Source organism: Rhinolophus hipposideros (assembly GCF_964194185.1).
Source record: "Rhinolophus hipposideros genome assembly, chromosome: 20".
NCBI classification, from domain to species: domain Eukaryota; kingdom Metazoa; phylum Chordata; class Mammalia; order Chiroptera; family Rhinolophidae; genus Rhinolophus; species Rhinolophus hipposideros.
The window spans coordinates 10,337,674-10,404,697 of record NC_138066.1 but is presented as its reverse complement, the minus strand read 5'-3'; the positions used below and the strand labels follow the sequence as shown (position 1 = coordinate 10,404,697).

Below are 67,024 nucleotides of genomic sequence, written 5' to 3'. Positions count from 1 at the left end.
CAAGGCGGAAAGGAGGCTGTCTTCCAGAGCCAGTAGGTAGGAGCCTCTTAGAGGAAGATGAAAGGACCTAACGTGGGACGGCCTTCCCAAGGGGAAAACAGGGCAAGAATAAAGAGAATTCTCCATGTGCTTGGAAAAGATGTGATTAAGGTCTAAGCTATGTCGTCTACTAGGAAACAGGAAAAGTCAGTCAATACGAAGCTGGGTAAATGGGGTCTCTGGGGCGTGGGGGACGCTGCTCCAAGCACAATAATGCCCTTATGTTCATTCTCTCTGAGATGAGGGTAAAAGCAGGTGTAACAGAGCGGCCAACACTCAGCGGAAAGGGGTGAACTTGCAGAGGTCTCCCCAGGAGAGGCACGGGTGGGAGCGTGGGTCTAAGGCTCTAAGGGTCGGGTCTCAGCTCCAGAAGCTCGATCCCGCCCCACTCTTCCCCGCTCTGGCTGGAGGCAGGGAGCTAAAGACGAGTGTCCCCAGTCGGCGCGCCGCCTCACCTTGTAGAAGGCCCCGTTGGAACCGCGCACCTCGACGGGCAGTCCCGGTTCCACATCCCCCCCAGAGGCCAGGCCGCCCATGGCGCCGCCACCGCTTCCGACTCCCCCGGCGGTGGCTGCAGCAGCGGTCTGAGTACGGGCCGGGCCAGCCCCCCGGCGTCTCCCCGGAGGAGGAGCCGGAGGGGGAGCCGCGGGGGGCGGGAGCCGGGCCGGCCCCACCGCGGCCCTGCCACAGCCAACGAGCAGGGGGCCGGGGCCGGGCCGCTCCCCGTCCGCCGCTGCCGCCTTGGTCTCCGCCACCGTGAGGGAAACGGCCGCCGCCGCCGCTGCCTTCGTCACCTCAGCTTCCGCCCGCCGCCGCCCTCGCTGCTGCCTCAGTCCCGGGACCCGCTGCTGCCGCTGCCGCTGCCGCTGCCGCTCCACAGCCTCCACCTCCCCCTGCCGCCGCTGCCTACTGCGCAGGCGCGCTAGGCACCCGCCCGCCGCGCGCGGGGCCCTGAGGGCCACGGCGCAGGCGTCGAGGCTGGCGACTCAGCTCGCGCTCAGCAGCGCATCGGGGCTTCCACACTCCCTTTCGCTCTCTCACGCCCCCTCTTGGTTGCTTATTTGCGCTTGCGCAGAACAAGATTGGCGCTCTTTCTTCGCCATCCCACCATTCCACCGCTCCCATCTCTTCCTTTCCCCGCCCCACAACACTGAGAGCTAGCCAATCATGGGGAGGGAGGGGCTGCGCTCACTCAGTCGGATTGGATTTCTGGGGTTCCTGGCCAGACCACACCCACTTCCCTGTGAGCTCCGCCAGGTTTGGACAAGTTGGGGATGGGCATGCGCCTGAATGACTGCTTGGTCACTTTCCCCACCTTTGTCTTTCTTGGTGCGCACGCTTCGCAGCAAAAACAGAGGAGTCGAAAAGAAAAAAAAAAAGTAACCGGTGCGCATACCCTGAACTTTACTGTCCAACCACACATACGTATCGACTCTTTTAAGCATCTATAACTCTGTGCAGTAGGAGATTTGAGACACGTTGTTGCTTTGAGAAGATTCTGATCACGCATATAATGAAGGGCTAAAGAATAATTTCAAGGCAGTACTGAAAAACAAATGCCACTTAGCACAAAATGTGATAATTTAAATGATGAGGAAATAAAAAATATTGTTATGGAGTACGGATAGTGGAGAGAATATTTTGAATCCTTGAAGTAAGATAAGAAATTTAGATAGAAGTGAATAAAATTCCACAGAAATTAGAATCGTGTTGTGCATTTAATCATTTACCACATATTTATTTGACCCTCACTGTGTTCCAATCACTGTGCTAAGTGCTAGAGATATAAAGACAAGGTGTGGTCTCTGATCTCATGGAATTTGTAATATTTTGGAGAAGTGGCAGACAATTAAAGAAATCAGTTTTAACAAATAAATTAACAAATAAGTACATAGAGTTCAATTGAAGATATGATAAAGACTATGTATATAGGGAAATCCATGGAGACAACGGTCATTGTCCTACAGTGTGATCAGGGAAGATCACGACAAAGGATGTGATGAAAATTGAGAGTTGAAGGATGAGTAGGAGGGAGCTAGCAGAAAAGTGCAGTAAGAGTATTCTGGAGAAAACAAGAAATACAATGGTGTAGAGGATCAGAAAGAGCGTGTCCTTTAGGGAACCGCAGCTAGTTCAAATAACATTGGTTTCAAGTAGGGAGCTATAGGAAACTAGATTGTAAAGGACTTGAAATCAAATTAAGAAGAATGGCTTTTACTTTATTAATAATGGAAAGTCATTGAACGATTTTAAGCCACATGTATAATGTGATAAGATTTACATTTTATAAGTATGGAGAACAAATTGAAGAGCAAGTGCCGTTCTGAAGGCAGTGAGACCTGTAAGGAGCCATTGCAGGTGAGAAAGATGCCAAGGACCTACTTGAATTAGGGGTACAAGTTGATTTGAGCCTGTTAAATTTGCTGTAGTCAACAAGAATTGGTGATGAGGGTGGGGTGAGATGAGGTCAGAAGCCAATGAAGAAGTGAGAGGCTCACAAGACCACTACCAGATTTCTACCACTTTGGGTTACTGGGTGACTGGTGATGCCAATCATGGAAGAGAGAACACAGGAAAGAAAAGTTTGGGGTTGATGAATTTAATGAGTTTGGTCTTGCTTTTTGAGTTTGAGGGGCCTATGGACCATCCAGGAGGACATGATTTCTTGTCTTCAACAAATTCCTCTTTCAGGTCCCAACTTAAATATAATTTCATTATCCTTGCACTATGCTCACACTAGATTAAGTCTCTTGCCTCACGCTGACAAAACAGCCTATACTCCTTTGTGGCACTCATCATAGTTGTAATATTAATAATTTATCCAGTATTTCTCTTCTGCCATCACACTATAAACTGTATGAAGTCAGAGATTGATTGACTGGGTTCTGTGTCTTGTTTGTCCCCACCACTGTATACCCAGTACCTAGCACAGTTCCTGGCACAGCAAATATTAACTGAATGAAGGAATCAATGTCCTGAAGGTCAATGGACACACAAGTATGTGACCTAGGAGAGGTCTGGGCTAGAGAGGTGGATGTGGGAATCATCAGCATATTAGTCATAGTTAAGGCTGTAAGAGAAAATTAAATCTCTGAAAGAGAAGTGTAGACTGATAAATAAATTAGGTCCAAAATGGAACTTTCAACTATACCAGTATTTAAAGGGCTGTCAAAAGAAGAGTTGCCTTCAAGAGTATCTGAGAAGGAACAGCAGTAACTAGGGTGGCAGCAATGATAAAGTGACTATCAGCGGTAATTCTTATAGGAGAAAGGAGAGTTACAGAAATTAAGTGAGGCAGATTATTAAGAGTACTAACTGTTAGACTGAAGAGTTTGGGTTTGTACTCTTAAACAATAGGAGTGATGAATTTTGTTTTAGAAATGATACTATCAGCAACTTCCAAGCCTCTGGCACCAACAGTCTTCTCAGGTTTGACTTTTCCTCTTCTTTATCTGCTCTAGTTATTTATTCAGACAAAGGATGGGAGTGGGAAATGGAGAAACAGCATTTCACACAGGGGAATGGCATGTACAGAAGGCCCAGAGAGGGGAGTACAATGCATTTAAAGTACTAAAAGGTCTAACATGATTAGAAGTGACTTAAAGAGGAAACATAGGTGAATGGGTTGGTTTGAGCCCAAGCTTGGAGGGCCTAAAACATATTTAGTTTAGACTGTCTGCTGACAGCAGTGGGAGCCATTACAAGATTTTCAGTTGACTTGCCTTTTAGTAAGATTACTCTAGCTGGAGTATAAATGATGTGTAACAGAATACCCCAGGTTGCCTTAGGATTTCTACATAGAGAGACTGGGAGAAAGACAGAAAGATGGATATATCGATTGATGGGTGGTTAAATAGATACTGAAAATGGAGATTAAATGAAAATTTACATACTAAATGTTGAGACTTGCCCCAGACTTCTTCACATAGCTTTGAGAATACCTACAGCCAGGTTTATACTCTCCACGTGGGAGTTTGGAAGAGCCTTCTGTGAGAAATCTGATCAGACAAGAAAAAAAATTTAATGATACTAAAAACAAGGGTTCCTCAAGGAAATGGCCTAGTGGATCGCATTACAGTAAAGTCCACAGTTAATATGCCACTTTGCCCTTCCCCCACACACACACACATTTTCCAAGTAGTACTTTAGTGTCCCAATGTTAAATATGAGCAGACAACTGAGGATTACCAGACATTTGAGGAAAGCCTCCGAAATGAAAGATGGAGGCCAAAACAAGTAGAAAAGTTGGGGGGGTGCTCAGAAGAAAGACTATGTAAGATGAAAAACATTTTTAAAAAACTATCATGAATATCCTTAGTGAGATAAGAAAACAACATATATCCATGAAACAAAAACAGAATGCTTTAAAAATGCAGAGAACCAACAAGAGCTCTCAGAAATTAAAAATATGAAAGTAGAAATAAAAATTCAATAGAAGGGTTGGAAAATAAAATTAAAGAAATCTCCCAGACAGTACAGCAAAAAAATGGAAAAGATAAGAAAAAAGGAAAGAAAACTAAAGACTAGTTCGGGGACTTAACATCTGAATAAGAAAAGTTTTGATATTATAGAAATAATGGAGAAGAGGAAATCATCCAAAAAGTAATAATTCAAAAAATGTTTCCATAACCAAAGAACACATCTTTCCAGTTTGAGAAGACCTACAGAAAGACATTTCTATGTAAAATTTCAGAATGTTAGGATAAAGGAAGATCCTAAAAGCTTTGGTTGGGGGAAAAGGGAAGGGAAACAAAGATAGGCTTCAAAGGATTCAGAATAAGAATGGTTTCAGGCTTCTAAACAGCAGTTCCAGAAGTTTGAAGACAATGGAGAAATGCCTTCAAAATTCTTAGGATAAATTGTTTCCAACCTAGTATTCAATACCCAGCCACACTGTCAATTAAGTGCAACAGTAGAACAAAGACACTTTCAGGCTTTAAAAGTCTCAACAAATTTATCTCCCAGGTCTCCTTTCTCAAGAAGCTCCATCAAAATCAACCAAGAAAGGTAAAGATAAAGACATAGAATCCAGGAAACAGGATTATCAACAGGAGAGGCAAAAAGATGTAAAGGGAGATTCCAGTAGTGCCTTCTACATTTCAGGCTCTGGAAAGTTCTTCAAACGAAATAAATCAAATGTCTATGTGTTTGTATGTCCTTAGAAGAGATTAATACAACTACAGGAGAATTTTGAGATAAATTAGAGTACACAGAAAACTAAGCAAACAAAAAAGACAAGGCAAGTATTAATTCCAGGGAAAACAAAAATGGTGCAGAAAACAACTATAATTATCCACGTGGCTCCAACTGCAAAAAGCGTTTGCATAATCATAATGATGTAAACACTAAACACAGATCCAACAAGATTATAATATAATATTGGAAAGATGGGAGGATGGAAGTGGGTGATGGGAGGTTGGAAAAGAGAGTTAGCAGTGGGAAGTCAATAGCTACTGCCTAAAACAGAAACATCAAGAAGTAGCAATATTCACATGCTATTCTGAGTTTCGATTATGAAGTTGAATACAAAACAAAACAACAGTTTAAAAACTCAATTGAAAATTATTGTCTTTGAAGAGTGAGGGGAGTTAGAAGACTACTGTTGTTTTTATATAGCCTTATAGAACTATCTGACTCTTTAAATAATATAATGTATTTCTTGATTTGAAAAAAAAAAACAACCCATAAAAGGGGGGCATGTTACAGAAGGAGGCTGAGAGATTAGTTAGGAGGCTGTGGCAACTTTCAGAGACGTGATAGTGAAAGTGGGAATAGGGCAATGTGGACAGACGGGAGAGATATTTCAATTGAATTTTCTCTATTCTCCCTTTAAAAAGCCCTCACCCTAAATGCCCTCCCCTCTGTTCTCCCTGCAATGGCGAGAACCCAGGCCTTATCACCCCATACTAATCAGTCCCTACATGTAACAGAATCACCTTATAAGAGGTAAATGAAGTGATGAGTGGGCCAGAGGCCAAGGGGTGGCTGCAAAATGGAGTGGTGTTGGAGTGCAAAGACATCATACTGTGAAAACTGGCAAACTCTGGGGCCAAGGTGAGACAAGAACATAAAAAGTGTAAACTATGAAAAGCAAAGACAAAACAAGATAGGAGCAAGATACATTTTGGAAATATTGTTTCCTAGTTTAGACACTTTTTTCCAGCATTAATGTTTAAAGTTTTATTCCTCCTTTTTTTTTTTTTTTAAAGAAGTAATACATGGACATTGCACAAAATTCAGAAGATTCAAAGTGGTATGTGGGCAAAGTAGTCTCCTTCCTTCTGTTCCCTGGTCACCCAGTTCCTCTCCAGAGGCAACTTACACTCTCTGCTTATTTATGCACCTTTCCAGAAATAATCCATTCTGCATTAAAATTTAAGTTTAAAAAGCTCCATCACTAGATAAATTGATCATGTTTAAAAGATATTAATCCCTGCCAGATTGAGATGAGTCAAAGATGAGACTGGATTCTTCTGGCTCTGTGGAAGCAGCTGACCAGCTTCACGATTTCTTGATCAAGATTGCCCTAGGGAGATTCCTGGGGATGGTGACTGAAATGGATGCCCAGAGCGCCAGGGCTGATCACCCAGGTGACGTGCAAAGGTGGCCAGTGGGCTAGGAAACAGCCAGTTGAGGAGCTCTCCGTGGCGGGGGAGGATGGAGATGTGGGCTGCATGGACACGAGGAGGCCCGTCCCGTGAACAGGACCATCTTCCCGCCCCTCTTACAGGAGATTACTGGATGGTAAAGAAGAAACAAGGAAAATTCCAGTCCCAACTAACAGATACATACCATTAAAAGAAAAGCGGGTGAAGCTATTTACTCTTGTTGTAGAACATTTGGGACTTCGGATGTGCTCTAACTTGAAATCGAGGAATATAGAAATCAGCACTTGTACAGAAACCAAGGATGTTAGTGCTCTGACAAAAGCAGCTGATTTTGTGAAAGGCTTTATTTTTGCATTTCAGGTCGAGAACACACTTGCCCTCATTAGGTTGGATGACCTCTTCTCAGAGTCTTTTGAAATTACAGGTGCGAAGCCCCTGAAGGGAGACCACCTGTCATGGGCAATAAGAAGAATCGCTGGCAAAGGGAGCAAAAACAAATTCACCATAGAGAATGTGACACAGACTGGGATAGTTTTGGCTGATGCGAAAGTTCACATCCTTAGCTCTTTCTAAAACATCAAGATAGCAAGAACTGCCATCTACAACCTTACCCTGGGAAATCATCCATCAAAGGTTTATGGCAGTATTCGAGCTGTGGCTAGCAGAGCAGCAGATCAATTCTGATTTCAAATCAGAGACTTTTTATCTTGTCCTGGGACTCTAGAGAAAAAGATTTTACCCTCTACCAATGGTCACAAGAAACCATGCAAAGAATTTTTCAGTCACTGTAAGCCTCACTCCCTTCTTCAGTTCTCAGCCAGAAGCATAAACAGAAACAAAAAGTTTGATAATAATCTGCACTCAACAGCTTTGAGCATAGTTTCAACATCAAAATTTAGTACCGTTGTTATACTCAGATATTAATACAATTTAGCTTTTTTTCTCCACTTTAAATCACATGTAGCAGATTTCCAGTTTCTAATTCTCTCGTTTAGAGGGAAAATTCTTATTTAAATAGTTCTGTATGAATTTATGTTATTTGTAACTTTTTATAAATTTGTAAACATTTATTTTTTTCAAAGATTTTATTGGGGAAGGGGAACAGGACTTTATTGGGGAACAGTGTGTACTTCCAGGCCTTTTTTCCAAGTCAAGTTGTTGTCCTTTCAATCTTAGTTGTGGAGAGCACAGCTCAGCTCCAGGTTGTTGCCATTTTCTAGTTGCAGGGGGCACAGCCCACCATCCCTTGCGGGAGTCGAGGAATCGAACTGGCAACCTTGTGGTTGAGAGGATGCGCTCCAACCAACTGAGCCATCCAGCAGCTCAGCGGCAGCTCAGCTCTAGGTGCTGTGTTCAATCTTAGTTGCAGGGAGCGCTGCCCACCATCCCTTGCGGGACTCGAGGAGTTGAACCGGCAACTTTGTGGTTGAGAGCCCACTGGCCCATGTGGGAATCAAACCGGCAGCCTTCGGAGTTAGGAGCATGGAGCTCTAACCACCTGAGCCACCAGGCCGGCCCTGTAAACATTTCTTTTCTCTGAGTTGTAATTAAGGAATTCTCGGGGGTGGGGGTGGGGGGGTAGATTGTCCTAAAGGCCCATCTTCAGTAAACAAGTTTTAAGGGCCAAAATTTGGCATTAGTCTAGAAAACTTGGGACCCTGAAGTGTTCCATTTGGCTGAATCGTGGTTTTTTTTGTTATTGTTTTAATATGGATCTTCAACTCTCTAGACTTTCATAGATCCTGTTTCTTACAATTTACACATTTATGTTGCCTGCTTGTTCCCTTTCAGTGTTTAAATTATGATCATTTAACAAATGGTTCATTGACAAAGGGAATAATATGCCACTATTGAAAGTGATGACAGATGTATGTTTAATGGCATGGGAAGGAAAATGCTTCTAATATATTAAATGAGAAAAACAGGTTGCAAAGGAGTATGGTCTCATAAATCCCTACACACGTAACTAATTATATGTATATATGTACATTGAAAAAAATCTCAAGAATTGATACCAAAGGGTTAATATACTTATGTAAGTCAGGCTATGGGTTCTATTTTTATTTTATATGTACATTCCACTTGTTCTACAAGAAATCTGCATTACTTGTGTAATAAAATGTTAGGAAAGTGGGAAATGAGCCTGTTCTGTTTCACTCCTTGTCTCCATGTGGTCCTAAAGGTTTGATTTGGTTTTGCTGAACTGAAAATAAAGGCTTTGTGACTTTTAAAAAAAGAAAGCACTAGCTAGCTGAGCTCATTTCAAAAAGTTGGGGCAAGTGGTCCTTCCCAGGGCCCTCAAAATGTTGCCACCAGGTGGCAGCCTGCTCCCTCTGTTGAACTGGTGGGCCTGCCTCAGTCTGGGATCCTGCACAGCTCATCCAGGCGTCAGAGGCCTTTGTCTAGGTCTCAAACGTTATCAACAAGCCTGTTATCAACAAGCCTAACGTGCCAAGCCTGACTCCTTGCTCTTCTTTTCTCTATACTCCACAGGCCAAAGCTATGACTCTGGCCCACTAATGGTGAAAGTCATCTTGGGCCCACCTTTACCCCCAGGAGCAACATCCACTGACCAGAACAGTGAGGAAGGGTCATAAAGGGGCTGAAGCATATCAAGTCATCAACTCTTCTACTCAATACCACATCAGGACATAGTAATTCTCATTTATTTTTACCCTCAATAATGAAGTTGGAAGACCTCTCCCTCAATTTTGCTCTTCATGTATTTCAGGAATATTCACCTCCAACTCTCCTTCCTTCAGGGAGGCCTTTGTCATTGGAGACAATCTCTGAGGAGTGCTTGGGCTGGTGGGGAAGGAGAAGCTCAAATACAGTGAAATCCTCAACGGATGGTGTCACTTTCCTGCCAACTCCCTCATCGCTTCTCCCTCAAAGCGAAAGGAGTGCCAGCCCTCAGCTTCAGTCAGATCTTGGGCTCCTAAGGCCTTATACAAGTTCATGGCCCTCTTGTTCCAGTCCAGGACTGCCAGGCGGAACTGGGAGCAACCCTTATCCAGGGCCACCTGTGGGAAAAGATATCACTCACTTTCCTGGAGTCAGAAGGGAAAAGCCTTTCTCAGCCTCTATTCAAACTGGGTGCCTCCCATACACCTTTGCCTTTCCAGGGCTGGCTTGTAGCCCCATCCCCATCTCACCTCAGCCACCTTTTTGATTATTTTGGAACCAATTCCTTGACCTGAGGTGGGGAGAAAAAGACAAAAAAAGGGACTGTGTGAGTTAAAGGGGACCAAAAAAGGCCATAGGCTGGGATTAAATGGTTTTCAGGTCTATGGGCTGCTTTTCTCCAGCCCCAGCCTCAGCCTCTGCCCAGTACCCCGGTATTCTGGCTTCACGTATATGTCTTCCAGATAAATGTTGCGTCCCTTCCATGTGCTGTAGATGAAGTAGTATAGCCCGTAGCCTACCACACAGGGCCCTGAAAAACAGAGAGAAAAGAGGGTTCACGTGGCTGGGTGCCTTGGGGAGAGACATCTAAGGCTGACAGGAGAGGCGGAGGTGGGGGTGTTCTTACCCTGTGGCTCTCCAGGAACAGGAAGAATCTCAGCTACCAAACAGTGATAGAAAGGATTCTCTCCGAAGCCATCTGCCCTCAGCGCTAGAGATCCGAGTTGTGACAAAGAAAGAAAGAGGGCCTGGGTGTGTGCCCAACCTGGAGCTACTGCTTGGGGAATCCATCCCTCATATCCTCCCCAGCCTCCGTCAGGACCCAGGCGCTGGACTCCCACCTTCTTCACTGATCTTCACCTGATCCGAGAGTTTCTCGTAGTCAGCTAGTTCCTATGGCGTGGGGACAGAGGCCAGATTAAGGCAGGTCCTAGAGCAGGATCTCAGGGCGCGCTCCTCCCCTGCTCCCACCTCCGGCCCCCCACATTCGGCCTCCTCCCCGCCCTCTCCAGCCGCGCCTCTCTGACCTATTCCGCGACCCTCGTTTTCCCGCCCTCAGACTTCACCCGAATCAGCCTCAGGATATTTCCACAGTCTCCCTCCTCGGCCTCTCGGATCCGCACGGAAACCATCCCGATCCCCACCGTCTGGGACCGAAGTCCAAGATCCCCACTCTGTTCTGTAGGAACCGGAGAAGGGCAACTGGGACCCTTTTTGAAAGGCCTACAAATTCGGATCACGGAAAGCTGGGGAAGCGCGACGATGGCGGGGGTTACGGGCTGGGAAGCAGAAGCCCAATTGCGGTTACCGCGGGGCCGAGGGGTGGGCGGGGCGAGGCAGTGCTTACTGCCTGGTAGCCCCTAAATTCTGCCCTTGGTGGCGCCCACCCGCCAGCCAATCAGCTTGCAGAATAGGCACGTCCCCGCCCCGCTAACCCTACCCACCTTGGCGAGGTCTCGTGACTGGGCGCCTGTGCAGGGGTCAAGGCCTAGCTGCAGAGGCTCTCTCGCTCTTTTTGTGGGGTGTCTCAGCCTGCATTAGAGAAACCCCACGGCTCAAAAGTCACCTTCCCGTCCTTCTTTAACTGACGTGTGTAGTGATTATCTGCTCTACCCTTCACTCTCACTAACCTGTTCAAGCATACTCAGACCCTGGGCGAGCCCTATGACCCCCCAGCTCTGAAAGCTGTTCCTACACTGCTCTTGAGTGGCTCAAAGTGTTGGTTTTCTGGGGACATTTGTATTTTAAAATGCGTCAGGGAGAGAGTGATGAATTTCTATTGGTAGATGGTTAGGCTTTGCAATAAATGGGTAAGAAAAGATAATTGGGAGTGGGTGGCGGCTCTCTTGTTAGTATCCACTAAATCACACTTAGAGACAATACCTCCCTATGAGGCAAGACAAAGAGGCCTGGGAAAATACTGAGGGAGGTGCTCAGCAGATACCATGAACTGTGCTTGCATTATTTCAATCCTCATTCTCAGTAACCACATAAAGCAGGTATTATTTTTCACATCTTACAGACAAGGACTCTTTTTTTTTTCTTTTTTCTAATTGGGGAAGGGGAACAGGACTTTATTGGGGAATAGTGTGTACTTCCAGGATTTTTTCCAAGTCAAGTTGTTTGTCCTTTCAATCATAGTTGTGGAGGGCACAGTTCAGCTCCAGGTCCAGTTGCCATTGTTAGTTGCAGGGGGCACAGCCCACCATCCCTTGTGGGAGTCGAGGAGTCGAACCAGCAACCTTGTGGTTGAGAGCCCACTGGACCATGTGGGAATCGAACCAGCAGCCTTCAGCGTTAGGAGAAGGGAACTCCAACTGCCTGAGCCACGGGGCCGGCCCCTAGACAAGGACTCTTAACACACAACAGTGGAGTGACTTGCCCACAGTCACCCAGACAGATATTTGGGATCCATGTCTCAGCTCTAGGCCTGACAGGGATGCTGCTTGAGGAGCCCAGGATTATTTCTACACTTCAGGCCTGTCCAGGCAGCCTCCCCAGGTGGGCAGAAGACTTGGAGGACCTAGGTTAGGCTCTAGAGGGGGAGAGGGGAATGAGGTGTCCTTTCCCAGCTCATAGACTTTCTTGGCAGTAGGGGAGGGTAGTAGAGGAACTCTGTCCCTCACCTATTTGTCCCCACAGAGGGGTGGTAGGGTCAATGCCCCTGCCCTCCTTCTTCTCCCAGGGCAACCTTTAACCTTCCACCCAGCATGCAAGGCTGCCTGCTCTCACATTCTTCCCAGAATTGTTTGAGCCACAGTGAGGACCACAGCTGATTATGGAGTGCAGAGGCCCTCTGGCTATAGCATGTTGGCTGCTGTTGCTACTGCTGCTGCTGCTGCTGCCACCTCACAGCCACCAAGGACAGGCCCTGAGACAGATTCCCTCCACCCAGGTGCAGGAAAGGGACAGGGTACTCAGCCCATGTTTGTGTTTAAATGAGCTATACTTTGGCTCTACCCTCTTCCTTTCTTTTCTCCTCTGGCCTTGTAAAAGTGCCTCTCCCTGTCTGTCTCTGGCATTTCCTTATTCCAGCTTGTTTATTATCTCTCTCTGATAGAGAATCCAGGACCCTCCTGCTATGCACCTCAGCAATGGCCCAGGACAAGAGCCTGTCTCCATCATGACCTTTAACCTCACCAAGATCACAAAGTATGGGGTTGATCTAGTCCCTTGACCCAGTCCTCTGATACTACCCTGTCTCCATCAGTTGTTCTTTCCTGTCGCCCTGTCCTCCTTTTTCTCCCTAACTCCACCTCCCCAAATCCCATATTTTCCCTCAAAGGGCACACCCCATACATAGTCTTTCCTTCTATGTCCTTCTAGAACCTCCTCCTCCTTTGAGTTTCGAACCTGGGATCCAGAGGGAGTGATTTTTTATGGTGATACCAACCCAAAGGATGACTGGTTTGTGCTGGGCCTTCGAGATGGCAGACCTGAGATCCAACTGCACAATCCCTGGGCCCAGCTTACAGTGGGTGCTGGCCCCCGGCTGGACGACGGGAGGTGGCATCAGGTAAGCCAGATCTGGTCCTGAGGGGTGGGGTGTCTTGAGCTATTCTGAGGAAAGGGAAGAGAGTCAAGTTATTGGACATCCTGTTATCATTGTCATCTCATTTCATCCACACAAAACCCCCATGAAATTGCAATTCTTGTCCCCATTTTTTCAAAGGGGAATTCTGAGACTCAGTGTATAAGTGACAAGTCGTAAGTGAGCCAAAGATGCTAGCTGACTCTTTAAGTGCATGTTCTTTCCGCTATACTTGGCTGCCTCTGAAGAAAGTGGTGGAGGCAGGCCCCAGGGATCTCTGATTCTGCTTGTCTCCTCCTTCCTGCAGGTAGAAGTGAAGATCCTTGGGGACTCAGTGCTGCTGGGGGTAGATGGGGAGGAGGTGCTGCGCCTGAGACAGGTCTCCGGGCCTTTGGTCAAAAAAACCCAGCCCATCATGAGGATTGCACTAGGGGGGCTACTGTTCCCAGTCTCCAGCCTCCGGTTGCCGGTAACTGCATCACAGGGGCGGGAACCCTGACCAAAGCTGGTAAAACATTGCTGGCTGGGTGGCCATGGGGGTCTAAGTCCACACTTTTGAGGAAAGGGGATGGAATGAAAGGTACATGGGACAGGCCAAACGCTTGTGTCTCGGGGAATAAATTGAAGGTGGGGAGGCTGGGACTGGGCTCACATGTCCCACTTCCAACATCCCTGCATCTTCCCTTCTCCCCACCGGCTCCAGCTGGTCCCTGCCCTTGATGCCTGCCTGCGCCAGGATAACTGGCTGGACCAACAGGCCCAGACCTCAGCGTCTGCCCCCACTAGCCTCAGAAGCTGTGCTATAGAGTCCCAACCTGGGATATTCTTTCCTCCAGGGACTCATGCAGAGTTCAGTCTCCAAGGTAAAGGCTATTTTTCCCCTTCCACGGCCAACTCTGTGTCTGCCTTCTTCCATCTCCTTCCATCCTTCCCTCCATGAATCCCCAGCTTTGAGGCCTCAGGAAGATCATTCCCCTTCCCGCCCCCCCAGACATTCCCCAGCCTCATGCAGAGCCCTGGGCCTTCTCTCTGGAACTGGAAATCCAGCTGGCAGCAGGCTCTGGCCACCTTCTTGCCCTCGGGACCTCAGAAAACCCTTCTTGGCTCAGCCTCCATCTCCAAAATCAAGTAAGAGGGGACATTGCCTGTATTCAGTGGTACCTGGAAGCAATGGGAAAAAGGGGACTCGAAAATGTCAATATTAGGAAGGCTTAGGGATGGGGGTAGGAGGCCAGGAACACATCTTGAAGCTGTCCACAGCAAGCAAACAACTATTTATTTAGAGTGTATATTTACTTGGAGTGTATGTGGCTTTATAGAAGGTCAAGATGGGAGAACTGAGGCAAGATTTAGAAGGTGAGAATGGCCAGTAGATAGAAGGTGTGGCTAAGAGGCAGAATTAAGGCAGGTAGGGGTGGTGCCAGCAGGAGTAGCTGTGGTTCATTCTTTCCTCCCCCACTTACCCTGTCCCACACTCTCTGCAGAAGGTGGTGCTGTCTTCTGGGTCTGGGCCAGGGCTCAATCTGTCCCTGGTCTTGGGACTCCCTCTTCAGCTGAAGCTGGCTGTGTCCAGCGTGGTCTTGAGCCAGGGGCCGAAGAAGGAGATCCTTGCTCTGCCTCCTGTGGGCCTGGGCTCCCTTTTCAATCTCTGGGTCCACCCGCAAGGGCGTCTTTTCCTGGGGGCTTTGCCAGGTAAGAGAGACTGATATTCAAGTTCCTCAGTACACCATTGGAAATCTCGGAGAGGGCAGAAAAAAGGCCACAGGAGGGAGGGTGGAGACAGTGGGAGGAAATGCTTTAAAAAATTTAGTTTTGGAGACGAGGGGCAGAGGGGTGGAGCTTCTGGATCCAAACCACCCTGATGCCCTAATACCGTGCCTTCTCCATGCCACCTCCCTCTAGGAGAGACCTCTTCTGCCTCCTTTTGCTTGGACAGCCTTTGGGCACAAGATCAGAGACTAGACATGGACCGGGCCCTGAGCAGAAGCCAGGACATCTGGACTCACAGCTGTCCCCAGAGCTCAGGCAATGGCACTGGCACCACCCATTAAATTCCCACCAAAGAACCCCTTTTGAAGGTCACTCATTTATTTATTCAACAAATATTTACTGTACATCGGCAGTGTACCAGTCTTGCTGAGCACTGGGTTGTGTTGATGAGCAAAAACAACCCCGCTTTCTGTTCTCTTGGTGCTTACAGTCCCCTGGGGGAGGCAGGCATTCATCAAAGACTAACAAATAAGTGAATAATTGGAAACTCTGATAATGCTGTAAAGGAGCAGTCAGGAAGTTGAGAAAGCTTGGAGACCAGGAGCTTGACCTAGACCGGGTGTCAAAAAAAGCTTCCTGAGGAAGCAGTGACTATTCAGCCTGAGATACCAGCAACAGCACCCACAGATACACACGCACCAGATATAGGTCACTTTCTGGTTGCCGGGAGCCCACCTCCTTCCCCAGCATCTACTCCCTTCCCTTTGGGACTTAAGCTTCCTCCCTCTGAAGCTGATTCTAAGGGGTCAGCAGGAAAGGGAAAAGATTCTGTTGTCTTTTAGACTGGCCACTGCTCTGTCCAAGGAAGGAGCAGCAGGGGGCGTGAGAGGGTCATAGAGAGATGGGGGCAGGGGTTCTGGGAAAAGGGGTGGAGGCAGCAGGGAGAAAGAAAAAGGGAGAATAGAGGGAAAAAGCCACCTCTATCTCTCCTGGTCTCCTGCCCTTGCTCCATTATACTCAATTAAACAAGAACTGGCTTGTGCTGGTCACAGCTGGGAAGAAGACAGATTTAGGACTATCTCTGCCATCAAAGAATATGTTGACTCAGGCCCCAGATCTCTGGAGAATCCTGGTGCCTCAGCCACTCTCAGGGCCACCCTCGCCTCAGCCCCCAGCTCCCTGGGAAACCCTTATGGCCAAGACCCCAGCCCCTAGCTCCCAGCTCCCAGCTCCCAGGTCCCAGTCTTCAGCCATCTTAGGAATCCTTGCATCCTAGCTCAAAGCTCCCAACACCCTAGGGAGCCCTGGGATTCCAACCCTCAGTACCTATCTCTCAGTCCCCCCTCTCAAGAACTCTTAACCCATTCCTCATCTCCAGACCCCATGGAGATCCCAGTGTCCCAGCCTCCCACCTTCTCACAAGGATCTTCCTACCAGTAATCCAGGCCACAGGGTAAGTCACTCATTGGACCTGCTGTCCCCTTCTGCAGGGATCAGCTAGGGAATAAATGACCTCCTCCCCCCCACCCCCCCGCAAGGCAAGGAGGCTCCAGGAGAGTCTCTATGGTAGGGGACACAAATCTTCCTGTCCCTCCTAATCTTGAGTTTGCAGGGTCTACAGCTACTGCCATCATTGTTTTGTAGAAGAGTCCTCAGCATGGCCAGGGAACCCAGATTCATTTCTGCTCTTATGAATCTCACAATACAGGGCTGGGGGAGGCCAGGCAGCCCATAACAAGAGAAATAAATAAGCAAGATAATTTCAGATAGTGGTTAGCTCTATAAAGGGAATAAAATCCAGCAATATAATAGAGGATGGGGGGGGCAACGTTAGCTGGGTGATTAAGGAAGACTTCTCTGAGGCAGTGTCACTTGAGCAAAGACCTGAATAATGAAAAGAAACCAGTCCCGTAGGGCCCTCCAGTATGAGCCAGTGGGTAGAGAGGTTAAAGCGTCTGGGCACAACTGAATCCCTATCAAAGGAATTGTTCTGAGAGGCAACTTCCTGACTCTCTGTCCTTGAGGAATCTCCCAGGGACTGGCTTTTCTCTCCTCCCTCCACCCCACCCCGTCCAGGACACCATGCCCCCAACCTCTCTTTCTCCAGCCTGCCCTAGATTCCAAGATTCCTGATTACCAACCAGAGCTGTCTACACTCTTTCATTAAGAATGACTTTGCTTTGACAGAGACTCTGCCAGGCCCCCACCAAGGGCACCTACAATGCCTGCCCAGTGTCCTCTGCTTCTCCCGCACCCCTAAAAACCTTTCCGGAGCTTGGCATCATACCCTGCAGTTTCCAGGCCTGGTCTACCCGCTTACTCCACCCTCTCCGCTGCTTCTCTCTTCCTCTCCTTCCCTCCCTCTTTTCACCCCGTTCCTTCTCTCTCTCTCTCTCTCTCTCTCTCTCTCTCTCTCCCTCTTTCTTTTTTTCAACTAATGTTTATTGGCTGCTGACAGTATGGCAAACACTGTGTTAGGTAGTCCGCAGGGACTCCAAAGATGAAGACAGTTAGGTCCCTGGCCCTGGAGAACCAGGGTCTTGGGAGAGATAGACATGTAAAATACTTTAATAGAAATCTTTAAGAAGTGCCAGGGAACCTCATTGCAATTTCCACCAAGGATCATCGAAAAGGTAAGTTTTTGCAAGTGTGAACTTGAACAAATGACTAACCCTCCTTCAATTTCACTTTCCCCATCTGCAAAATAGGAAAGTTACCCCACTCATAGGCTTGCTGTGAGGCTTTAATGCTACCGTGTAGGCCAGATGCCCACTACAGTGCTTGACATAGAGAAAGTGCTCAATATATGAGAGATTTCACTCTTGTTGATATCACAAACCTTGTGTACATTTCTTGAAATATAAGTCTGAGCCTGTAGGCTCATAAAAGATGAAGAAGGGTATGTGATGTGGCTGAACCAGGGGCAGGCTGAGATGGAAGGAGAGCAGACTAGGGATGCTTCCTAAGCTGCTTGGTCAGAGGCCTTTTATGTCCTGCTGAGGAGTTGGAGATTTGATCTGGTCAGCAGAGAAATATCTGTTTTTCTTTCCCTTCCATTTATTTTTCTAAATTGTGGTAAAATACACATAACATAAAATTTACCATCTTAACCATTTTTAACTGTATAGTTCAGAGGTATTAAGCATATTCACAGTGTTGTGCAACCATTACCACCATCCATTCCCAGAACTCTTCATTTCAAAAAACTGTACCCATTAAATAATAACTCTCATTTCCCCTCCCTCCATGTCTGTGTTTCAGAATTCTTTTCTTTCCTTGTTCCTGTCTCTGCAAAGACCCATGTTGTTGGGAACCCAGATAGCCAAGTCCCTGGGATTTTGTGGATTTCAGGGGGAGAAGGATCAAGGGACACAGACTTCATGACTGACTCTGGAAATGGGAAAGGCAGCCAGTGTGAGAGGCCATGGGCTACTGTGTGCTGCCATGAGTGGCCGGTGGCCAGCGTGAATGGCCGGCAGCCAGCGTGAGCAGCCGGCAGCCGCCGAGAGTTGCTGTGAGGGGCTGCCTCAGCCCAGGGGAGTGCAAGTCTCATAATACCAGCATGGGCCAGGGAGCTGTGTCCTACACAAGGAGACTGAGAAACAATGGTTTGAACCAGAGTGGAGGGGAGGAAGTAGGGAGGGGGAAGAAAGAGAGAGAAAAAAAAAGCATTAAAAAAAACTCATCTTGGGGGCTGCTGGATGGCTCAGTTGGTTAGAGCATGAGCTCTGAACAACAGGGTTGCCAATTGGATTTCCACGTGGGCCAGTGAGCTGAGCCCTCCACAACTAGATTGAAGGACAACAACTTGGAGCTGATGGGCCCTGGAGAAACACACCGTTCTCCAACGTTCCCCAATAAAATTTATAAAAAACTAAACAAAACAAAAAACTCATCTCAGTAAGGCCATGCCTGACCAGCTAGGCACTCCCTGGCACATCACCCTGTTTTATTTTTCTGCATAATATTATTTTATTTGTTTGCTTATTTTTTATTGTTTATTGGGATGGGAGCCCCAGGAACACAGGCACCAAACAGCATCTGGCTCTAAGCAAATGCTCATTAGATATGCATTAAATAAATGAACGGCAGTTGGGGGTGGACTCTGAAGTGTGGGCAGTCTTCCCGGATGAGGAAATAAAATTGTCAAAGGTGTGAAGTCAGGAGTAAGGACAGCCTGTCCCTGGAGTGGCCGTCTCAGCTCTAGCAGAGGACTAGTTGGGTCCTAGTGGGAAAGGAGGCTGGGGACACAGACTGGATCTAGACTGTGGAATACCCTGAAGAATCAGGATCCATCCTGCAGGGTAACAAGAAGCCACTGAAGACCTTTGAGCTGAGGAGTGGCCTAATTAAAACTGCATTTTGAGAAAATTAATCCAGAGTCTGTGACAGAAGGGGCTGAAGCAGGGCCAGCTGCATAATTTTCAGGACCTACTGCAAAATGAAAATGAGGGATACCTTGTTCAAAAAGCAGGAAAAAAGTGCTGTTCAAGGTACTAACATATAAGATGTTTTCCTTACTTCCAGTTCTTTTCTCAACTTCTCATGGCGTTTTTTATCTACTAGTTAATGTTCTAAAAAAAGAAAAATTAACATTTGTCTACCTTCAGTTTATTGATGAGTACAGAAGGACTGAAAGGAAAAGGAATTATGGGTTGCCCTACCTTTCCCTTTTCTTCTATATCATCATTGCCAGCAGAGTGGTTGGCTAAATCAGGGACGTAACGACTGAGGAAGAAGGATATGATAAGATGCCTCAATTGTCCAGGTCTCCTAGAAAGCCATTGTCTTCTTTCTATTTTCAAAACAAATTCTGTTTTGAATGGAACGTTTGGCCTCTCAGCTGTCGGTACCTCCATTTATTCAAGTTTCGCTGAGTTCCCGTGCATGGTGCTCATGGAGCAGCACAAATTGTCTATTGTGCATATCTCCTCTGCTCACACACATGCTCCATTGTCTCATTGGACTTCACTTACAAAGCATAAGTTCAAAGACAAAATTATGAAGAATTTCAAGATGGTGACAGCAGAGCACTAAACCAAGCACTAGGCCATTTTGAGCATGGGCCTTTTTTGACTGAGCGGATCCCCAAGTCCATGAAGCTGGCCCTGCACTGGAGGGAGAGAGTTTGAGGGGGAGAGTGATAGTCAACTGGGAGTTGTTGAGGACTAATGCCAACGATTTAGGATGACAATTGAAAGGAGAAAAAAAATCTCCGCATAGAAAAATGACAAGATTTGAAGACGAAAAGAGATTCATAATAGTTCTTAACATGAGATCATTAGAGGCTCTTGCACCCCCCAACTGGATTGTGGATCTCTTGAGGATTAGAGTTGCACAAGGTCTCTAGTAGCTGCTCAATTAATGTTTGTTGACCCAAATGGGCAAATGAGGAGGGGGGTGGCCATGGGGGTGGGAGGAGACAGAACACCTAAGCAGACCTGGCTCCAGGGCTGGGGTGTCAGGCAATGGTGAGGGCTGGGAATGTGGTGTTGGGAGAGCTTCACTGAGAAATGTGGTAGGAAGACCAGGAAGTCCCTGGGCTCGGAGAGAAACAGGTGGTGGGAGAAGGGGCTGTGGGACTAGAAACCGAGGTATTGGGGGACTGGTAGCACCTCCCACAAGGGGAATTTCCCTTGTGGCATCATACCCTGCAGTCTCCAGCTACTGTGGTAGCTTCTATCCATGTCTATGGAGCCTGTTCCAGCTTTCATCCCTCCTGTCTAGCACCCTGGCTGGTCTCTTCTGTTTTTCTTGGTCTCTGGCTCCTCTATTTCTTTCACATTCGGCCTTGTCTGCTGGATCTTAATTTCTTTCTAGCTCCCTGCCCGGGGGCCCCCATTTCAGCATGTATCTGCTTCCCCCTGTCTCTATGTGTCTCTGGGGTTATCTTTTCCTCTACTCTGCCCAGATGCACTCTCTATTCCCTCTACCCACCTGGATCCAGTCCAGTCCCTGGTGTTGGGGTATTGATTGGAGAGCCCTCCTAGTTTTGAAGAGGCGGCAGGGGGCGGACCCAAGTCTTCCCTCCATATTTGCATATGTATGAGGTCCCCCGGGCCAGCGGCGAGAAGGCGGGGCTTCTGGGGGTAGGAAGGGGGCGGGCACCCCCAGAGCCTCTGAGTATAAAGACCGCGCGCTGCGACCGCGGGTCCCGCACTGCCGAGGAGCGGAGTCTGCGGCTGGGGGACCCCCCCATCCCTGGCTGTCCCCCAACTGCGCGTCTCCACGCAACACCCGTGGCCGAGCCACCACTGGTGTGGCGGTCTCTGCTTCGCGGAAGAGCCTTCAGCGGTCACCCGACCCCTCTCCACAGCTTCTTTGCATCTCGGATTTCGGGGCAGCCCCCTCCCCCACCTCTCCCTGCCTCTTTGCACCCCGATTTTTTCTATATTTCGCTCGGGTTTTACAGCCGTCTATTTTTGCATCCTTTTTCGTTTTGTTTCTAGGAGGTTGGGGGGCTGAAGCTGCATTCGCACCCCTTCCCCTTTTTATCCTCCCCTGCTCTGACAATCCCCTTTTCATCGCAGTTGGGGGGCCTAGGATCATTGCATCCCACGCCGCAGTGCTACAACCCGTAGCGCGTGGCCGTGCACCTCGGAATTTGCAGTAGCTGCATATCTAAAGGGGGTCTCCCTCTCCCCCGCTGCCTTTGCTCCCAACGCGTTCCGGTGCGTGGAGGGGAGTGCTTCAGCGCGTCGCACCCCAGCTTCTCCGTTGCCCCTCGCCCCACGCGGGACTCATCTCCCGCCGCCAAGATGGTCACCCAGAAAGAGAAGAAGAGCTGCGGGCAGGTGGTTGAGGAGTGGAAGGAGTTCGTGTGGAACCCGAGGACGCACCAGTTCATGGGCCGCACGGGGACCAGCTGGGGTACGCGGGGCTGGTCGCCCTAGGGGAGGGGGTAGGGGTTCGCTGGGCGAAGCCCTGGGGCCACAAGGTCCTGCCCGCGCTGCCCCAGTTCCCTTCCCGGTTTCTCGGCGTTGGACCTCCCTGCAGTGCTCTGGGCTGGGAGGGGACCAAATCGCCGGTCTAATCTCCCTGACTGGCTGCTGCGGAGGCGGAGAAAGTAGGTCATTGCCGCCTTCCTGCCCCCCGCGGAGCCCCTTCGTGTGGGGGGTCGCGGGTTCTGCGCGCGTGTCCGTGCCGCGGCGCCTGCGCTGGTTCTCGGGGGACTGGTTTACTCCACATGGTCGCCCCCCTTCCCCAGAAGAGCGCTCCTTCCCTCCCTCCTGCACCCAGTGGCTAGCCAAGCGATTCTATTTTTAGCTTGTGCCCACCCCTTAGACCCTGGGAACCTTCATGAGGGGGCGGGTCTTGTTGAGGTGGGGGTGTGTGTTGGAGGAGGGGTTCTTCACAGCGGAAGTAAGTTGTCTATCTCAGTGCCAAGCGTTTGGAGGCTTCTGTGGCTGCTCTGTGGATGGGGGGCTGTTGGGGAGGGGTGGCACTGTGAGGTTTTTGAGGCTGGATGTTTGGCTCAGATATTGCAGGCGGAGGGAGGAGTGGTCACTAGTGGAGATGTCTGCATCATCCAGCTCAGTGTGTCTGGGGTTGGAATGGCAGGATTCAGGATTTGTGGAGGGAGTTGTGCCTGGTTAAGAGTCTGGTGATGGCCATGGGTGCAAGTGATGTGTGGAATTCTTCCAAAAGGGTATGTCAAGCTGGGAAGTCTAAGCACAGGGGACACTGTGTGACACAATTTACAGTTTATCCATGCTGACTGTAGGCTGACCCCATCAGTTCACTCACCTGGGACCCTTGAGGTGGGTCCAATGCAGTCCTTGCCCTTAGGGAACTTGAAGTCCAGCCCCTGCGATTGTAGAGGTCCATGAGTACTTGGGAGAATCTGAGGAGGCTTCGTGGGTGAAGTGTCTTCTGAGATGGAAGGACTGGGGGTCCCCAGTGGTGGAAACAGCAGGTACTCACACTAGGCTGAGAAGTGACAGAATGATGTGTCACATCCACCAAGGACCTGCCCTCTGTTAGGAAGGCTGTGGGAAATTCTGCCTTTACTCCCCACTTCAGCCCTGGGTGCTGTGTGTTGGGAGTGGGGTGACTGTTGAAGGTTCTAGACAGCTGTCTCAGAGATTTGGTAGCTAGGCAGGAGCTGCATCCAAAGTTTGGCTTCTGCAGGGCACCAAGAGAGAGATTTTGCTATTTGAATGTGAGGGTCCATGCTCTGAGGGATGGGATGAGAGTTTGGTGTGAATGGTGGCCAGTGCCAACTTAAAAAGTCATTGTGCTGGATAGCTAAGCGTGAGTACCAATACAGCAGTAACAGATGTGCTTTTTCAAGGCCATGAATAGTTGAGAAGTTGGAAATGTAATTTGAGGCAAAAGAACTGTGGCCTATACTTGGGGTTGTCCCAGCAACGAGAGTTTAGGTCTCTTGTGGCCTCCACAAGGTCAGGCTTCACTGTGCTCTAGGACCAGGAGGGGGCTGGGAGTCATGGCTGGAGGCCAGTCACAACTTCTTGTTTCCAGCTTGTCTCATTTTTTGCCCCCTAGGGAAGGCCCTAAGATGTTACTGAGGCTCTGTAACCCGTCCTAGAGCAGAACTTCTGAGTGGGGGAGGGATGTGTGGAGATAGGTGAGGTCATGGCAAGGGACTTGGAACCTGCTGACCCTTTTTCCTCCTTTCTAGCCTTTATCCTCCTCTTCTACCTCGTCTTCTATGGCTTCCTCACGGCCATGTTCACCCTCACCATGTGGGTGATGCTGCAAACTGTCTCTGACCATACGCCCAAGTACCAGGACAGACTGGCCACACCGGGTGAGTGATTAGGCTCCCTTACCAGCCACTCTAACTGCTCTTGCACCTTCAAGCCTCCAAAAGGGACTCACAGGCTGAGAAGAACTGTTATTTTTGGAGGTGTGGTTCTGAGGATCCCATCACCAGGTGCTGGGAAGTTCTTGAAGTCTGCCTCCTCCCCATTTCTCACAGCTGAGAGCTGTGTGATCTGGGGAGGTAGTGCAGATTTTCCTCCCATGAAGAGAATCTCAGACTTTCACCCCACCCCTCACCCTGCTGTTTCTTATGTGTCTTCTTCCCTCTGTGTGTGGTCCCTCATTTTATACACCCCCCACTCCTGCCCTTGTCTGGCTATAGGCTTGATGATTCGTCCCAAGACTGAAAACCTTGATGTCATTGTCAACGTCAGTGACACTGAAAGTTGGGACCAGCATGTTCAGAAGCTCAACAAGTTCTTGGAGCGTGAGTGTGGGGTTGGTGATATGGTTTGTGCAGGACCTCGGGCAGGGCATTGGGGACCCTGGAAGCAGAGTATCAGGCCCCTGCTCTCTCTCCCCCACCTCCTTAGCTTACAATGACTCCATCCAAGCCCAAAAGAATGATGTCTGCCGCCCTGGGCGCTATTATGAACAGCCAGATAACGGAGTCCTAAACTACCCGAAACGTGCCTGCCAGTTCAACCGGACCCAGCTGGGCGACTGCTCCGGCATCCGGGACCCCACCCACTATGGTTACAGCACTGGGCAGCCCTGTGTCTTCATCAAGATGAACCGGGTACCCGTGACCTTGGTCCCCAGGGAGAATGGAGGAGGGAGCTGGGGCCATCATCTGCTGGCAGTTTCTTCCTTTCACTGGGGCTCACGGTCATTAAACAGATTTTTGAATGTTTGAGTGACTGAGAGACTAAGAGAGAGATGGTGCCATTAGAGGCTGAGACCGTGGCTGGAAGGCTGGATGCTTGTGTGTCTAACAAGATCTTTGTCTAACCCTCACCACTCCAGGTCATCAACTTCTATGCAGGAGCAAACCAGAGCATGAATGTCACCTGTGTGGGGAAGGTGAGTTTTGGGGCTCTTATCCACCTGCCCACCTGTTTGTCTACCATGATTCATGATTTCCACATAATTCACTGATCTCTCCTGATTTCCTTTGCTCCCAGAGGCCCCATCACTATAGAGATAAGGGGGTAAGATTGGGCTCCAGTATGGACCAAACTTCAAGGGGCTACCACCCCTCTTGCTTCTGTCTACAATGCAGATGCCTACTCGTGTGGATAGACAACCCCCTCCCTGACTCCACCCAAGCTCTGGCCTCTGGCTTCTCTCCTTAACCCTTCTACCTTCTCTGTTCCCTGATAACCATGTCTTCTGTTCTCCTTTCCATATCTCGCCTGCCCCTCAGTTCTTTTTAGGTATCTGGCAGCTGCTGATCTGTTAGCACCGTTTGTCCCCACTAAGTTGTGTACTTGGAACCCCACTCCTTCCATATCTGTCCTCTCTAGAAATTTCCTGCCAGCTATTTCCTCACTCCCAACCCCTCCTTGCTTCCTATTGAGCCCTTACTCATGTATCTGTTCTCTCTGGGCTCTGCTCCAGAAACTGATTCCTGAGGATGGGGTAAGAACTTGAGGTGGGAGTGGAGTAGGAGGCATCAGTATCTTTCGTATCCTTCTGGACTTCCTGGTCTGATGAGAGAGACAGAACATCCCCTCCTACACACACACAAAGACACACACAGACTTGTGGCTCAAGGGAAACTGATATGAGATAGAATCATCTGGGGTGAAAGAACAAAGCAGTCTGGTGAGCTTCTGAGTTCCTGCCATCCCTAACTCTACCCTCTACTTTCCTGTGCCCTTACAGCGAGATGAAGATGCTGAGAATCTGGGCAGTTTTGTTATGTTCCCTGCCAATGGCAATATCGACCTCATGTACTTCCCCTACTACGGCAAAAAGTTCCATGTAAGTCCTATGGGAGTCCCCAGGGTGATGGCTCCTCCAGGGGAGGGTCCTTGGGGAGGAGGCCAAGTTTCCATGGGCCTGGACCCTCACTCTCTTCCTCTGGCTCAGGTGAACTACACACAGCCCCTGGTGGCTGTGAAGTTCCTGAATGTGACCCCCAACGTAGAGGTGAACGTGGAATGCCGCATCAACGCTGCCAACATCGCCACAGATGATGAGCGAGACAAGTTCGCTGGCCGCGTGGCCTTCAAACTCCGCATCAACAAAACCTGAGGCCCCTTCTTGCTGTCCCCACCTCTTTCCTATGGATGCTTCTGGAATGTCCCTGACCCTGCCTGATCCCTCCCTCACCCACCCCAAAGGTATTTTTTATGACAGAGCCATGAATTTCTGAACCTGTCATGCCCTTTTCCCTTACTTCTGAACCCAGTCTGACGTCCATTGTAATTCCCTGCCTTCACACATTTCCCACCATCTTTTCCTGACCCTAGCTCAGTCAGACAAGGAGATGGGATCCCAACAGGGTCACAAAGTAGCCATTCTAGTTCTGGTTTAGCTGAGTGGGGGTGTCCCCACAGCTACCCTCCTATCCTGAGAGCTATAGAAAATGCCCACCCCCCTCCTCTCTTCCCTCCCTCTCTCCCCCCCTCTCATTTTACCCCTTAGCTTCCAGATAGGAATGTGACACTCCATGCCTCCATTTCTAAGCATAGCCACTGTCACCTTTTTCCATCTCCCACACTTTCTCCCTCATCTATAGTCACTGTCTTGGTGGCTTTTGATTTATCTGGCTCCTCTGGGAGGTCTTTCCCGACCTCCTCTCCATCCCTATTCTCCCCTTAGGACAGGTGGCTCTGTGGGCTTTTTCCTTTTTCCTGGCACATTCTGCTTCTCATCGTATGGTGACTGAGTGAGCTGTGAGTAAAGGTCTGAAAGAGAAGTCCATGTTGGTTCTTCTTGAAAATTCTCTTCCTGGTCTGTCCTATCACCCATATAGGCGTGATAGGACACTCCTGAGGCAGGGTTGACCTAAGCTGAATACCCACTTTGTTTTTGCCTATGGCTCCCTTCCCCCTGTCCATTTTCCCAGAATATCCTTCAAGTTCCACTTCCCAGGAGCCCTGGGGGAGGGGCAGCCATTTTGGATCGGTCCCCAGTGGCCACCTTGGAAACGTCAGCAGGCTATGGGACTATTCCACCTCCTTCCCCGGGCCCAGATCTGCCCCACCATCCTCTCACTGGCTTCTCTTAGCAATTTATCAACTAATCACTAACTCCTTCCCTTTCCTCTGCATGTCAGCCTGAAAGTTGCAAATACCCCCTCAATCTAGGCTCTGTCTCCTTCAGAACCCTTTGCATTTTTAAACCACCCCCCAGTGCCCATAGAATTGTAAGAGGGACCACCTGTATTCTTGAGTTAGAGGCATTTTAACTCTCTTCCAGTGCCCTTCACTTCCTCACCTCTCTAATCTCGCTTTTTTGATGCTGCTGCTGCCAAACCTTACCCACAGATGGACCCTTCCCTTTTTTTTCTTTCTGGATCTGAGTTTCTTCTCTTTGGGTCCCCATGTTTTCCTGCACTCCCCTCAACCCAGTGGTCTCTCTCTGCAGTTATTTAATGCCTGTGTCAGATCTACTGTAAAAAAAGAGGATAAAGTACAATAAAATGAGAGCAATTATATATATAAATATATATCATACACAGAGCCCTGTGTGCGGGTGGTTCCTTTCTGAGCATTTGGAAGTTCCCTGGAAAAGGGGTGGAGGGTAGATTTGGGTGATCCAGAGTTACCCAGGCTTTGGGGAGCTGCTCTCCAGCTTTGACTTCTGCTGTTCACTCCTTCACCTATACTATCTTGATCAGGCAATACAAGAGACAGGAAATCTATATCCCTTTGTACAGCTATACTTATAAAGTGCCTACTATGTGCATTCTAGGAACTGAGGACACTTATGTAAGAGTCAGAGTTCCTGCCTTCAAAGAGTTCTCCATTTTAACAGAAGTGAGGAACACATGAGAAATTACCCTACCAGGTAGATCTAAATGTGCTTCAAGGAAGGGAAGCTGGTGAGGACAAAATTCAGTGGTCAACCACTTTTTGTTGGGGGCTTCCAAGGGAAGCTTTCTTAGAGGCTTCAATGACTAGAAGAGACGTAGATCTCAAAATATCAACCATATGATCTTAATTTTGTGTAAAAAGAAAAGTACATAAGCATAGAAAAAGGGATGGATGGGTCTATACGTTTCTTGTGGTATATGGGATGAGTTTATAGCTAATTTTTATTTTCTTGGGGCTTATTTTGTTTGCAATAAGCTGGTCTTAGTATTTGCCCTGAAAACAGCTTTATTACATATGCATACATATATACACAATTTTATCATGGATGCAGAGTACACACACATCGATCACTGGCTTTTGGTCACTGCTATACCAAAATTGAATTATTATATACAGTTTTGTGCATCTCACTTTCTTCCCTCAATAAGTTTGTGTCACTGCTTCATCCGATAGAGCTCTAATTCATTGTTTTTAAATAGCTGTCTATTTTTCCTGTTGGGCTGTTCGATTAATTTCTTAAAGCACAGTGACAGCTGTAAACTGTTTCCTGCATTGTAAAATTCACAAACGATTGTTTGCCTCTTAAATTTGTGGTTTCTTTTACTGTTAAAGTGTGTTGGGTTTTCAGAGTCGATATGCTTAGTTGTTCCTTTGTAGTTTCTGTGGTTCTAGTCACTAGAATATACTATTTTTCAGATTTTAATGTTTTACATTCACTTTAATTCATCCAGCATATTTTTGTGTGGTAAATTAGGAGTCCAATTTTATTTTTCCAGTTGTGTCAGCTTCACTTTACTTTTAAAAAATTCATAATTTATTCACATTGAATTGAAATGCCAACTTTGGCCATGTGAAATTATCTGAGATCTACTTCTGATTCACTATTTGCTGCCCCTGGTTTGTCTACCATTCAATACCAAGCCATATTGATCTATTCCAGTAATTTTATAGTATGTTTTCTGACATCTAACAAAGCAAGTAAATCTTCCCCCCCATTCTTTTTAAAACAATTATTGGCTATTGTTGGGAACATATAGAAGCAACACTTGTTTGGATTTTAACTGTATTTGCCTTGTGTCTTTATTTTAGGAGAATTGACCTTTTTTAGGATATTAAGTTTTCCCACGTAAGAACATGGTATCTTTCCTTTTGTTTGGAGCCTGGTTTTATGTCCTTAACTAAGGTTTCATAGGTTTCTTCATGTAGGTCCTGTGCCATTTTTTGTGTGTGCCACTCTTATTAAACGTATTCCCAAATATTTTATTGCTTTTATTTTGAATGGAATATATTTTTTCATTTCTCAGTCCTTTTGCTATAAGGTAAAAATGGTTCTCTATCATTAATTTCCCCTACTAAATTATCTTAATTCCATCAGATCTCTATTATGTCAAGTTTTTAGGCACATCATGATCTAAAAGGTAGATATTTTAACCAGTGTTTATCCTCTTGAATGCTCTAAAACCATCATTAGTAGTCATCCTTGTTTAGTTCTTGATTTTAATTGAAATTACCTTAGTGTTTAACCGGTAAGATACTTATTGGTATTCCATTACTGTTTTAATTAAATTTCTTTAAAAGAATGCCTGCTGAAATTTAATCAAATTCCTTTCAGCATCTGTTGATATGATCATATTTCTCTTCCTTAATTTGTTAAGGTAATGAATTATGTTGATAGATTCTCTATTAAATCAACTTTGTGCTCCTGGAAAAAAACCCTACTTGGCTATAGTGTTAATATTCTTTTTTTTTGATTCATCAATGTATTTCTGGTACTATTTTGAGATACTGCATCTATATAATTGACTTCTAGTTGTTTCAGTATCTTTATCAGGTTTTAATATTAATGAAACCACAATTATTGTATACAAATTAGCAATTTCAGTCTTCTCTTATGGCCCAAGATAGTTTAAATAACATTTGGTCCTTGCTCTTCTTTTCCCATCAAGTGCTTGAATTTTTTTTAAGCCCTTGCTTTTGGATTTATCCTTTCAACCAAGTTTGCTTTGTTTCAATAATCTGTATTTTTAGGTTTTAGGATGCATGCTAGGCTCCTTTAAAAAAAAATAATGAAAGCTTTTATGGCTATACATTTTCCTCAGAGAACTTTTTGTGGGTCTCATAGATTTGGAGATCCTGAGTTCCTGAAATTAGGGAGATTAAGTTTTCTAAATTATTCTATACCTTGATTGGGCAGGGCTTGGGCTCTCTAAGTTTGAGGGGAGGAAACAAGTCTGCTATGTGCCCCAGGGCTTAAACAGTGGTGAGCACAGAGTAAGGTACTAGTGAATATCTGCTGACTAGATGGGTAGATGATTCAACACACCAGAGGGAAGTGAGCAGGTGGGACCAGAGAGGTTAAAGACTCATTAAAAGTCACACAGCTCATAGCAGAGCTGGCCTGAAAACCCAGGTCTCATAGTTCTCAGGCTAGTAACCTAAATTATGGAATAATTTAGAAAACTTATCAGTTCACAAAGGGGTCAGCAGAGCCAGAATGGATCTGCTTTCTGGAGTACAGCAGAAATGAAAGTCGGGACACAATCTAGGGAAATGTGAGAGTAAGTGGTGCTGGATGCTGGTCAGAAAAGGAGCTTCAAGGTGACTGTCTACAGGAGAGGGAATAAGTTGCAAGAGCTCTGGTTTGCCAAGAGCCTGGTGGGGAAAGATGGTGAAGTTAAAGGTCTCTGAAAGAGGTGGTTCTGGGTTTCCTAGGAGTGATGGCATTCTTCAGAAAGAAAAAAGGTGGTTTTGAGGCCCCAGAGGCTGGTGGTTTCATAGCCATTTGGGATCCTCAGGGCAAGGGACTCCCACTGGCATTTTAAGCCTGGTTGGTAGGCTGAGAGGACAATGGCCCAAAAACTCCTCTGAACCTTAGCACTTCTCCCTCCGTCCCCGGGGAGGAGGCAGGAAAGCCCTGTCCCCACTGTCTGGACACCTCCCTAAACATTGGCTTAGGCAGCAGTGGGTGATGGGGAGAGCTTGCTCCCAGCCCCTCTCCCTGGGAGCCAACAGCACTGAGGAACAGGATGGGGGGTGGGCAGTGCTGAGCGCCCCAACCTCTCTTCCCTACCCCAAGAAGCCCTTTGAAAGGTTTTCCTGGCAGAGTTTAAAGCTTCGATTCATTCAACTGCCTGGCATGAAGCCCAGGATGAAGGGATGCTGGGAAGGCCCCAGCCCCACATCCTAGCCCTCACCTTAGCCGCCCCCACTTCCCAGGGACCTCTGCTGGCAGGCCTCCTCTTGTTCTCGCTCCTCATCCAGTAATACCCACCCTATTTTCCCTGGGGAACCCAGGTATCCTGTCCCTTTCCTGTGGAGCAGATGGCTACCCCAGAGGCTCAAGCCTGCTAAATCAGACATTTAAATCCCATAATCCTCGGTGAGAAGCTGACAAGGGCACAGTAGCCCAATCCTAGAAGCAGGGGCAGGACAGAACCTTGTGCCAGCCCTGGCAGGAGGGGAGGAGGGACAGTTGGTTCCAGAGTTATGAATGGAATCACCCCCTCCCTTGTTGTCATGCAGCCTGCAGACTGACCCAGTCTCCAGCTTTTGTTCTGCTCCCGGAACCCGGGTATTGGGCACCCTCAGCCCACATTCCCTGGAGATTCAGGTGGCTGCCTCCCAATGTCTCCTTCTTAACGCTCCCCTGCATTGCAGGCCCTAGGCAGCCTGCACTGGCACACACCCCTAAGATACACAGGTAGTAGTAAAATTTTATTGTAAAGTAAGAAAACAATACAAAAATGCAATATAAAAAGGGAAGAGAAGGGGTGCGGGTAAGGAATACAGATGTGCCTTTCAGATTGCAAAGGAAATTGACCCTGAGCATCCGGGGGAAGTTGAACAGATCTTGGTAGATACAGTTCCTACATCAGGGATGGAATCATCCAGAGTGTGGGATGGGGCGATCGCTTAGGTGCTGAGGGTCACCAAGAGGTTAGACATGATTTGGTCAGGCTAACAGAGAAGGGACTTGGAAATCCCTCCTCTTAACCAGCTTCTCAGTCACAGAAACCACCAACAGGGACAGGGAACCAGCACTCCCAAGGGTGTCGAGTCCTAGATACGAGGTCTGACAATTAAGTTCGCGAACTCATCCTAGAAAAAGTGCTACATACCTCATTGCTGAATATCACTATGGTCACCTTGGAAGTCATTGCTGAATATCACTATGGTCACCTTGGAAGTACTCCCCTTGGGAAGCTATGCAATGATGCCAGCGCCTAGTCCACCCTTCAAAGCAATTCTGGAACTCTTTTTCTGGAATGGCCATCAGAGCTGTCGTCGTATTACCCTTGATATCCTGAATGTCATCAAAATGTCTTCAATATTTCCTTTATCTTCAGGTAAAGAAAAAAGTCATTGGGGGCCAGATTAGGTGATTAGGGAGGGTGTTCCAAAGCAGTTATTTGTTTACTGGCTAAAAACTCCCTCACAGACAGTGCCGTACAAGCTGGTGCATTGTCATCGGGCAAGAGCCACGAATTGTTGGAGAAAAGTTCAGGTCTAACTTTTTAAAAAAAATTTTATTGGGTAACAGAGTGTTTTTTTCCAGTACCCATCAGCTCCAAGTCAAGTCATTGTCCCTCAATCTAGTTGTGGAGGGCACAGCTCAGCTCCCAGTCCAGTCACCATTTTCAATCTAGTTGCAGGGGGTACAGCCCATCCTCCCATGTGGGAATCCAACTGGCAACCTTGTTGTTAAGAGCTCGCACTCTAACCAACTGAGCCATCCAGCCACCCACCGGCAGCTCAGCTCAGGCAGCTCAGCTCAAGTGGTTGTCTTCAATGTAGTTGTGGATGGCTCAGCTCACTGGCCCATGTGGGAAATTGAACCAGCAACCTTGTTGTTAAGAGCTTGCGCTCTAACCAACTGAGCTAACCAGCCGCCCCAGTCTAACTTTTTCACACAGCCTTTTTACAAATTCATAATGGTACAAATTCATAATGAATAATCCCTCTGATAATGGTACAAATTCATAATGAATAATCCCTTTGATAGCAATCAAAAAAGGCTTTTCACTCAGGCTTTTTAGCACTTCCAAATAGTAAACTTGGTTAACTGTCCAGTTGGTACAAATTCATAATGAATAATCCAAAAAGGCTTTTCGCACAGCCTTTTTAGCACTTCCAAATAGTAAACTTGGTTAACTGTTTGTCCAGTTGGTACAAATTCATAATGAATAACCCAAAAAGGCTTTTCACACAGCCTTTTTAGCACTTCCAAATAGTAAACTTGGTTAACTATCTGTCCAGTTTGTACAAATTCATAATGAATAATCTCTCTGATATCAATCAAAAAAGGCTAGCAACATTGTTTCAACAAGTTTGTGAACTTAATTGTCAGGCCTTGTATACATTATTTCATTAACTCTCACAAAAAACCTTGTGAGGTAGGTATGATTGTTGGCATTTTATCAATGTGGACTACGTAGTTAGAAGAAATTTAACAACTTAAGATAGCTTCCAAGCCAGGGTATGGCTGATTTAAAACCTAATCCTTACATGCAGGAATATTTGCCTACCTTTCCCAAATGGTCTTTAAAGTAAAAACCTTAAAATCTAAGTTGAAACATTCCAGCTCCCCTCACCTGCCCAAAAAACCACCAGTGCAGACCAACTTCTTTAGCAGAGCCCCAGGCCAAGGCGAACGGAATTCTGAGGCACACCTGTACCAAGCAGAAATTTAAGCTCCCGAGCCCCCCAAAAGGTAGATGAGGATGGGGGTGTCAGTGGGGACAGGAAGCAGGGGATGTCAGTCTGAGTCAGGTCCCTCTCTCTTGAGCATGAGTTTTTTATGACGGGAAGTAGATTGCCCCTTCTTAGACTTCAGGTGGCTGTGGGGGAGACAGAAGGGGGAGGGGAAGAGATGATGTTATCTGAGCCTGATGATGTTATCTAGGGCTGTTCTTCCTAGATCTAAGCTTTGAGAGGCCTAAGTTAAAATGGTCACCACCAATTGCAGACATGTTTACTGAGCACCTGGGGTACTTATGTGCATTAATCTTTTAATCTTCATTTACTCCATTTGACAAATGAATAAACTGAGCTTGAGAGGGGGAGTAATAAGGTCACATAGGACTCAATAGTACTTGGCAGGGCTGAAGATCTAACCCCAGCTCTGAACTAGAGGTTATGGCCAAGAATTATCCATACTCATATCGGGGGTTTGTGGCTAACCCCAAAGCTGGAAAATAGTTGTATGATACAACTGGAGGAAGACTAAAGAATGTTCAGGCAGGGCCAGGATCCAACGGGAGGGGCATCAGTTACCCTTTACCTTGAAGGTAGGATCAGAATGGAATCCCAGGCTTTCCAACATAGCAAGGCAGGGAAGTGGGGCTGGGAGGGGACCTAGGTCACTCACCTGGAGTGAGCCCTGCTTCCCTCTGACTCCTTTCCAGCCTGGGCATCCTTTAGCTCCAAGGCCTCATTCAGTTCTCGAAACATCTCGAAGCGTTCACGCCCACGGATCTGAGGTGGTGAGAAGGGGGATAAAGAAGTATTATGCAAAGTCACAGAACCATTTTCATGTTCTTTAACAATTTTCTTTTGAAAGATGACCCTTTCGAATGTAGGTTATGGTACAAGCTGGCATTCTGAAATTAGGCACAACTGGGAGCCATTGTCTCTAAGCACTACTGCACCCCGGTGGCAAATGCCCTAATTGTAGGGAGAGCAGCCCGGAAGAAAATAGCATTTTGAAAGTGAATCATAAGAGTCTGGGCCTAACTTCATATTTGCTACATTTACCTCTTTTCTTCCCTATCCAATCGCACTGAGCAGGGGCAAGAGACCGCATATCTGTCTCTCCCAGACTTGGTACCTGAAGGGTGAAATATTCTCCATCCAGTGGTTTCTTTGGTGGAGGAGAGGAGCTGGTGTTGGTGGGCAGTGCTGGGAGAGAGGTAAGGAAAGGTGAGAAGAGTGAATTTGGGGCAGAACTGCACCCTTTTCACCTCCTCCACTTCCGCTTGTCCTGCCTGCTTACCTCGCTTAGTGCTCCCAGGGGGCTGCTTGGGACAAGGCTCCCCCTTCTTGCGGAAATTTTCTTCCTCTGTACGCCGGTCTCTCCCCGGACAGGCACAAACACGCACCTCGAAGCTGTTTCGTCCCAGCAGATTACCACTACCCAGGTAAGAAGAGGGAAGCAGGAGGCAGTAAGAAAGGTGGGGACCACCTCTGGTCTCCTATAAATGAGGCCCTACCTACTCCTAACCACCTTCATCTTATGTGAAGCCTAAGCTCCAGCTCAAGGCATATGGAAGAGAAGCCACAGGTAAGAGAGGTCAAAAGGCCAGAGAAAAGAAAACTGGGAGGGAGCAGCAGAGGAAGTTCTACATATGGGGATAGGAGAGGGAAGGGTGGCTGGTAGTATGGGAGGAAATGGTCAAGGGCCAGGGCCCAGGGTACAGAGACAGGCAGAGGCTAGGGAGCAGCATGCCAGCGTGAAGGGTTGTGTGGGGGTACCTACCTGGAGTCTTCTAGTGTGATGATGGTGAGGATAGGCCGCCGGTTCATACCCCCCATACAGGAGCTGTTACACATGAAGTTGTAGTGGATGGTGGTACAGTCGGAGCCCACCTGGGAGAGAAGAGCATCCTAAGGTGAGGCCACCCAGCCCTGGGGAGGCCGGTAGCCCCTGGAAGCGGCAGTTTCAACTGTGGAATGGAGATAAGTTGCTCTGCACACCTTACAGTGTTGTGGAAAGGTTAAATATGAAGGAGAAAGCTCCCCTATCTCCCACCTGGATGGCCACTGAAAACCCCCTCTAGCCCCCAGTTGCCAAACCAGACCTCGGGTGGCTCGTAGGGCACCACCACACTATGTCGGAAAGTGTGTTTGTCGTCCAAATACTCCGCATGCAAATTTCCTTCCACTCGGATAAGATGCTGAGGAGGGGCCAGACCTAAGAGCAATGAAGGAGGTATCATCGGAGGCTTGGGGACTCTGGGCACCAGCCCTGTCCCACCTATAGTCCCTTAGTGCTTACCATCGCTATAGTCAGAGCAGCGCTCATGGTGGGGGCAGCGCCTCACAACCTCCGTCATATACTCTGACTTCTTGTAGATGGCCATGGCTCGGACACGGGTGCCAACTGGGGGTGGGGAGCTGACCCACAGCTGCACGGGGCAGGTCTTTGCCAGCTGGCAAAACAGCTTATTGAGGGTAGGGGAGTACTGTAGGAAAAAGAGAAAGAATAAATGGAAGGGCAGGGGACAACAAGTACCCCGGGGATCAAACGAACAAATATTGCTGAAGTATGAACTGGAAACCATGTACGGTGTGGGGAGCATAGCCAGAGATAGCAGAGTTGTGTGTCTACATCCCAGAAGCTTATTTGTAAAAGGTAAGGAATGAGTGCGAGTGAAGAAAAAAGAAAAAAAGTTGTACGGCCCCATGAGAGATGCTGAGAGTATGATGAAAGTCCAATTCAATTTTGGGACAGGTCAAAGGTCACAGACCAAACAGGTAAAATGTAGAAAGACAAGAAGAAAAAGGCTGAGAGAAATTCCTTCAGGGAATTCAATTCAATTTTGGGACAATTCAATTTTGGGACAGGTCAAAGGTCACAGACCAAACAGGTAAAATGTAGAAAGACAAGAAGAAAAAGGCTGAGAGAAATTCCACTGTCCTGACCAAAAAAACCCAGCGGGATATGATCAGTTATCGTACTGTCAAACGGAAGCCAGCCCCTCAGGGCCACTCACCGTGCAGGTGACAGACTTGGCTGTCCCAGAATTCAGGAACCCTAACTGGAAACCATAGTTGCCAGGGTAGGTGTTCTGGGAAGGGACAAAGGATGACAAAGGCCAGGAGTTGGCTGGTGCCGAGGAGGTGGCTGGTGCAGGGGTGGCAGCTGCTGGTCCAGGAGTTGCTGGCACAGTGGGGGCTTCATCTGGACCTCCATCCAGCCAATTCACGAAGTCTGCCAGGGAAACGTCAGGGGTCTGTGAATGGGAGAAATAAGAGTCAGAGGGCCAGGTTCCCCGTTCCTGGCTCTATAGTCCCTGATCCCTTCCTACCCCCAGTCCTTACCAGAACATTGTTTTCAGGAAGTCTGAAAGACAAGAGCAAAAAGTCAGTACTCGTTTTTGCTTCCTATAGGCCTCTACTAGGGGGTAGGGGAATGGGGTGGGGCAATGGTTATTAGTAGCTGAGCAGTGAACCTGCCCCTTCAAAGAGAATTCCACTCACAGTTTCCACAAGTCTGAAAATGTCTCCTGACTCAGAGGGGGCTCCACGCTGAGTTCTGACTGTGGTACCTCCATTGCAGCTCCCTGGAAGTGTGGCTGCTGTGGGGGCGGGGGGAAGTGAAGATCCAGCATAAGACACAATCAACCTCAAGTCACCCAGAACATAGGCAGGGGGGCTCCCTCCAAAACCATACCAGGATCTGGTAACCATACACAGGGGGTCCCTTGACTTGCTGAGGAGTAGGGTTGCTCCTGCCCTACCCTTCACCACACACTTCATCGAGAAAAAAAGATAATCAGGGAGGGACTTCCAACCTTTCCACCACTGAATCCACAAGCCTTCCTGAAGTGTACCTTACTTCTCCTCTTCTTCCTGGTAATAAGGATGGATTAACTTTCAGTTCACTCTCTCCATCTGGGGGAAGATACCTACCTTGACCCCCACATTGCCCACCTGATCCCCTTTATCACAAAGCTTCCTGAAGAACCACTGTATCCTCTCTCACACGGGCTTACAAATCCCTCATGACCAATCCCTTGCCTGCCTCTTTGATCTGGTCTCCTTGCAGTCTCTTCCTTCCCTGATTCTCAAGCTATACTGGCTACCCTTCACGCACTCACCAGTTGACTCAACTGGTGGTACCCTCTACTGGGAACGCTGGCCCTGCCATCAGTGCAGGGTAGGCTTTCTCAGAGACCTCATCTTAAATGCCACACCTCCTCAGGGATGTTTCCCCAGATCACTCAAAGATTGCCAGCCAAACCCTGTCACCCTAATTCTCATGGTACTTACACTGTCTGATACCTTTTCTTGTTCAGTTCATATTTCCTCTAGTTGAATATAAACTTCATCTGGACACTGAAGTTATGCCTGGTTCATCATGGTATTAGCATAATGCCTTGCATGTGGTTGGGCTCCCTGACTGGTAAATAAGTCAATTGTTGTGCTCAGGCTGTGAGCAGGTTGTGAGTAGTCAAAGGAGCAAGGAGGGCCTCTAGAAGGGTGGGGTGGCCCCAGTCCAGGCCAGGGCCCTGGCACTAGGCTTCGCTGCTGTCATCTCACCTTCTAGACCAGCTTTCAAATGGCTTCATCATCTTTCTTGATGCCAAGTTTGTCATCAGCTTTGCTTAAGAAACACACATGCTGCAAATTACACTTTTCTGTCTTGCCCAGCACTGACAAACATCCCCCCAGCAAGCAGCTATTACTAGACAGTTCTGGGCTCTTTTCTTTTTCTTTTTTCCCAAAATATTTTTTAAATTAGTTTCAGGTGTACAAAACAATGTAATAGTTAAACATTTATCATTTATATCCCTCACAGTGATAACCCCTCCCCCATCTACTACCCCTCTGACATCGCATACAGCCATTACATTTCCACTGCCTCTATTCCTAATGCTGTACTTCACTTCTTGTAACTACATACATACATATATATATATATATATAAAATTGTAGTTCACATTCATTATTCAGCTTCAGGTGTACAGTGCAGTGATCAGGCATCTACATCATCCCTGAAGTGAGAACATTATGTTAAGTGAAATAAATCAGACAGAGAAAGACAAATACCATATGATCTCACTTATATGTGGAATCTAAAGAAAAGAATAAATGAATGAACCAATCAGAAACAGTCTCAGAGACATAGAGGAAAAATTGAGGGTTGCTAGATGGGAGAGGGGTGGTGTTGATAACAGGGAAGGTGAGGGGATTAGAAAGCACCGTCAGTAACCACAAGATTGCCACGGGGATACACGTCAATTTGGGGAATGTAATCAATAATGTAACGATTTTGTAGGGTATGGATGGGCTCTTTTCTAATCTCCCCTAACTTTACCTCTACCTTTAGGTTGATATAGGGCTCTTTCTTATGTTAATTAGTTTGCAAAATCCTTTCAAGCATTATCTTGTTTGTCCACAGCTGACACTTGACAGGAGAGAAAGCTGAGTTTCAGAGAGGTTAAGTGACCTAGCACACAATACACTTAGGGGAGTGAATGAGCTTTTACTAAAAATGACCATTCAAACATCTAGGACTATGATGCTCATATCAGACAACTCTGCAGAGCTCTCTCTTTCGTAATCAGTTAAAGCTGGAGGTGCAGATTTTAGCTGATAAAGTCATCCAACTGAGAGGCTGGCAAAGGGCCATTTATCAGAATTCCCAATGCTAACAGGGAGAAGCAGAGGAATGATCCCAAACATTTGCCTTGGTGTGGGGAGGGGGTGAGAAGACCAGAGTTCCCCTACATTGATGATCAAAAGAACTTGGAGACTTTTATGTAAGGGAGCTCAAGTGAATGGGGAGGGGATTCAGAAGTCAAAAGCCCTAGGGGTTTGACATACTATTTATTGTAACCGGACCTATCTCAACAGCCTAACTTTTTGGCTTCCTTCCTTACAGTAACTGAGTTTCACTCATCTTTGTGTTTTTAGTGCAAAGCACTCGGGATGGGAAACATGGGCAGCTGTAGGTGCATGGGCTCTAGAGGCAGACAGGCTTAGCGTCCTACCTAGGCTTACCACCTAATAGCTGTGTAACTCTGGGAGGTTACTTAACCTTTATGTGCCTTAGTGTCCTTTGCTCTCAAACAGTACTCTTACTTATGGGAAATGTAAACAGCTGAGAAAAGTGCCTGGCACATAATAAGAGGTTAACTTTTGTTTGTTTATATAATCATTCTATTTTATTTGTTCTATATTATCCTAGAGCGAGAACTTTGTGATTGTGAGTGAATGAGGCTTTTGTGGTACTGCCCCATTAAAGCTGGTTCACCTCCTTCAGGGAACTCTGTTCAGTAAACAGACCAGCAGGGTCTGTCCTGGGATGGTTGGCCCACGGTGTCAATCCCACTGGTAGCAAGACAGCCCCATGGACATAGGTGGCCTCCCTCCCTCAGTCCTTGGTAGCAACTAAACTTGCAATACTTCTTTCTCAAAAATGCAGGCAGTCACCACTAGGAAACCTTTTCAGAGAAGGTACTTTCCATGGGTATGAGCATTATGGGGCCAGGATACTATAAATCTCCGTAAGAAACTGAACCAGACCTTCCAAAAGGTTGGGGAGGCAGGATGTTTACACAGGCAGTCCCAGTGGGAAGGCTATTAACTCTGTTGGGACTCCAAGGAGGAGCTGGCCAGACAACTATCATAACAATGGCTGCCGCTTAAACCCTATGGGGCCCACTGCTTTCAGTGGCTTATCTCATTAATCCTCTCAAAAAGCCAGGAAGGTAGGTATTATCACCATTATAGGAATTAAGTCACTTACCAGGCTCAGAAAGCTCCCAAGGAGTAGGGCCAGGGATTGGAACCAGTGCAGTCTGAGGCCACACCCAAGTTCTAAATAATTATGCTCCTGTGGCTTCACCAGGCATCTGGTGTAAAAAAAATTTTTTTGGCTCAATGGTATTTGATTGGGGAAAACAAACAAAAAAAAGATTCTGGAAAACTTATGCCTCATAATACTAAGGCAGTGTCTGGTAAAAACGAACACACACACACCCCCCTTGCTACTCGGCAAAACCACTTCTAGGTAAAGTCCCAAGAAAAATGGTTGCATGGGGGCAGCAGGAGTCTTGCACCAAAACGTTCATGTGGGGACCGGCCTGGTATATCAGGTGGTTGGAGCGCCATGCTCCCAACAGAGGTCGAGAGTTCGATTCCCACATGGGCCAATGATCTGCGCCCTCTACAGCTAAAATTGTGAACAACAGCTCTCCCCGGGAGCTGGGCTGTGGTGACAGCTGGAGGTAGGCGTGGGCTGCTGTGTGCTGCCATGAGCGGCCACAGCCCGCCAGAACTGCTATGAGCCACTGTGAGCAGCCGACCGATGACTGTCACCTCAGCCCCGGGGAGCGCAAAGCTTATAACACCAGCATGGGCCAGGGAGCTGTGTCCTACACAACTAGACTGAGAAACGGCTTGAAGCGGAGTGGGTGTGTGTGTGGGGGGAGGCGGAAGGGGAAAAAAAAAAGTTCATGTTAGTGTTGTTCCTAATGGCAGACGGTAGGAAACAACTACTATCCATAAGTAGGGAATGGTGAAATTAAATGTTGCATGAGGTCTGACAGTTACATTCGAGAACTTATTGTAACAATGTTGCTAACCTTTTGATATCAGAGGGATTATTCATTATGAATTTGTACCAACTGGACAGTTAAGCAAGTTTACCATTTGGAGGTGCTGAAAAGGCTGAGTGAAATAGATGACCTGAACTTTTCGCCAACAAATTCATGGCGCTTGCATCACGACAATGTGCCAGTTCACACGGCACTGTCTATGAGAGAGTGTTTAGCCACTAAACGAATAACTGTATTGGAAAACCCTTTCTACTCACCTGATCTGGCCCCCAATGACCTTTCTTTACCCAAAAATAACAGAAATATTGAAAAGAAGACATTTTGATGACATTCAGGACATCAAGCGTAATACGATGAGAGCTCTGATGGTCATTCCAGAAAAAGTACCAAAATTGCTTTGAAGGGTGGACTAGGAGCTGGTGTCGGTGTACAGCTTCTCAAGGGGAGTATTTTGAAGGTGACCATAGTGATATTCAGCAATGAGGTAGGTATGCAGCACTTTTTCTAGGATGAGTTCACAAACTTAACTGTCTGACCTCGTATACTTTACTCACAAAAGAAATTTACTACAACAGTTTAAGGAAATGAATTTATCTGTATATGTGTAACCTGATATAGGTCAGAAACATGTTGAGTGAAATATACAATTTGTAGGGAAAAGACAAAGCACTGTAATTTAAATAGTTTATGTAAATTGAAAATACAAAATAATGAGTTGTTGGGGATGACTGGTTAGCTCAACTGGTTAGAGTGTGGTGCTACCGTGTTTCCCCGAAAATAAGTCCCAGTTAAGATCATCAGCCATTTAGTACATTATGACAATTTCCAGAAGATGACATGACTGTATTTGAATAAATGTATAGATTGTTGTACATGAAAAAAATAAGACATCCCCTGAAAATATGCTCTAATGCATCTTTCGGAGCAAAAATTAATATAAGACCCAGTATTATTTTTGGGGAAACATGGTAATAACACCAAGGTTGCTGGTTCGATACCCGCATGGGCCACTGTGAACTGCGCCTTCCTAAAAAACAAATGAACAAAACACAAAATAACCAGTTGTTTATAAACATGTATGTAAAATATGAAAAACAGGCAAGAATAAAAACATACAAAACTATGCTAATGACGGTCTCAGAGTGGGGATACACATGCTTATGGGGCTGGGGGTGTATAGTCAAAGGGGGCTTTAGCTTTATTAACATAGAAAAATGATGGTAGCCATACATTAGTTGTGTAATTAAAATATGGACACAAATAAGACAAAATGTTGTATTTGGTGGGGATGTGAGTGTTGTGTCATTCTTGTACTTGTATTTTTCCAAAAAAAAAAAAAATCTGTAAAAGAAAACAACCTCTTTCCCCACAGATTCACTTTGGGGCCTGCCCTGTGGCTCAGGTGGTCGCAGGTTCAATTCCCACATGGGCCAGTGAGCTGCGTCCTCTACAGCTAAGACTGTGAACAACAGTTCTCCCTAGAGCTGGGCTGCCGTGAGTAGCCAGAGCTTGGTTTAAGCTTCCACCGGCTGCTGAGTGCTACCGTGTGTGCCATGAGCAGCCAATGGCCAGTATGAGTGGCCGGCAGCCATCGTGAGCAGCTGACCAACTGCCTCAGCCAGGGGGAGTGCAAGGCTCATAATACCAGCATGGGCCAGGGAGTTGTGTCCTACACAACTAAACTGAGAAACAAAAAAGAAACTACAGTAATCTTTAAGACAAGTACTTTAAGACCTCCAACTTTGTACTACTTTCATTTTAGAATCAGCTTGTGAATTTCTACAAAAAACCTGCTAGAATTTTGACTGGGATTGAACAAAATAATTTTGGAGAGTACTGACATCTTAACACCATTGAGTGATCCAACCCATGAACACAGTACTTCTCTTTATTATTTAAATCTTCCTTAAATTCTCAGCAGTATTTTGTAGTTTTCAATATAGAGCTCTTGTCCATCTTTTGTTAAATTACCTGAGTAGGCCATGTTTTTGGGAGCTATTATAAAAGGCATTGTTTTTAAAATTCATTTTCTGAGCTCAGATTCAATTGTTGCTATTATATAAAAATATAATTTATGTATGCTGCCCCTGAAACCTGTGACCTTGCTATAATCACATATTAGTTTTGATAGTTTTAAAATGGATTTTCTATTAGCTTTTTGTGTGTGCACACAATCACACCATCTGTGAATAAAAGATTTCTTCCTTTCCAATCATTATGTTTATTTCTTTTTCTTGCCTGGTTAATACTGTCAGTATAATCCTGAAGTGGTGAGAGTCAACTCCTTTTCTAATTCCTGATCTTAGAGAAAAAGCACTCAGTTTGTCAATATTACATATATAGCTAATGGTAACTTGATTAGGGGTGTGCCCTTTATCAGACTGGGGAAGTTTCCTTTTCCTAGTTAGCTAGGAGGTTGGGTTTTCTTTTTCAAAAAAAATCATGAATAGCTGTTGTTTATTGTCAACTGCTTTTTATGCATCTGTTGAAATCATAGGATTTTTATACCTTAATCTGTTAATGTGGTAAATTACACTGATTTTTAAATGTTAAATCAACATTGTAGTCTGGGATAAACTCTACTTGGTCAGAATGTATCTATCATTTTTACATATTACCAGGTCTGATTTGCTAAAATTTGTCAGATTTTTGCACATATATGCTAATAGTGGTCCAAATTTTCTTTTCTTGTAAATGGTTTTGTCTGGTTTTGTTATCAGGATTGTGCTGGTCTCACAAAACGAGTTGGACAATGTTACCTCCTCTATAGTTTGAATTTGTGTACACTTGTTATTGTTTTTCCCCTCAAGTGTTTGAAGAGAAGAACAAAGGAGATAGAAAATAACACTGAGATACAGCAGACTTAAACCCAAACCTCACAATTGCATTAAATGTAAATGGACCAAGCACTCCAATTAAAAGCAATTCAGTGGGAAAGGAAGGCTATTTCAACAAGTGGAACTAAAACTGTATATCCATATAGGAAAAAACAAAAATAACCGTCTACAACTAAGATTGAAAGGACAACAACTTGACTTGGAAAAAAGTCCTGGAAGTACGCACTGTTTCCCAATAAAGTCCTGTTCCCCTTCCCCAATTAAAAAAAAAAAAAAAAGAATCCCATTAAAAATAAATAAATAAAACAGAATCGTGACCCCCCCACCTTACATCATGAAAAAAAGATTTTTAATTAGTTATGGCTCACTGACCTGAGTGTAAAACCGAAAACAATAAAGGTTCTAGAAGAAAATATGAGAAAACGTACAAAAGTATCTTCATGACCTTAGGGTAATATTTCCCAAACAGGTCATAGTAAACCATTAAAGGAAAAAAGATGAATCTTCTGCTCCTCTAGGCAATTCACAGGTCAAGAGAAAACACATGTATCAGACAAAAGATATCCCTATCCAGAATATACAAATAATTCCTACAACTCAACAAATTAAGAAAAAAAAAAAGCAAATAAATCATTTTTAAAAATGGGGAAAAATCTTGAAGAGCCAGTTCACATAACATAGGAATGGCCAATAAGCACACAGAGACTGTTCAACAGTTAATGGTACAACCACTTTGAAAATTAGAATTTTTTTAAATCAAGTCAAAATATAGAGATCTATTCTCTACTTTCTTGACCTAGCAATTCCAAGTATTTACCCAAGAAACACAAAAACCTATGACCACAAAAAGAATGTTAATAGTAGCTTTATTCTAAATACCAACCGAGAAACTCAAACGGCCACCAAAAGGACAATGAATAAACAATCAATGGTTAATTAATCTACAAATACACAAAATGTATTTGTAATACACAAAATGAAAAGGAGAAAAATACTGATACACCAATACATGCAATAAATAACATGGTTGAATTTCACAAACATCATGCTGAAGAAGCAGCCTGATACAAAGGAGTATATGCTGTATGATTCCATTTGTATTAAGTTCTCCAACAGGCAAAACTAACCCATGGTGACATAAAAATAAAGGTGGGGGTCAGAGATAGACTGGGAAAAGGCATGAGAAACTTTCCTGGGCTGATGAAACTGTTCTGTATCTTGAAAGGTTAGAGTGGTTAGTGGCCAAAACCCCTCCAATTGCAGTGGGCATAAATGCGACCTCAACTTAGGAAAAACATAAGCACGTAGGTCTGGTTCTCGGCAGGTGCGTGTAAGTAAGTGACTGTAGAATAAAATGACCGCGCCCTAAGTGATGAAAATACGGAAGAAACTGCTAAGCAGTCATTCGACTTCGGGCGAGTTCCGCCGCCTCCCACAGGCCACTAGTCAGCACCCGGGACTGAACGTAGGGTCTCGGGGCCCTAGGGCCCGCCCTTTCCGCTTTCACGACGTTCAGTCTGCGTCCGAAATTGGAATGGCTTAACCCAAAGCCGGATACAAGTTGTTAGTCTGCCAGAAACAGACGACCCGTCGTCACACTCTTTCATCGTTTAATTCTCAAATGTACCCATTCACGAAAATACCGAGGGTTTGTCCTCTGCACTTTTTTTAAAACCCGTCCCACGCAATGGTAGCTTCCCCCTAGATTGCAGTCGCCCGGGGTGGAGCACACCATTCGAAGAGGGGGAGGTTTTGAGGTTTGCATCAAAACAAAGATCCCCTTCCTTTCCAAAAGCCGTAACTAAGCAGTCCAGGAAGAAAAAAAAAAAAAAGGTAGAGGAGGGGGTTATCGGCCTCCCCTCCGCAAGTAACAGGAACCGGTCTGAAAGACATGTTCTCTTTCTACTTCCCTCTCATCGCGTGAATATGAGCTGCTCCGAAGAAACCGGAAATGGTACTGCAAGTGGCAGAAATGTAAATGCAGAGCCAAACAATAACAGGGCTCTGGGGTCTCCCAGACTAGGATAACCCTCCACGGTTTCACGGGCAAACCTCTCGTTTAGCACTTCCCACTTCCACGACTGACAGTATTTAATTGGACTCTCTCCATCCAGCGGAGCCGGTGGCCGGTTGGAAAGATTACTCCAGGAAGGACAAAGGTCCGAAAGTTATGTGACCTTAGGAGCGTGGGCTTCCCAGATCACCCCGAATAATCATTTCGGAATGGAGGCCGAGATTCCACCAGGATACGACATGGGCTCTAAAATCTCAAGCCTTGAGTTTCCAAAATTCCGAGATCCGAAAGTCTCAGACCTTTCGTGCAGCTTATTTCAGGATTCCTCACCCTCAGCACTGGGATGGGTGTGGGTGGGTGGGGAAGAACCCCTGAGGCCTGCTGAAAGTTCCCCAAAGTCCCACTCCTCTGGCCCAGGCGTTCAGTTCTGCTGGTCCTAACATCCCCATTATCTATACCCAGGCTTCCTAACATTGCATTCCCATGTTGGTGCCACCAGCCAAGCTTTTCCATCCCGCCCCCCTAAATCGCCAAGTCCCCAGTGCCCAACCCCCCAGTCCCCATTATTCTCCGTAGCTGAAAATAAACGGAGCCGTGAGCTCACGTCTCAGAAAAGACTCATCAGGCTCGGTCAAGAGCTTACCCGAACCTCAGGGGAGCGTATCACCGTTCTGGGAAGCACGCTCCGAGGCCGGAATCCAGGTGAACCCCCGGGGCCCACCGGCTACCTGCACCCAGGATGGTGGCTCTGGACTTTTGAGCTTAAAACTTTTAGCGCCAGTCGAAGCACATGGGAAGGGAAAATCCCAATCCCAGCAACCCCCGCGAGGCTTCTGGCACAAAGTCTGAGAGTGGCCATGACAAGTAAGGGCAAGCAATTCGCCGACGGGCAGAAGCAATTGGAGAGTGGGAGATGAGGACGCGGAGAGTGAGGATTCTCGCCGTATTAGTCTGTAGCTACCGACATTTTCGAGTAGGAAGTTCGGCAAGCCAGAGCCGCGAGGACATATTTGTGGAAACAATTTTGGAAGACTCCTGCCACTGTGTCAAATACGAAAGTGGAAGAAAGCCTTTGCACTTGCCGTTGCCTCCACCAGGAACACTCCTTTCCCAGATAGCTGGATAGGTTCTTCTCATCAGCTAAAATGTCACCTTTTAGGAAGGCCTTCGTTAATATCCCAATCTAAAGTGTTTCCCCAAATACTCTATATCACACCATCTTGTTTTATTTTCTTTACAACCCTTACCACTATTCCTTGCCTTCAATACTCGGTAACGTAAGCCTTAGTCTACTATCTTATTCATTGTGTTTCCCAATGCCTAGTACAGTACTGGGTGGCAAGTAAGAGCTCAATAATAAATATTTATTGAATGAATGAAGAGACGGAAGTCTGAGGAATTGGCGAATGAGATGCAAAAGAGGTTCAAAACCTGTAAAATCAAACAGCACTAGCGCCCTCTGCAGGTGAGGGGGGAAGTAGGAGCTTTAAGAACGACCGCGGGAGCTCAGGCACTTCGCGCCCTGGCCAAAGCTTTCAGACTACAACTCCCAAGGAGGCACTAGGAGTCCCAGGGCTTGATGGGAACGGTAAACCGCGACCTGTTACGTCCCTGCCCCGCCTCTCCTGTCGGTCGCCCGCGAAATCTGATCCGAGATGTGGAAGTCCAATCGAAAGGTGGGCACAAATCCCGCGAGAGTAAGTGGAACGTACGTAGCAACCGATCGGGCTAAGGACCGTGGTGCTTTCAACTTTGGTGTACCCTTGTTAGCTCCGCCTTCCGGGGGTCGTCTGCCCCCTCCCGGAAGAAGAAGGAAGGCACAGGTGGGTTTATCCAGCCTACTTCCCGGATCCTTGAGAAGTTTGAAGCTGTCTCGGTCGTTCAGCAGACCAGGCAGCCGGTAGCCGGTGGGAAGAGGGTTGCCGGACAGAGGCCAGTGTCTGCCGCGCTTCCTCTACAGTATGAAGACGCCGGAGGCGCCACCGTTGGCTCCGGACTGCCTGTCTTCAGACCAGGCCCCTGCTCCAGCCCGTCTTTCTTCTCAGGCTTCCTCGATGGATAAAAATACGGACCCTGAACTAATGCCACCACCATCCGATGGGGATGATCCGCCCCTCATGTCCCCAGATCCCGTGTCTGGCCCAGCTGTGTCCCAGGAGCTGGAGGAGGGGGACCCAGCTTCTCTCTCCACTCCCCTGGAAACAGGATTTGGCACTCCTAGTAAGTTGAGCCCTCGAATCGAGGAGCAAGAACTTTCTGAAAATATGAGCCTTTCTGCAGAAGAAACGAAGAGGCCAGAGTTGGGGTCTGGAGAAGCCATGGAATGTGTGTCTGCGGAACCCGCTGCTGAGAATGAAGAATACATGTAAGTGGTGATGGCCGTTGACTCAGGAATCTGAGGAGATTGGAAGTGACATGTGTAGAACTGCGAGGTATACTTTATCTGCCAGTCCTCAGCCCCACTTCTCCAAGTCTGTTTACACTTAGCTTCGGTGACTCAGGTTTGTTGTCCTCCCATCTTCCTTCCAGTACTTGGAACTACAGCTTCTCCCAGCTACCTCAGTTTTTCAGTGGTTCCTGGTCAGAGTTCAGAACCCAGCCTGAGAACTTCTTGAAAGGCTGTAAGTGGTAAGTAAGGAAAATGGGGCAGGGAGAGCATCACACCAGGGTTTTCACCTTGAAACACCCCATTTGTCTGGGAGAAGGATCCCACAGAGGTGGGAACAGGAGTAAAATCCCTCTTGGACTGAGCTTAAATTTCATCTAGGATTATGTCTTCTACTTTCCTCAAGGCCTTAGGGGGATTACCTACCCCAGAGGGAGGCCGAGCCCTAGCCCAACACTTGGAAAACAGGTCTGCCTAGCTTTCTAACTCTTGCTTACTCCTAGGGCTCCTGATGGTTCCTGCATCTTGACTAATAGTGCTGATAATATCCTGAGGATTTATAACCTGCCCTCAGAGCTGTATAATGAGGGGGAGCAGCTGGAATATGCAGAAATGGTAAGGGTAAGGGCTAACTCAGCTTCTTCATCTGACACTGCACATTTAAGGCCTTCCTGTACAGGTAGCAAGTACAGTCCACATGTTTCCTGTTCACAAACAGAACATTTTTTCACCATGAATTTCCAAGCATTTTTAGCATAGGTAGCATTTTTCACCTCGAATTCTGAAGTCATTTAAATAAATGTTCCTTCTTTAGTCAGGAATATGTGTTTCCCATAAAAGAGTAGTGGATTTCTCATGGCAATATTTAATTGATTTATAGATGTTTATTGAATGATTACCAAAATGTCAGTTACTGTATTTGGCGTTGGGATAAAGTGGTGAATGAGGCAGATGAGCTGGTGTGCTTTTTTGTTTGGGAGATAGACAATAAACATGTAAATCAATAAATAATCAAGTTTATTATAGATTATAATACATGCTATAAAGGAAATAAACAGAAAGAGGAGAGACTAACTAGAAGATACCATTTAGGCAAAATGGTCAGGGAGGGGCTCTCTGAAAAGGAGACATTTGAGCTGAGACCTGAAGGAGTTTGAGATCAGTCTTGTGAAAAGCAGTAGAAAGAGCATTCCAGGAAGGAGGCAATGATCTTACAAAGACCCAGAGCTGGGAAAGAGCTTCGTGTGTTCAAGAACAGAAACAAGGCCAGTGTGTCCGGACAGAGGCCAGTGAGGGGGAAAGTGTACTAAGGGTGGAGAGGTGGCTAGTAGCCAGATTATGTCAGATCTTGTGAGTAGGGCATTTGGAGTTTATTTGGAAGCCATGGGAGAGTTTTAAAACAGAAGAGTGAAATGATGGCTGATGTTTCGACAATGGATTGTGGGTGGGCAACAGTGAAATCAGGGAGATTCATTAGGATGCATTTTTCTTTTTTGTTTTGTTTTTTAAAGATTTCATTGGGGAAGGGGAACAGGACTTTATTGGGGAACAGTGTGTACTTCCAGGACTCTTTTCCAAGTCAAGTTGTTGTCTTTTCAATCTTAGTTGTGGAGGGCGCCGTTCAGCTTCAAGTTGTTGTCCTTTCAGTCTTAGTTGTGGAGGGTGCAGCTCAGCTCTAGGTCTAGTTGCTGTTGCTAGTTGCAGGGGGCGCAGCTCACCATCCCTTCTGGGAGTCGAGCTGGCAACCTTGTGGTTGAGAGCCCACTGGCCCATGTGGGAATCGAACTGGCAGCCTTTGGAGTTAGGAGCCCTGAGATCCAACCGCCTGAGCCACCAGGCCGGCCCCAGGATGCATTTTTCATGGTCTAAGCAAGAAATAATGGTGGCTAAGGTGGTGTCAGGAGAGAGATGGATGGATTTGAAGTATAGTTTGTAGGACTTGGAGGTCAGTTGGATGTGGAGGGGCAGGGAAGGAAGCAATCCAGGGTGATGTCTAGGTTTTTGCAGCCGATGGATGGTGGTATGATTTAGCCAGTGGAGGAAACAGGGATATAAAAAAGTATTAGGACAAGTCAAGGTGTTTTAGGTATATTAAATGTGAAATGTAAAACTAAGGGGAGAAATTGAGGCTGGGGATATACTTTGAGAAGTAAGAGAGCACATAGATGATATATTGAGGCTTGAGAATGGATTCAGTCTCAAGAGAGTGTAAAATGGAGAAGGCTCAGACAGAACCCTGAGCGTTCCAGCATATGGAGTTGGGGTGCAGGAGAAATTACAAAAGTGGAGGCAAAGAGTCATGTCTAATGCTGTTCAGCATGAGGCACTTTTAGATAATGACCCAAGAACATATTAGTGACATTGATAGGAACACATTCAGGCAGAAGCTGATTAGAGTGAGTGGAAGAGGAACTATAGGTAATCCTTGGAAAAGTTTTCTTGTGACAGGGAGCTGAGAAATGGAATGGTGACCAGAGGGAATGTGGGGCCAAAGAAGGGTTCACGGGGTGCCTCTGTGGTGTCAGGAATAACTCCGGTAGACAGGAGTTGATGCTCTAGGAGAGGGAAGGGGTAACAAAGTCAGTGAGTGGCTGGGTGAAGACAGGATCCAAAGCACATTAGAGGACTTGGCTTTGATGGGTGCAGAATCTTTGCGGTAGGAAGAAAGGCAGAGGATACATTCAGAGGTATCTGTTTGGTGTTTGGAAGATTTCTGGTGTCTCTGTTGGCTTCTCAGTGAAGCATAAAGGGAGGTTATCAGCTGAAGGAAGAGGGTCTGTGGAGAGAGCAGAAGGTGTGAATGATCCGTCCTGTGGAGTCAAAGATCAGAACCACCAAGGAATGTGGTAGTATTGCTAGGCTTTGCTTAGTGCCCACTAGAAATGTGTTGCCATCCATTTGAAGTCAGACCAGTTAGCGTGGTTGTGCATCTTTCCCCAGCAAGTTAACTGACTATAGTTTCTCTATAAAATGAGGATGACAATAGTAGCACCCACCTCGCAAACTTGTGATAATTAAAAGGATTAATGTAAAGTGCTTAAAACAGTGCCAGCATGTACTAAGTATTCATTCAATAAGCAGAAGTAGTCATGGATGTTAGTTGGCTGCAAGCATGGAATAGGATGGTCTGGTTGGGGTTTGCCAGGGGAGAAAGACAAGGGTGTCTTGAGAGTGTCTACAGGAGTATGCATGTAATGATTGACTAGAATGTAAAGTGGGTAAGGAAATGGGTTGTAAATATGTGTTTGATGAAGCTGAGTCATTGTTCTGGTAGCAGTAGGAGAGCAAGTGAACTGGATGGGTCGGAGGTGGTACGCAGAGACTATTATGGTGACAAAGCCCAGGACTTAGTTATGGGAGTGGGTGGCTACTGTACAGTGAAGGCCATGGCTCTGGGTGCTGAGGAAGTCAAGGAATGGAAGAGGCTAGGGTGCTGGGCGATCCAGCTTTCTTTCCTTGACTCAGTCATTCAACAAAGTTTTTTAGTATATTCTATGTGCCAGGCCCTGTATTAGGTCCCAGGGATTACTCAAACAAAAACAGACATTGAGTCTCTGTGCCCGTAATGCTTATATTCTAGGGAAACAGGGAACGGGGAGGGGGGAGAGTGAAAAAAAAAAAATCGGACAAGTGGTGTGGAGAAAAATAAAGCAGGGAGAAAATTGGGAGAACAAGTTACAATTTTTAAAAGGATTGTAGGGGAAGACCTCACTGTTTATGTGACATTTGAACAGAGACCTGAAGGAAGGAAGACAGTGAACCAAGCTGATATTTTGGGGAAGAATATGGTGGGCAGAGAGAACAACAATTTGGAAGTCCCAGTGGGAATGAAAGTCAACAAGAATAACAGGAGTATCAGTGGGGAATAAGATACTGAACCAGGAGATAAAGTCTCAGTGAATGAGGGAGGATGAACAGGAAGGGGGGAGCTAGCTAATCGGATGACAAGAACTTACAGAGAAGCTAGAGTTTAAGGAAGTGAAAAGATTTGGAAATGACAGTGGGGAGCACAGTTGACACACACCTCCTGTCCTTGAGGTGTGTACTGGAGAGTGGGGGTGAGAATTAAAGGAAGTCTTGATGGTTTCCTTAAAGAAGAGTGTCCAGCTCCAGGAACGGTTCTGAACGCTTACCCAGCATGCAGGTCAGTAAGATTGGAGGCCGCAGACATTTGAGTTTTCAGGGTAATATATAAAGCACTGATTCCTGGAAAAGAAACCGGTGGTGTCTCAGGACCAGGAGGGCGTGGTATAGCCCTTCTGAAAGATTTCAGGACCAGATATAGTTAGAAGTGACTCTGGAAATACGAGCGGTTGAGAATTTATTGCACAAACTCATTTTAAGAGAAATGGGAATGTTGAAAAAGGAAAAAAGTCATCATTACTCGCTCTACAAAATTCAGTTCTTTAAGTTTTCTTCGTTCTTTCCAAGCTCTGTACAATACTGAAGCTTGCTATGTGGCTGTAATCCTATGGTAGGTGGTTTTGTATACTGCCTTTTCTTTTTAATAATCATATCCTAAATGTTTTTCATGGTGCTTCAGTCTTCATAGCTATCATGTTTAATGGCGTGTGATATTGCCCTGAGTACATATGATAGAAAATTTTCTTACCTATTCTCCTGTTTTGGTTTGTTTCCAGGATTTTTATATATAAATTATTCAATGAGCATCTTCATGTGTTTTGATGGAAATTCTTTTCATAAGAGAAATTTTATGAGTAAGAAATATCCTAGGTCAGACAGTATCAATTTTTTTTGTGTGTATCTTGTATACAGATAGTGAATTTGTTTTCAAAGTTTTTGTGGGTTTTTTTTTTTAAGTGCTGTTAGCATTGTGAGTGTACCAGTGCTAGCCCAAAGTTCCTCATTAGATATTTTCATTTTTAAAGTTTATTGTTTGGAAGTGGATAAAGTTTTTATAGGTGGGGAAATTGGGGCAGGACATTTTTTGGGTATTTCCATACACCTGTGTGTTGCTTCTTCCCAACATAGTGTCCCAATAACGTTCCTCCCTCTCTACTGTTTCTGGAACCCCTGTTCCTAACTCCCCAGCCTCTTCCCTGAGTGCTCTCCTCTTGTGGCTCTTGCCTGAGGCCTTTACTTCCCTCTAGCCCTCTCCAGGGGAAACTGTGCATCTGCCACGCCCTACATATCTCAGGGCAGTGGGAGAAGGGGGAGCCCTCGTTCCCAAATGCTGTATCCAGACAATTGTTCTTTCTCTTTGTAAAAACTTTTCTGTTGAGGCTTCTGCTGTCTGATTCTCCCACTTGCTAAGGACATTGGTACCTCATGACCCTTCTGTGAACGAACCCCAAGTCCTTCCACCACCTTAGTGACCTCAGGTATTCAAACCAGAAGCCAGAGTCTCATCCTTTAATCTTCCTTTTCCCTAATCCCCCACATCCAATTAATTACCAAATCCCATCAAGTCTACCTAATCTTTCTAATCCATCTATTTCTGTTTACTCCACTGTCTCTACTTTAATTCAGGGTTCTATTATTTTGGCCCTTATATTACTGGACTAGTCTCCTGTCTTCATTTGCTCATCAAAACATTATTTAATGTTTGGGGAAATAGTGGTGAGTAAGACAGACACGGTTCCTGCCTTCTCAGATAGGTACGATGCAGAGTGAGGCTCACGGAGTGCTATAGGAACAGGGAGCAGGGCACCTTGCTTGTTTGCGTGGTTAGGGAAGGTTTCCTAGTGGAAGAAGCTTCTAAGAGCCCAAAAGGATGATTAGGATTCAACTGGGAGAAGTTGTTGGGGGAGGTGAAGGAAGATTCTGTACTTGGACGCTAGTATTCATGAAAGCCTGCAGGTTGAGAGTATGGTGAGTTGGCACCTTCTGGAAACTTAGAGCCAAAATGGTAAGATCTAGAGATTTTGAAGGAGTGAGAACAGAGAGATGAGCCATTAAGAAGTGGGTATGGGGGGGGCCGGCCCGGTGGCTCAGGCGTTGGAGCTCCGTGCTCCTAACTTCGAAGGCTGCCGGTTCGATTCCCACATGGCCCGGTGGGCTCTCAACCACAAGGTTGCCAGTTCAATTCCTCGAGTCCCGCAAGGGATCGTGGGCCCCACTCCCTGCAGCTAGGATTGAACAGGCACCTAGAGCTGAGCTGCCGCTGAGCTGCCGCTGAGCTGCCGCTGAGCTGCCACTGAGCTGCCGCTGAGCTTGCTGGATGGCTCAGTTGGTTGGAGCGCGTCCTCTCAACCACAAGGTTGTCGGTTTGGCTCCCGCAGGGGATGGTGGGCTGCGCCCCTGCAACTGGTAGCGGGCTGGACCTGGAGCTGAGCTGCGCCCTCCACAACTGAGATTGAAGGGACAACTTGACTTGGAAAAAAGGTCTTGGAAGTACACACTGTTCACCAATAAAGTCCTGTCCCCTTCCCCAATTAAAAAAAAAAAAAAAAAGAAGTTTCCATTATGAATTAAAAAAAAAAAAGTAATCAAATGGTTATATACAAATAAAGAAGTGGGTATGGGGTAGATGTCCGGTAAGATACAGTTTTGTAAGGAGATGGGGTTTTATATTGAGGGTTATGTGGAGTCATTGAAACATTTTACGAAAGTGACACAGCACCTTTAACAAGGTCTCTAGGGCCTCAATGTAGCTGTAGTGTGGAGAATGGATGGGCAGGTTGCAATATGGGGGTGCAGGAAGGCCCGGAGGATGTGTAGAATGTTGCAGAAATGCTTGCAAGAAGGCAGTGGCTTCACGTGAGGTGAAGGGGAGTGAACAGCTTTAAGAGAACACGGAGGTGTACTTGTCAGGATTTGCTATTGGGTTGGCCCAGGAGTGGAAAGGGAGTCAGAAATAGTAGTAGTCAAGGCTGATGCTCAGATTTCAGACTTCAAAGTTGGCTGTGGGCCCAGGAGGAATAGCAGGTTGGAAGGCAGCAGTTTCTGGTCCTTTATAGACAAATTGAGTTTGAGGTACCTGTGAGATGCCCAAGTGGAGTTTTCTACCAGGCCATTGGAGATATGAGTTCAGAGCAGAGAAGTGAAAACTGAAGTCATGGCTGGATGACATCACCCTGAGGTCCAGCGAATAACTGACAAAGGATTGGTATTCAGATGATTTAAAGATTTCCTTCAAATCAATAAGAAAAAAAGACAATAAAAACAAGTAGAAAAGTGAACAAAAATTATGAAAAGGTGTACTTCAATTGCTAATAAACATAGATAAATGTCTAACCTCAGTAGTAATGAAGGAAATGCAAATTTATACCATAGCCAAATACCATTTCACAGCCTTTAAACTGAGGAAAATGTAAAAGTCTGGCAATACCAGCAGGATGCAGAGCAATAGGCACTCTCATGCTGCTGCTGCGAGAGGGAATCGGGATGAGACTTTGGAGAAAAACGTGACATTATCTAGCAGAGTTGGCAAAGTGTGTACTGTACAGCCCGGTAATTTCCCTCTTTAGCAGAAAGTGCAGAGAAACCCTCCCACATATACCAATATGTGGAAAAGCACACTAGGCAAAAAAGGGAAAAACATCAGTGACTGTCAATAGAGAAGGATAGGTGAGCAGTCCTGTACAGTAGTGAAAATGCATGAATTAGAGCTAAATATGTCACCATGGTTAAATCTCATAATCACAAAGAGATGCTTATGGTGTGATACCATTAATATTAAGTTTAAAGGCATGCAAGACAATACTGTACATTGTTTTTTCTCTGTATGAATATCCTCCTAGAGAAATGCGTGAGAATGGCAAATTCAGGATAGTGTTTACCTGAGGGAAGGTTTCATTGGGAAGAGGTTTTAACTGTTTTGTAGACTTGATTTCTTAAGCTGGGTGGAGGTGTCACAGGATGGGTTTTTGTTTTTAGTTTTTAATACTTCTTTGCATGTTTGGACTGTTTAGTAATTTTTTAAAGCCTCAAATGGTACCTAGTAGATGCTCAGTAAATATGCGCATCATTGGTTGGTTCTTTGTCTCTGGGTTGGGATATTATTTGTTTCTTCCTCTCTAAGTGTTTAAAAAACAAAAGAATAAATCTGTATGGTTTTTGGTGGTTCAAATCTGACATTAAAATCTGAGCTGATCCTTGAATGTTGAGATCAAGATTCTGTTCTTCATAGTAACCCCATCTGCCTTCTCCTGCCTGGTTAAAGGCCAACAGACGATCTCCTTTTGCCATGAAACTGCTGGAGGCTCTAGTCTGCCTCCTTTCCCTGCCAGTGACCCAGGCATTCCCAAATCTCTGTTCAGGCCCCTGTCCTGCGGATGGTGGAAGGTGACACCATCTATGATTACTGCTGGTATTCTCTGATGTCTTCAGCCCAGCCAGACACCTCCTAGTAAGTGATGTTCTTTGCCTCCCCTGCTCCCCACAATAGTTTCAAGGGGACCCTTTGCTGAGAGAGTCAAGGGCTACCCAGGGGTCTCTGGAGGGGGAAAGCTTGGTGTGCCCCTAGGTTGCAAGCTGAGAGGAGAGGGCGGGTCAGTTGGCTTCCTCCCTTTCCTTTGACAGCGCGGGGCCTCAGTGTTCCTGTCTGTCTCAGTGTGGCCAGCAGTAGCCGGGAGAACCCCATTCACATCTGGGATGCATTCACTGGAGAGCTCCGGGCTTCCTTTCGCGCCTACAACCACCTGGTAGGGACCTCCCACCCAGCCCCAGGGCTCATCTTGGCCCAGCTTTACTTCCTTGAGGACAGCTGAGGCTTTGCTAGGCCTGTTTTCAGCCCTCTCCTACCCTCAGGATGAGCTGACAGCAGCCCACTCGCTCTGTTTCTCCCTGGATGGCTCCCAGCTCTTCTGTGGCTTCAGCCGGACTGTGCGTGTCTTCTCCACGGCCCGGCCTGGCCGTGACTGTGAGGTCCGAGCCACTTTTGGTAAGCATCTGTGCCCACGAGGGAGGAGGGAAGAAAAAGGCACTGCCATGTGCAGAGGGGCTTTGTGGGAGCCAAGAGGCCACATGTGGGGGATCACATCTTCCTCAGTGTAACCCTGGGAGGCAGGTGGTACCCAGTGGGCAGAGGAGAAAACAGACTCAGGGAGGGGTTGAAACTTTCCCAAGGTCAACCCGCTGGTTACAGAGCTGGTTCACTCCTGAGCCCAGGTCCTATCGACTATGTATCTTTTGGCCTCCAGAAATCTTAGTATCTCTAGGAAATTGGAGGTGAAGCTGATTCCATTTTCCTATAAACTTTCAGCTTTCCATCCCTTCCAGGAAAAACTGAGATTTGAAAGGGAAGAAGTAGGTCTTGGGCATTTAGATCCTTTGGGAGGATAGAAGGATCTGGGGAGTAGCAGCGGTCTTCATCCTGTTTGTGACAAACCCAGCAGGGGAGACACATGAGTCTTGGCACATGAGCTCTGGGACAGGGGACACGGTGGCACCTCTTAATTAACCTGGTTAATGTCAGGTGCTGTTGCCCCTGCCCCACTTTGTTCCTTCCCTTTCTAGCAAAAAAGCAGGGCCAGAGCGGCATCATCTCCTGCATAGCCTTCAGCCCAGCTCAGCCCCTCTATGCTTGTGGCTCCTACAGCCGTTCCTTGGGTCTGTATGCCTGGGATGACGGCTCCCCTCTCGCCTTGCTGGGAGGGCACCAAGGGGGCATCACCCACCTCTGCTTTCACCCAGATGGCAACCGCTTCTTCTCAGGAGCCCGCAAGGTAGGGGTCATATCCTGAGATCCCAAAGGGTGGTAGGCAAGAGTGGGGATGTAGTCTGATATGTTTGGAGGATAGACATGGGAATAAACCAACCCAAGCTAAAGGAATGCCTGTAAATCTTGAGAAAAGCAGGGATGTCTTGGGGCGAGGGGTGGTGGTGGAGAAGGGCAGACTCCAGGCCCCTGTTCTATGTCTTCAGGAGAATGAGCTTCTGTGCTGGGATCTCCGGCAGCCTGGTCATCCACTGTGGTCCCTGAATCGTGAGGTGACTACCAATCAGCGCATCTACTTTGATCTGGACCCGTGAGTGACTGTGGGTCCTTCCTGCCCAGGACCCCAATGCCCCTGGGGATGCCCAGCTATTGCCCAGATCCCAGTCCCTGGGTGTGAGGGGTTCCTGCCCCAGAATGATGACTCCCTACCAGCAAGCCTCTGCTCTCACCCCCAGGACTGGGCAGTTCCTAGTAAGTGGCAGCACTAGCGGGGCTGTCTCTGTGTGGGATATCAGCGTGGCTGGGCATGAAGGGAAGCCGGAGCCAGTGCTGAGTTTTCTGCCCCAGAAGGACTGCACCAACGGAGTGAGGTCATCAGTTAATTCCACAGATTTTGGGGCTTGGGTTGGGGAGGGAGGTGAATTGCTGAGGGAGCAAGCATCCTCTCAGGATTTTGACAGACGTTTCCTGTCTCTCTTTCCAGCCTGCATCCTAGCCTGCCTCTGCTGGCCACTGCTTCGGGTCAGCGTGTGTTTCCAGAACCCACGGAGAGTGGGGACGAGGGGGAGCAGGAGGTGGACATTCCCCTGCTCTCCATGCGCCACATCCACCTTGAATGTCAGCTTCAGCTCTGGTGGTGTGGGGGGAGCCCAGACACCAGTAATCCTGATGGTCACCAGGGTGAGAAGGGACAGGGAGGGACAGAGGGAGGGGGGAATGAGTAAAAAAGGTGTTATATGATACTAGAGTCTTTGTGTCTGTTTGGGGAGGCAAGTGATGGAGGTGGGGGCCAGGAGGGGTACTAGTGAGCTCCCTTGTCCACTAGCAGTGGGATTGGCATATTGTTCCTGAAACCAGGGTTGAGAGGTGGGACTAGGCAGGAGCCAATGGGGCTGCTGAGCTTTGTATGAAGTCAAGTGAGTGGGGGTGGGGCTTCATGCCATTGACTGGTTGGTTGCTAGGCAACTTGGTAAACTGAAGGGGGTGAACCTGTTTGAAATCTCACTCCCAAGGTGGGGGCAACAGGGGTCAAAGTGAGAGTGGCTGAGCAGGAGTGGCAGGAGCAGTGTGTCAGACTATTGCGTGTGACTGTGCGAGACTGCAGACAGTGGCAGACAAGACAGCGCTCATTCTGCACTCAACACTATTTACCATCATCCAGCAGCAGAGGGACCATTACTCAGCTCTGGGGGAAGGGGAGCAGGAGCACCCACTTCCCCTTCCCTGGACCACCCCGGCCCCTGCAGGAGGCAGGTGACTGAGTAGCCAGAGTCAAGGACATATATGAAAGCGTCAAGGTGCTGAAAACCAGAGGTCACTTTCTGTATTCCCGTTAGATCCGGGACAAGGGTGAGAGTCTTTCATTCGGCAGCTGTCACTGGTCTTATTTCTCCCATTTATCTGCTGTCTTTGGGGGTGGGTGGGCAAGTATGTTATTGCAAGTGTTGGCTCCTCCCATAGGCACACCTTGCCAAACACTGAGGAGGGGGTTTCTGGAAAGATAACTGTCAGCAGAGGATTTGATTTTGGACCTCACAATCAAAAGGAACGGACTGAAGGCCTGTGACAGCTTGAGAGGGGAGAGGAATGTCACCTCTGCCCAGAGGTGCTGAAAGCTAGGGTTCTTCAACCCAAAAAGGCAAACCCTCCCTTCCCCCATGATAATTGGAAACAGCCCTTCCAACTGAATGTGGGTTTGGGGTTGTAGGTACTCCCTTTCCTCTCCCAGCCCTATTTCTCCCCACAACCATCCAAGAAGGGCCCAAGTTTACCCCCTAATCTCTTGCTTTTCACCCAACCCCCAGATAGCAGAAAAGGGTACAGGAGGCTGTGACAAAAGAGACCCCAGGAGTGGGAGTTCAGCAGCCTGGGTTTGGTTTCCGGTTTTATCCTAGACTCCCTGTATGACCTTGGGCGAGTCCCGGGGCCTCGCTGAGCCTCAGTTTCTCCATCCCTACAATGGGGATCCTTTAGCTCTGCCCCTCCCACCTCACCCAGGTAGTCGTGACATCAACTCAGCCTACTTGGTAAAGTGCGAAGCCGGCAAGGTTATTATTCTCTCCAGATCTCCCAGAAGCAACAGTGTTGTTTTGGGGGTAGGGGAGAGACAGCGGTGCGGGAGCGACAGGGTCTGGGTTCCTGGGGTGGAGAGGGCGAGAGCCTTTCTGGATCTGAGAGAGGAAGATTCCAAGCTCTCGGGCGATGCGAGGGCAGAAGGGGAGACCGGCAGAAACTAAGCCATAGAGAGCCAAGAGTCTCAGAGACAAAGGGGGCGTGAGAGACCGCGCTAGGGAGCGAGGAGGGGCGGCGGGGCGAGGTGGCGGGAGGTGCGCGAGGTGAGGGAGGTGTGGGGGCGTGGGCTGCGGGATCCTGTCTCCCGCTCCTCCTCGAGCTCCAGCTCCGGTTTTTCCCTCCGCCATCCTCTCCCCCTCCCCGCCTCTCCTTTAACTCCCCCTCCTGGGCTCGGGACTGGTTTCCTCCCTTAGCCCGCTGCCCTCAATCCCGGCGAGGCTGGGGCTCAGACTCGTCGTCCCCTTCCTCGCTCCCTTGTCCGGCGCCACATGCCATCCCCTCCGGGTCCCAGACTCCCCCAGCCCCCGACTTAGGCCCGCTCACCAATCCCGGGGTGCTGGAGCCAGGGCCGAGGCGTAGGGCGCCTGCAGACCGCCCCTGGAAGGGCTCTTGCGGGCTGAGCGCCCCAGAGCTGGGCGCGCAGGCACAGCAAGAAGCGGGTCCGCGTGGGAGCGGGGGGCATCAGCCACCCGGGAGGTCGGGGCAGAATAGCTGGGGCAGCTAAGGCAGTCACCCCAGGAGGTGAGCGACTTTGGGGGAGTTGGTGCCCCGCCCCCCAGGCCTTGGCGGGGTCATGGGGGCCCCCCATTCTAGGCCGGGGGGCGTGCGAGTCGGGGCCCTGCTGCTGTTCGGTTTTTGGGGGCTGGTGTCTGGGCTCAGCCTGGAGCCTGTCTACTGGAATTCGGCGAATAAGAGGTGAGCAGCCCGGGCTGGGGAGACCCCACACCCTCTGGGCAGGGAGTGTGGAAGCTTTGGGGATTTCGGGGGCTGGGTTCTCGGAGCTAGGAGGAGGCTGGAGGGAGGGTGCTGGTGTTCCGCTGGGAGCTGATGGGTAACTAGACAGAGGTGATCTTGGGAGCCAGACTTCTGAGTCGCACACAGAGCTGGATGTGGGTGGTGATATCTAGGTGCTGGGAGTTTGAAGGATCCTAAAGGGCAAGGATCGGAAAGTTCATGGGGGAGCCAGGAGGGAAGTGGAGTGGTTGTGTGGGTTTGTGGGAGACTTGAGTCGTGTCGGGGGCTGGGCTTGGAGGGAGCCTGGTTAATGTCAGCTCTCAGGAGAGCAGCTGAGTAGGTGCTGCTGAAGCGTTGAGGGGAAGGGTAGGGTGCCTCCCTCCCCAGAAGGGACTCAGTGTTGGAGATGGGAGGGAACAGGGCTCAGTTTGGGGGCTCTAGGGACAACTTCCCCAAGGCTTCTTGACTCTCTTCACATAGTCTGTCTCCCAACTCTTGCCAGCCTTTGGCAGAACAATTTCCCCACCAAAAAATATTCCTGCATTTCTGGGTTGGGGACTTCTTTCTGGATGAAGCCTGTAGCCCCCAAAACCTCTTCTTTTGCCCTCTTGCATCTGGAGTTCTGAGGACTCCACTGCCCCCTCCCCCATCTTTGCTACAAACTTCCATCAGACCCTCTGTTCCGTGGCATGCTTGCTTTGCTCTGAAAAAAAGGCCAGGGGTCAGATGAAACTTCAAGCCTCACAGGGTAGGACAGAACCCTTGGGAGGTTATCTGGGTCCCTCGCCTCCATGTAGATCCAACTCCCCATTAGCAAATGAGTTCTGTGTTTTGAAAAATTCCTACTTCCCTGGGGAGGCTGTATGAGGCCATGGAAAGAGAGGGGCTTTGGAGCTCATCAAATCCTAAAGTCTTAATCCTAGCTCAGCTGCTTTCAGCTGTGTGGCCTTGGGCACCTTACTTAACCTTTCTGAGTTTATATCATCAATCCTTACAGCTTGTATGAGGATTAGAGGTAAGGTATTGGAACATATTATATGCTTATTAGAGGAGAACTAGGATTATTGCCCTTCGTCTCTGTACTTCACTCCCTCCCTCGCATTCCCTGTTCTTGCCTTCCTCCCATCTCTTTGGGTATAATCTCAACTGTCTTTTCTCTACTCAGTCTCCTACCTGCCAACTCTCAGCTGCAGTTTGAGTATCAGGTGCAGTTTGAGGATGTTAGTTAGGCTTATTCTGACAGAGTTGAGAAAAGGGAATTAGGGTGTTCTGGGCACTCTGTGGGATGTTGAATGGGAGGGAATGGGTCATTTGGGAGTCTGGGAAGATACAGAGCAGCAGTCCCCTGGGGCTCAGTTCCGAGACCCTGTGTGCCATTAATGCATAAAGAGGGACAGCAGTCATTTGCAAGTAGTAGCTGTGCTGGGTCAGTGGATGCCTGGGCAGGGGGGATGTGGGCTTGTGTTGGCTGTGGTTAGAAAAGTCAGTCAGCTCCTTCAATTCCAGAGCAATGGAGCACTTTCTCTAGGAAGTGTGAGACCTGCGCAAAAGAGGGGCACTGAGCAGGGAAATGTCTGCGGCAGCTGACCTCCAGACCCCGGTTCCCATTAGCCCCATTGCCAGACCAGGCATTTGCCTTCAGTCACATTGCTTAGCTAACTTGGGACACTGGTCTGGATCCCTGCACCTCCGCACCCCACCCCCCCAACACCTTTGCTCTGAAATCCTTGAAATTCAGTGGTGGTCTGGGGGAGGGGAGGCTCTGCCCCCATGGTTTACTGCCAAGGAATAGTAAAATCACCTGGGAGGGGTAGGCTGTGTGGTTCCAGAGAGGCCAGCTCCTTGGTAACTGGCATCCTGTTGCCATGGCAATGGTGCTGGTGATGGAGGGAGAGATGGCAGTGTGCATGTGGTGAGGGCGGGCTGAAGAGTGCATTTGGGCACACCAAGGGGCAGGAGACCTCTGAGCCTGGCTTCCTGCTGCTTCCGTTAGCTTACAGAGTCCTTAGTGCCTGCTCTGTCAGAACAGACTTTCCACGCAGACAAAGGCTGTCCTGTAGAGATGTGGGGCAAGGGGGCGAAGCTCTAGGGGCCAGACCTGACCTCTGACACCTCTCCCCCTTGTCCACCTCGCCCTCCTCCCCATAGGTTCCAGGCAGAGGGTGGTTATGTGCTCTACCCTCAGATTGGGGACCGGCTAGACCTGCTCTGCCCCCGGGCCCGGCCTCCTGGCCCCCACTCCTCTCCTAATTACGAGTTCTACAAGCTGTATCTGGTAGGGGGTGCCCAGGGCCGACGCTGTGAGGCACCCCCTGCCCCCAACCTCCTTCTCACTTGTGACCGGCCAGACTTGGATCTCCGCTTCACCATCAAGTTCCAGGAGTACAGCCCTAACCTCTGGGGCCATGAGTTCCGCTCACACCACGATTACTACATAATTGGTACTGCTGGGCAGAGGGCAGGATTGAGTGGGGAGGTATTCCTGGGATCAAGGGCAGATGAGGGAGGGGACCATTAGAGCCAAGGGAAATCCCTTATACCTTTGGGGGTGGTGTTTGGGCCAGGTCGTGGAGACAGAATTGGGGCTAGACTCTGGAGTGCCAACTTCTCCCTCTGGCTTTTCTCTCCCAGCCACATCGGATGGGACCCGGGAAGGCCTGGAGAGCTTACAGGGGGGTGTGTGCCTTACCAGAGGCATGAAGGTGCTTCTCCGAGTGGGACAAAGTGAGTGGGGCTGGGACACACCTCCTAGGAGCTGAGGGAGGTTGGGGCAGTGCCATCGTGATCAGGGGACTGCTGTCTCAGCCCCTCTCTTGGTCGTCCTCATCTCCAGGTCCCCGAGGAGGGGCTGCCCCACGAAAGCCTGTGTCTGAAATGCCCATGGAAAGAGACCGAGGGGCAGCTCACAACCTAGAGCCTGGGAAGGAGAATGTGCCAGGTAGGAACCAGGGGTCCAGCCTCCTGTCTTGCTCAGCCTCCTCTGCTCTTGGACCCCAGCTGCCCTGCCTTTACTCTCTCTCTCCCTCTTCTGTTTTCTTTTTTTGGGGGTGATACAGGAAAGAGGAGAAGAGAGGATGGTGGGGTGGGAGGGAAATGGAAACCAAATGAGGAAAAGACTCAATTAGAACTAATTAGCCAACTCAGCGCTTCAATCAGTGCTGTCAGAGAAGTGGGGAGGACTCCTTGGCATGGAGCTGAAGGGCTGGACACACCTGGATTCTGATCTGGGTTTGGGGGTGTGGAGGGGAGGTGGAGTCCCCAAGGGGCCTGGGCACTGCTGGGGAAGCCCATGGGGACCCCAAAGGCTGGGTGTCCAGATACCCCGGTGGCTCCTTCAGCCCCTCCCCCTCTTTCCTCCTTCACCCCTTCCCTGCCAGGTGACCCCACCAGCAATGCAACCTCCCGGGGTGCTGAAGGCCCCCTGCCCCCTCCCAGCATGCCCGCAGTGGCTGGGGCAGCAGGGGGGCTGGCGCTGCTCTTGCTGGGCGTGGCAGGGGCTGGGGGTGCCATGTGTTGGCGGAGACGGCGGGCCAAGCCTTCGGAGAGTCGCCACCCTGGTCCTGGCTCCTTTGGGAGGGGGGGATCTCTGGGCCTGGGGGGTGGAGGTGGGATGGGACCTAGGGAGGCTGAGCCTGGGGAACTAGGGATAGCTCTACGGGGTGGTGGGGCTGCAGAACCCCCCTTCTGTCCCCACTATGAGAAGGTGAGTGGTGACTATGGGCATCCCGTGTACATCGTGCAGGATGGGCCCCCACAAAGCCCTCCAAACATCTACTACAAGGTATGAGGGCTCCTCCCACCTGGCTGTCCTGGGTCCAGCCCTTCTTGGGGTACTCCTCCAGTGTAATTCATGGTTGGAGGGACACCTTTCGCATCTCCTTGGCCCCCTGTGCCCCACCGATTCCTTTGCTCCTCGTGGCTGTTGCCCTCCTCTCCACTTGTAGGATTCCTTCCCACTTCCACTGAACCACCTCCTGCCCTATGGTTGGCCATGTGTGCCCTGTCTCTGCCTCTGTTTCTGGGTCCTATTCCCTTGGGGAGGGGGCAAAGTCTCAGCCTCCTCTTCTGATCATGACCCAGGAATCGTTGCACCCCTTACCCACAGAGAGCTAGGGGTGGGAACAGTCTGTCTTTTGGTTGGCACCTCTTTCTTTCTGCTTCTCACTGCTCTTCTCTTCTCTTCTCTTCTCTTCTCTTCTCTTCTCTTCTCTTCTCTTCTCTTCTCTTCTCTTCTCTTCTCTTCTCTTCTTTTCTCTCTCATTCTTTTTCTCTAGGTCTGTTCTTCTTCCCTAGCATTCTCCTCCCTACATCTCCTTTTACCCTTGATCTTCTTATCCTGCGCCTCTCCCATCTCCAGGGTGAGGGCATCAAAGCTTTTCTTCCCTGAGCTCCCTCTTCTGACCTCTTACCAATCACTCCCCTCAGTCTGCCAAAAATGGGGGCCTTATGGGGAAGGCTCTGGCACTCCACCCCAGCTCAGGGCATGGGCAGCAGGGCCTCCTTCTCTGCCCTGCCCTAGGCCTCTACATACTTACTCCAGCCATTTGGGGTGGTTGGGTCACAACAGCTACCATGAGAAGAAGTGTCCTGTTTTGTCCAGTGGCCAATAGCAAGATATGAACCGGTCGGGACAGATATGGACTTGATCTGATGCTGAATGGGCCACTTGGGACAGGAAGTGACTTGCTCCAGACAAGAAGTGACCAGGCCTGGACAGAAGTGGCCTGGGAAGTGGCAGAAGCAGAGCAGCAGGAACTGGAAGTGCCTTCATCCAGGACAGGAAGTAGCACTTCTGAAATAGGAAGTGGTCTGGCTGGAACTTGAAGTGGCTTAGTCTGGGGGTGGGGGGTGGGGGGGAGGTGGATGGTTCTTACTCTGTGGAGATGGTGGACAGGAAGAGCTTCCTGTTTCAGGAGGAAGCAGGAACTTACTGACTGTAAGAAGATAGGGTGAACTGAGGAGGATTTTCCTAGTATTAAGTGGCACTTCCCAGGATCTCCTTTCCCTTGTTCTCCGTGCTGCTTTTAAGACAGCTAAGATGACTGCCATCTGCTGTGGCAAGCCCAATTTGTCTTGTTCTTCTTCCCTTTCCATATCCCAGTATAATCTCTGTTACTCAACAGGACTACCCAGGAGCCCATGTGTTGCCCACCAGTAACCCAGATGGTTGTCTTGTTCATCACGTTCTCCATTTCCTAATCTCTTCAAATTCGACACAGCTCCCTTCTTAGTAACCAAAATGGTGGCCTAATGACTGCTGTAGCTGACAGTGGCACTTACTAACTGCCACTCTTTCCACCGTGACCAATTTATACCTCTTCCTGCCCTCTAGTACACAACTGGGTATTGCCTCAGTTTCCTCCCAGCTCAGTTTCATTAGATCAGAGCTGCCCTTGGGCACCAAGTCAGCCACCTTAATCACCAGCCAACATGGTTGCTTTGTCCACCAGAGGTCAAATCATCTCTCTGGTGTAGTTCCCAGCTCCTTCCTGATTTTTCTAATCGTTTCATCCAGGGAACAGGAAGTTGATATTGCCATGGGGGAGTTGGCGGGATATGGCCGTCACCTCAATAGTTTTACTGTAAAAGGGAAATTTGAACAACAAAAACCAAAAAAAGAATAAAAAACTTCAAAAGTTGATGAGAAGGCTGGAGAATGACTGGACATGAATTGGGTCAGAGAACTAGTGGTTAGAATGGCTTTCAAGCTGAGAGTTGGAGCACATGAAACCTAGGGAGAGGGCTGGATTGGAGGGGTGAGGTGGGCACTGCCTGGGGAGGGGAGAGCAGGCTGGGTGAGAAGGCTGAGGAAGGTAGCCCCTTCCAGGGGAGGGAGACAACCCAGGCAGGAGTGGGAGTTGCCAATACATCCAATGGGGCTGTAGTGAATATACATTCACGTGTGGGGAAAGCTTGAGTGTCTATTGCTAAACCAAAGCACTGGAGACAAGGCAAATCACAGTCAGAAACAAAGCGGAAAAAACATGTTCATGTGTTAAAGTCTATTCTCTACCCCCCTTGCCCAAGGCATCTCTGATGTGGAGAGTTCTACTGTGGGGAGTAGGGGTATGAC

General features: G+C 47.9%; 7 protein-coding genes and 1 pseudogene across 12 annotated transcripts in view; 5 read left to right on the top strand and 3 right to left on the bottom strand.

The window, feature by feature from the left end:
• Positions 1 to 927, bottom strand: part of FXR2 (FMR1 autosomal homolog 2) — a 14,563-nt gene extending 13,636 nt beyond the window's left edge. The window contains exon 1 of the mRNA XM_081029718.1: positions 495 to 927. Within this exon, the coding sequence (XP_080885844.1) occupies positions 495 to 575 (81 nt within the window). The 5' untranslated portion in view covers positions 576 to 927. The remainder of the gene's footprint in view (positions 1 to 494) is intronic.
• Positions 928 to 6,583: 5,656 nt separating this feature from the next.
• On the top strand, positions 6,584 to 7,354 carry LOC308489104 (RNA-binding protein PNO1-like; annotated as a pseudogene). Its single transcript has one exon. The product of its transcript is annotated as an RNA-binding protein PNO1-like (transcript).
• Positions 7,355 to 9,280: 1,926 nt separating this feature from the next.
• SAT2 (spermidine/spermine N1-acetyltransferase family member 2) lies at positions 9,281 to 10,937 on the bottom strand. The gene is made up of 6 exons (XM_081029763.1): positions 10,619 to 10,937; positions 10,394 to 10,445; positions 10,180 to 10,263; positions 9,982 to 10,083; positions 9,803 to 9,843; positions 9,281 to 9,670 (listed from the first exon to the last, which is right to left on the bottom strand). The coding sequence occupies exons 1-6, from the start codon at positions 10,682 to 10,684 to the stop codon at positions 9,503 to 9,505; spliced, it is 513 nt and encodes a 170-aa protein (XP_080885889.1). The 5' UTR covers positions 10,685 to 10,937; the 3' UTR covers positions 9,281 to 9,502.
• A 1,372-nt stretch (positions 10,938 to 12,309) lies between these two features.
• Positions 12,310 to 15,143, top strand: SHBG (sex hormone binding globulin; the record flags this gene model as incomplete). 2 transcript variants are annotated; one of them, XM_081029771.1, is made up of 8 exons in its annotated part: positions 12,310 to 12,447; positions 12,613 to 12,704; positions 12,879 to 13,068; positions 13,391 to 13,552; positions 13,787 to 13,946; positions 14,075 to 14,211; positions 14,568 to 14,775; positions 14,986 to 15,143. In XM_081029771.1, the coding sequence occupies 8 exons, from the start codon at positions 12,331 to 12,333 to the stop codon at positions 15,132 to 15,134; spliced, it is 1,215 nt and encodes a 404-aa protein (XP_080885897.1). In that variant the 3' UTR covers positions 15,135 to 15,143. The 2 variants fall into 2 exon arrangements, with proteins under 2 accessions (XP_080885897.1, XP_080885898.1); XM_081029772.1 differs by lacking the exons at positions 12,310 to 12,447; positions 12,613 to 12,704 and having other exon boundaries at positions 12,932 to 13,030; positions 13,445 to 13,552.
• A 5,762-nt stretch (positions 15,144 to 20,905) lies between these two features.
• Positions 20,906 to 27,209, top strand: ATP1B2 (ATPase Na+/K+ transporting subunit beta 2). Its single transcript, XM_081029752.1, has 7 exons — positions 20,906 to 21,663; positions 23,435 to 23,563; positions 23,900 to 24,004; positions 24,111 to 24,316; positions 24,544 to 24,600; positions 25,405 to 25,503; positions 25,612 to 27,209. The coding sequence occupies exons 1-7, from the start codon at positions 21,552 to 21,554 to the stop codon at positions 25,774 to 25,776; spliced, it is 873 nt and encodes a 290-aa protein (XP_080885878.1). The 5' UTR covers positions 20,906 to 21,551; the 3' UTR covers positions 25,777 to 27,209.
• Positions 27,210 to 31,257: 4,048 nt separating this feature from the next.
• On the bottom strand, positions 31,258 to 46,505 carry TP53 (tumor protein p53). Of its 2 annotated transcripts, none has more exons than XM_081029744.1 (11): positions 46,341 to 46,505; positions 36,762 to 36,859; positions 36,603 to 36,624; positions 36,275 to 36,514; positions 35,557 to 35,743; positions 35,360 to 35,472; positions 35,038 to 35,147; positions 34,555 to 34,691; positions 34,390 to 34,460; positions 33,931 to 34,037; positions 31,258 to 33,400 (listed from the first exon to the last, which is right to left on the bottom strand). In XM_081029744.1, the coding sequence occupies exons 2-11, from the start codon at positions 36,833 to 36,835 to the stop codon at positions 33,319 to 33,321; spliced, it is 1,143 nt and encodes a 380-aa protein (XP_080885870.1). In that variant the 5' UTR covers positions 36,836 to 36,859; positions 46,341 to 46,505; the 3' UTR covers positions 31,258 to 33,318. The 2 variants fall into 2 exon arrangements, with proteins under 2 accessions (XP_080885870.1, XP_080885871.1); XM_081029745.1 differs by lacking the exon at positions 46,341 to 46,505 and adding an exon at positions 37,076 to 37,127.
• An 839-nt stretch (positions 46,506 to 47,344) lies between these two features.
• Positions 47,345 to 58,666, top strand: WRAP53 (WD repeat containing antisense to TP53). 3 transcript variants are annotated; one of them, XM_081029720.1, is made up of 11 exons: positions 47,345 to 47,520; positions 47,658 to 48,062; positions 48,227 to 48,325; positions 48,587 to 48,698; positions 56,306 to 56,394; positions 56,599 to 56,689; positions 56,796 to 56,928; positions 57,504 to 57,712; positions 57,912 to 58,015; positions 58,161 to 58,295; positions 58,409 to 58,666. In XM_081029720.1, exons 2-11 carry the CDS (start codon positions 47,659 to 47,661, stop codon positions 58,647 to 58,649), a joined length of 1,617 nt encoding a protein of 538 aa, XP_080885846.1. In that variant the 5' UTR covers positions 47,345 to 47,520; position 47,658; the 3' UTR covers positions 58,650 to 58,666. The 3 variants fall into 3 exon arrangements, with proteins under 3 accessions (XP_080885846.1, XP_080885845.1, XP_080885847.1); XM_081029719.1 differs by having other exon boundaries at positions 47,393 to 48,062; XM_081029721.1 differs by having other exon boundaries at positions 47,393 to 48,062; positions 58,161 to 58,290; positions 58,409 to 58,548.
• Positions 58,667 to 60,658: 1,992 nt separating this feature from the next.
• On the top strand, positions 60,659 to 66,581 carry EFNB3 (ephrin B3). Its single transcript, XM_081029749.1, has 5 exons — positions 60,659 to 60,912; positions 63,100 to 63,392; positions 63,583 to 63,675; positions 63,785 to 63,889; positions 64,329 to 66,581. The coding sequence occupies exons 1-5, from the start codon at positions 60,791 to 60,793 to the stop codon at positions 64,736 to 64,738; spliced, it is 1,023 nt and encodes a 340-aa protein (XP_080885875.1). The 5' UTR covers positions 60,659 to 60,790; the 3' UTR covers positions 64,739 to 66,581.
• Positions 66,582 to 67,024: the final 443 nt, after the last annotated feature.

Bases quoted from the DNA above. Each gene is read 5' to 3' on its own strand.
- SAT2 (XM_081029763.1), bottom strand. From the start codon at position 10,684: ATGGTTTCCGTGCGGATCCGAGAGGCCGAGGAGGGAGACTGTGGAAAT. The intron at 10,264-10,393 runs GTGGGAGTCCAG...TCGGATCTCTAG, and splicing joins GGTGAAGATCAGTGAAGAAG to CGCTGAGGGCAGATGGCTTC. The intron at 10,084-10,179 runs GTAAGAACACCC...TCTGTTTTTCAG, and splicing joins TGTTCCTGGAGAGCCACAGG to GGCCCTGTGTGGTAGGCTAC.
- ATP1B2 (XM_081029752.1), top strand. From the start codon at position 21,552: ATGGTCACCCAGAAAGAGAAGAAGAGCTGCGGGCAGGTGGTTGAGGAG. The intron at 24,005-24,110 runs GTGAGTGTGGGG...CCACCTCCTTAG, and splicing joins GCTCAACAAGTTCTTGGAGC to CTTACAATGACTCCATCCAA. The intron at 24,601-25,404 runs GTGAGTTTTGGG...GTGCCCTTACAG, and splicing joins ATGTCACCTGTGTGGGGAAG to CGAGATGAAGATGCTGAGAA.
- TP53 (XM_081029744.1), bottom strand. From the start codon at position 36,835: ATGGAGGTACCACAGTCAGAACTCAGCGTGGAGCCCCCTCTGAGTCAG. The intron at 35,148-35,359 runs GTCTGGTTTGGC...CTTCTCTCCCAG, and splicing joins TGCCCTACGAGCCACCCGAG to GTGGGCTCCGACTGTACCAC. The intron at 34,692-35,037 runs GTAGGTACCCCC...TTACCTGGGTAG, and splicing joins ATCACACTAGAAGACTCCAG to TGGTAATCTGCTGGGACGAA.
- WRAP53 (XM_081029720.1), top strand. From the start codon at position 47,659: ATGAAGACGCCGGAGGCGCCACCGTTGGCTCCGGACTGCCTGTCTTCA. The intron at 48,063-48,226 runs GTAAGTGGTGAT...TCTTCCTTCCAG, and splicing joins GCTGAGAATGAAGAATACAT to TACTTGGAACTACAGCTTCT. The intron at 56,395-56,598 runs GTAAGTGATGTT...TGTCTGTCTCAG, and splicing joins GCCCAGCCAGACACCTCCTA to TGTGGCCAGCAGTAGCCGGG.
- EFNB3 (XM_081029749.1), top strand. From the start codon at position 60,791: ATGGGGGCCCCCCATTCTAGGCCGGGGGGCGTGCGAGTCGGGGCCCTG. The intron at 60,913-63,099 runs GTGAGCAGCCCG...TCCTCCCCATAG, and splicing joins TGGAATTCGGCGAATAAGAG to GTTCCAGGCAGAGGGTGGTT. The intron at 63,393-63,582 runs GTACTGCTGGGC...TTTCTCTCCCAG, and splicing joins CCACGATTACTACATAATTG to CCACATCGGATGGGACCCGG.